Source organism: Gopherus flavomarginatus, chromosome 3 (assembly GCF_025201925.1).
Source record: "Gopherus flavomarginatus isolate rGopFla2 chromosome 3, rGopFla2.mat.asm, whole genome shotgun sequence".
NCBI classification, from domain to species: Eukaryota; Metazoa; Chordata; order Testudines; family Testudinidae; genus Gopherus; species Gopherus flavomarginatus.
In genome coordinates, this window is record NC_066619.1 from 264,208,227 (window position 1) to 264,280,315 (window position 72,089).

The following is a 72,089-nucleotide window of genomic DNA, read 5'->3' on the forward strand; positions in this document are numbered from 1 at the left end:
GAAATTGGCCTTTTCATTAATTAATAAATAAATAAAAATATTTTTATGATTACTTACTTATTGCAAAACTTCATTTTGTGTTCTGTTTTGGTGAGACAAATTTAACTCTGATACTTTTAAGTCCTACATCCCCTTTTCCCCCTTTGGAAAAAGTGGGAAGGGGTGAAGAAGAAAGGAAATATAAATGTGTGAAAAATCAGAAAAATATTTTTTGCTTTTAAATTGTCCCCCTCTCCCTTTCCTTTTTTGTAGTGTAAGAATAAAAAGGGGGAATTAAAAATAAAAGGGGGGTAGAAGCACGTTCAGTTTTTGTCTCCTCCCTTGACGGTGAAAAAAAGTGGTACTTTGCATTACTTTCTATCACTTAAAATGATAGAAAATTAAAAGGTGAGAGTTTCTCTTTTACTTTCTCTCTGAAAATAACACTTTCAACATTTAAAAGTGTTAATGCTTTAAAGTGAGGATGCTGAGAGTGTACCTATTTTGAATTTTAAGTTTTACATTTTCAGAACTAGCACTTAAATGTGAAAGTTTCTCTGAAAATAATATTTCTGACTTTTTTAAAGTGTTTTTTTTTAAAGTTGTCCCCACTTTTCTAGTGCCTGGATATTAAAAACTAACAGACCAAACCAAAATCAAACAAAGCAATCAAAGAAGGGGGGCATTTTCCCCATAATTTTAAAATTTCCAGAAAATTTAGTTGTTTTCTGAGTTTTTCATTTCATTTTTTTAAACTAATTTTCTTAAGGTCAATTTTGTGGTGAAAAAAATCATTTTTGATGAAAACCCATTTTGGGGCAACATGTTTTCATAGAAAAAAAATTCTGCCAGCTCAGTTCTGAATACAGGAGAAAATTGTGACCTGCTTTGTGGACTATTCATGAATAGAAAAGGAGGTGAAATTTGTGGAGTAAATAATTTCTTATGAATTATTTATCTAGCTCTAATTTTCTTCCATAGCTGACAAGCTATGTTCAACTCCATGTAGGGCATTTTACATTATTTAATTAGCTAATTTGTTTGTTAAAAGTAATTTTCAAATGCTCATGAATATGGGTTTTGGAAAGACTGTGTGGATTTAGTTCTGGTTAACAGTATTGAATTAAGGTTAAATTTCATCCCCAAGTAGCAGAAACACCTGTGGAAGAGGCAGGGTCTCATTCCTTGCTTCCCTACGAGAAGCCGGAGGTAGCTTGGTAGCAGTAACCAGAGGAGCTGGGAGGGGAGTACAGGGGATAGGAGGGAACCTGTGTGCACAGGACTGCTATGGCTTGGCATTACTCATTAGCTCATATACCTTCCTGTTAGCCCTTATCCCTATCTTGTGTCCACTTTTAGCACTTCTCATTCCATACTGTTGTCCCTCAATAGCTCCTGTATCCCCCTTGGAAGCCCTTGACCTCATTTTCACTTTTCCCCCAATTGTTCTCGGTTTCTTCCCCCAATAGTTCCTGGTTCTCACCTCCCAAATAGCTTTGGTTCACCACTTTCCACTCCCATACTAGAGCATCAGCTCCCATGATGGGACACTGGCACCATCTCCATCTCTCCACTGGAGTCCACATGATCGGGAACATCATGGAGAGTAGACAGCAGCTAGAGGGGGAAGCAGAGGGACTGTCTGGCTGCCCACTTAGCGGGTACCAGAGTGTTCACAGATGGTATTCAGGTCGGACTGTCGTTGTTGGTGTACCCCAATGCCTCTTATTAGCCCAGGACGTGTGTAACAAAAACATCCTATATGTTGAAGAATAAAAGTGTGCTTTTAAATTGGCTTTTAATTTGAGTTAGCAATGTGAGTTAAAGCGTTTAGGGCAACCTGAGGTGAACTCATACAACTAACCTGAGTTCAAAGCTGAGTTGCTGTGTGTACGTTGCTATTTCAACCTGAGTTAGCTAACTAAGGTTACTAATTACTAACTAGGTTACTAACTAAGGTTAGCTAACTTGCATTAAAAGCACATTTTGTTTTGTTTGCTTTTTTCAGTGTAGACATTCCCTTAGTACAGGCTGTGGGATGCATGAAGGTGCCTGCATGCATGAGTGTCATGTAAGATGAGTGACACTTGACAGGTCTGCTACTTCAACTTATATCCATGTATCACATTAAATATTCAATGTCCACCCTCGAAGTATACTCCTCGGATATTTGTAATGGCCATTTAGCCCAGAACAACATTTCTGGGTCACAAATGACAAGAATTTCCATGCAAACTATGATATTTTTGGTGCCATCAGACAGCTCCGCTAAGAACTACCACCCCTGCCAGGGCCAGGAATAAATCACCAGGCAAGTATGTCCCAGCCTCTCTCTCACTCACACTCACACAATGGGAATATTGTTATAAAAACATGAGAAAAAATGGCAACTACCTAGAGAAGCAAGGAGACCATCACCACCCTGGTTGTTTTACACTCATTCCTGATTTTTTTCAGTAGCAAAGCAACATAAAATTAATCAAACCACTTGACAGTCACAGGAAATGAAGCAGACCATTCTGCACATCCACAGTGTATATATCTCTATGAGACCTACAGGTACATACACAGATGTTTTGTCTCTAAAACTGCTGTGCCATGCTACGTATATTTTTGCTGAGAAATTACCATTATCCTGAAGCGGCTCTTAGCCTCCTTCTTTTGTTCCTTCCCTGTAGTTTTATTGACCCTCCATTCTGCCACTGTCTGAAATTAGGGGCTGGATTTCCATGAGTGCTCAGCATCTTCAACTGGGGCCAGACCCTCCACAGCTCCCATCAATCACACACTGATAAATGGGAATGGAGCACATTTAAAAATCTCATGTGAAATCCAGGTCCCATTGAATGAAATGGTAAAACTGCCACTGGCTTCAGTGGGGGCAGGATTTCACACCTGGCCACTTCATTTTGGTCCCTAATAGGAAGATGTGGGTGCTGCTGAGCTCTTTTGAAAATCTAGACTGTGAGCTCTTTGGGGTGTCAGGGCCAGGTTTCATTTTACCTGTGAGACCCCAGCACATTATTTTTACACTAATCATAATAAACCACATGTGTTAAATAAGAACTCTACCCTTCCTCATCAAATAAGTGAAACTCCCTCTTAAACCCAGTAGTGGGCATGCTGATGAGGAGACCCTTATGGACTGTCTGCATTGCATGCTACAAAAGAATAAGTCTCTGACTGGCGTTGCATAGGCCAGCATAAATGGGGCAAGCTGGGGCAGGGCCATAGGATCAAAGATGATACAGACTCATTGACCCAAACATCCTCCTTGCTTGGGGCCAGATCTTCAGTGGATCTGATGGACAATTTACATCAGCCCCGGTCCATATGATGTGTAATTGCTGCTATGTCAGTGTACAGCTATCACCCTGCACTATAGCTCTGGTCTACAGCAAGGGTTCTCAACCTTTTTATTTCTTAGTCCCACCCCAACATGGTATAAAAACTCCACGGCCCACCTGTGTCACAATAATGGGTTTTCTGCATATAAAAGCCAGGGCTAGTGTTAAGGGGTAGCAAGCAGAGCAGCTGCTTGGGGCCTCATGCCACAGCAGCCCCTGCAAAGCTATATTGCTCAGGCTTCAGCCTCGGGTTGGGGAGCTCAAGGACCAGGCTTCAATCCCATGTGACAGGGCTTCGGCTTTCTGTCCTGGGCCCCAGTGAGTCTAATGCTGGCCCTGCTTGGCACCTCTCCCCCCCAAACCTGCTCACGACTTCCCCACGAGTCCTTGGACCCTTGGTTGAGAACTATTGAGCTAGTCGCAGATTATACTGAGCAGATTTGTGAAGAACCACTGGTCTACAGGGTGGAGTCTACCCATGAAATCATCACGTTTTACCTGACTAAAGCCAATATTACTCTGTGGGCTTGTCTGCAAAAACACTGGGTGTAAGCTGGGTGTAAATTTACCATGTGTTAGCCTGCTACACATTAAGTGTATGTATGGACCCTCCTGCCTCACACCAACTGTTCCCTAGCACACTTTGATCTACTCCTGTTTCAAAACTAGATCTCTTTTTGAAGTGTTTTGTGTAGTGTCTCTGTTTCTTCCTGCTGCCCCCTACACAAATTTAGAGCCCCAAAATAACCCATCTTTTTATCTTAGCTACTTACATGACCCTGACCATCATTGTACCTGAACACTTCAAAAACATTAATGACTTTACTTTAAGAAAACACTTCCTTCCTCTCAGAAGTTATCTACTTTTTACAGCTGGGAAACTGAGGCACAGAGCTAACTGAATTGTTCAAGGTCACACAGGAAGTCAGCGACAGAACTGAGAATTTGGCATAGATTTCCTGAGTCCCAATCCAGTGACTTAACACCAACTGAAGAGTGTCCTGTGGACCTGTCAGTACCAGAGTAGATGATTTCTAGCAGCTCTCCACAGCACCAGCAGAAGCTGTAAATCTCCAGGGGAGTCTCTGAGGAGAAAACTTGTTATAACTAGTTTCCCCCCCACAATCTAACTGGTGCCATCAGTTATATTATATTCAATCATTGCTCCCTCACACCCTGCTCCCATGATACCCTCAATTTCTCTCACTCTCCCTCCAGCAAACTCTTGCTCAAGGCCTAAGAACTTGTTCATGTTTTGTTGGTTCAATGAGCAGATTTCAAGGAGTCACAAGTTGGAAGGGAATATTTCTTTTGAGCTAAGGCCTCTCTGGGCTGGGCCCAGCAGGAACTTAACAGATGATTAGAGGCCTAGATCTGGATTTTGTAAAGAGATCTTTAGAAATGCATGCTCACAGTTCCACTTCCCATGCAAGCATTCCTAATACTTCATGTTGGCTATACACTGAAATAGTAATTTCCCCTATAATCATCTGCCTACCGTACAATACTTCATTGCTAAGAGAACTATATCTGCTGCTACAGTATTCCAAGATTATAGCTCTATAATTTGATACTTGTAATCATATGAATCATGGAGACATTCTTGTTTAAACAAAGTTGTCTGAAGATTTTAAGCAATTGTTAGTGGATATATGTAGTTTGGGGATAAAAGAAAGGAATGTGTTTTTCATTCCACCCATTCAGTAAATTGAGCTTATATGATATCTTTCATAGGATAAATGTTAGTTTAAATTATCTGCATTTGACCTTTAAGCTAGTATTAAGATGTTAAACCAATTTATGCTGTTAAAATGCATTGAACAAATTATATGACAATAACTCTTATACAATGTGAAGCAATTTTGATGATCTTTAAAGATAGTGGATGGTATTTATGATAACAGCTCTAAGCGCCTTTATATCACAGCTGTGGTGAGGCTTAATGTGGCAGGAACTGTCAGACTGGATCAATACATGCTTTTCAGGCTTCTTTTGGTGCCATAATCCAGCCCCTGCAAGAAGTGACCTCATGAGCTGCCTAAGCCCCTGTTGTTCTTGTTCTGTTTTGCTAATTGAAGAATATCTGGGCTTATGAAAATGACAAAGCTGAGCAAAAGCTAATTATGAAAGAAAAACAATAAAACCAGGCTGAGTCTAGGTCAGCTTTCAATGGGAGTCAGAGTCTACTATATTTTTTCTGCCATCTGTCTACTACAAGTGGTGTTTAAGAGAAGAAACTAACTTTTCCTGCATAGTAAATTAGTTAACAAAATCAGAATAACTCTCCCTGCTGCTCCAGAATAGTGATTGAGTCTTTAAAGAGGAAATCTGAGAGACCTTAATAAATGGGTACAGGAGCCAAGAGCCGAGTAATATACAAATAAATCATTCATCTCTTTCATCTGTTCACCTCCATGTTTACCTGTAGGCTGATCCCCGAACACCCCAAACTCCCATTGACTTTAATGGCAATGCCAGGTGCATAAGCCATACAAGACTGGTTCCTTTAGCTGTACAATGCCACCAGCACCGCAGCCGATTAAAGTTAACTAACATTGCTAGGATCACAGAAAGGGAAGCTTTTAACATGAAGGGTAAAACATCCCGAGCAAGGAGAGTGAGCAATGGTATAAAGCTCAAGGGAAAACATAACCCTGCTCTTAAAATGAATTTTTACTTTAATTTAAAAGCCTTTTGTACGAAAGCGCTAGCGCAGACAGCTTAGCACATTCATCTGCTCAGGATTCAGTTGACTGTAAGCAAAAATATGACAGATCCCCAAGACAGCTTTTAAAAGATTATAGATATCTTATACCTGCACAATGGTCCTCCGCTCCATTTACTAATTAATAGCTGCACCTTTTCTTAAGTATCCTTATTATATACAATAGTTTGTGTAGCCAAAAAAACCCACTTGGGATCCTAATCTCCAGGCAAACTCTAACGCCCCAACAAAAGTATGTTTCCTTCAGGTCTCAAATTTAATCATCACATTTTTTCTGGCTTTGTGCAAGCTTCTACCATTCCAAAGCCAAGTGTGTTCGTTACCAAAAGATGCCCCTCCCCCTTGTCATTTCCTATATAATATTGGGCCTCGTCCCACTGTAGATCATACATTGGATACAGACCTACTCACTTAAAACACAAACAAGCTAAAGAGTGATATGTGGTAAATGTTAACGTCAAGGAAACGAAAGATTGAAAAATCTAACATCAGTATGAAAAAGATGCTTTTCACTTTACCTGTTAAAGGACTTCACACTCTCATACCTAGGACGTTCTCTTTTTGAAAAACACAAGCAGGTTACTAGTGTTTTCATACATGCATACAAAATAGTATACATAATGTTTTGTAAGTGTAAAAGATATGGGCAAAATCCTAATATCAGACAGATGAGCCCAGCTTCTACCTACTTCAGGGGTAGCCCTGGACAGAATTCTCCTTTAAAATGTGGCCCTTAACATACAAGTGAATTGTATCTTTTGATGTGCCACTTAAGGCCCAATACTGCAAGACAGTAAGGGCCAGATTTTTACATGGATTTAGGCACCCAAAGATGAGATTTTTAGACATGCCTAGGCACCTAACTCCCATACATTTCAATAAGACCAGGATTTCTCCTGCAGACAGTTTAAGGGACCATTAGGATCACCTTATCTTACCACCTGCATAACACAGGCAATAGAATGTCACTACTATAGAACAAGAGGTGCACAGTTAATAAAATAAGTAGTGAATGTACATTATACATATATTAAGGAACATTTGTTACCTTTCAGATAAGTCTTATTGTAAAATGACATTAATATGATTCCATGTCAGTGATTCCATATATATCATGTTAGTGAGTATCAGTGAGTACCATAACCACTAGACTACGGGATCCTCCGATGAGGGTCTTTCTCCATCTTGCTTTTTGAAGCCATTCCACTTTAATTACCTTATCAGGCTGGACAAAGACAGAATGAGAATCATTTCATGGTCCAGTGGTTAGGGCACAGATCTGAAAGATAGGAGATCCTTGTTTCTATCCCTTCCCTTCACCAGCAGAGGGGGAATTAAAATACCACCTCCCATGTCCTTGGTGAGAACTCTAACCACAAAGCTAATGGTTATAACGAAGGTCTCTTGTTCTTTTCCACCCAGCCAGCCATTTTGTGTGGGGATTCGATGCCTACCTATCCTATTATCAGAAAAAATAGCTTAGGGCACTTAAGCTGCCTGACTCCAGCAGAGAGTTCCTGGCTATGGATCCCTAGCAGAGATAGGCACCCACCTCCAGCCTAGACTTAGGTGCTGAATTCTTTAAGAGGAGCAGGGCTTAGAATTGTCAACCTCTCTCATTGGCTAGCTTAGGGGGCTCCTTGTCTAGCATGCTTTTGTGGATCATGTTCTCAGGTGCCTCTTTCTCCCCATGCATTGTATAGGGAACCTAGGGCCTAACTCAGGCTTTGGGGGATTCCACTGATGTCAATGTGCTTTAAAGTTAGTCATTGCAATGCTGAGTGTTACAAAACTGAAGTCTTTTTGTGTACCTAAGGGTACGTCTACACTACCTGCCGGATCGGCGGGTAGCAATCAATCTATTGGGGATCAATTTATCACATGTAGTGTAGACATGAAAAATCTATCCCTAATCGCTCTCCCATCGACTGCTGAACTCCAGCTTGGACAGAGGCAGAAGCAAAGTCGATGGGCGAGCCGTGGCATGCCGTGAGGACACAAAGTAAGTAATTTTAATTTGATCTAAGATACGTCGACTTCAGCTACGCTATTCTCGTAGCTGAAATTGTATATCTTTGATCAATTTCCCCCCCACCTCCCCAGGTAGACCAGGCCTAAGTGTATTGTCTTTTAGGTGTCATCTCACTGCAAGGCAGACATATGACCCTTTGGATGAAATAAGTCCCTGGGCACGTGTGTGTGTGTGTGGTTCCTCCGCCCCCTTTCTTATTCTGCAGAGAGCAGGCTGAACAAGCAGAAACTGGTAGTCAGCCCTCACCTAGAGAGTATTGTCTAGGGATCCCTTTTCTCCTCTCCCCTTTGTCCAGACCTGAGCAGGCAGCCTCCTTTTTCTCTCTGCTGACTGCCGTTGTGGCTGGTGCTTAGCTAGTGGGGAAACTGAAAATTCCCTCCCTTATATCACAGTTGTTCTGAGGGACATCTCGAAAAACAGGGTATTTCTGTCAGCCAGGCTCTTCCTGCTAAGCAGAAAAATGGCTCTTTTCTCTTTCTTACCCACAGAGAATGATTAAGAGGCTACGTCTCCTCCTACTGCTAAAAGCCTTCCCTCCCCTACCTTGCCCCAAGCAACATGCTTGTATGGGCTGGTTGCACATATCTGAATGGTCCAGCTAGTACAGGTTATTCTTTTTAGGAATGTCAGTCAGGATCGTGGCCCAGAATCTTCTCTTTTCTGGCCCAGTCCCCACTGATTGTTGGGGTCTCACGCACACAGTTAGGCAGGAAAGTTCAGTTTCATTTTCCATCTGCTGCCTCTGTGCTGCAATCTGTCTGAGAGCACCTTCCTGTGCTTGAGGAAATCTTTGATTCTGTTGTTTAAAATATTATAAAGATTAGGGTGTGTGTTGTGGTAGCGCCTAGAGGCCCCAGTCATGGATCAGGGCCACACTGTGCTAGGTGCTGTACAAACACAGAACAAAAAGACAGTGCCTGCCCCAAAGAACTTACACTGTAAATAATGTTTATTGTAGATTATTCATGAATTTTCTTGAGTACAAAGGATTTTCAACAAATTTTTAATCTCAGAAACAAACCTTTCCTCATGAAATCATAGCTGATCTCTTCATTTTTTTCCAACATGCCAGGAACGAATTTCAACCCAGCTTTCTCTAGCCAGATCTGTTAAGAAACTCTTTGAACTTGATGCTGAGCTCTGAGAAATGGCTAATAACCATACATTATGGCATATTATCAATTTGGACTATTTAGGGAACACAAATTAATGTCTGGTAAAAATCCTTTTCATTTTACTCAGTTTAATTTTGAAGAAACAAAAATCATGAAGAACATGAATATAAATAAGGAAGCAGAAGTACTGTCAATCGGCAAAGCAAATCTATTTTTTAGAAAGAAGTAAATAGCTAACTGTGTCAATTAAGGAAGCTCCAGGAAAGAGCTATAAGCAGAAAGTGAACACCAGGAGGGATAGAGCAGCATGCTAAAGCATGTAAGGAACTTCAGAGGGGCAAAAAATGTGTCAAATGAAATATACTTAGTGATGTGCAGCTTACAGCCACCCAATACTGCACTGCATTATAAAAAACTAGAACTTGGTTGAAGAGAACTTTAACATTCTGTAAAACTGAATATATAAAGAACAGAAATTTCTGAAGCATGAAAAACTAGAATGACAAGGAACTCAGTACATGCACACAGATCCCCAATTTGTTGATTTTTCTCTAGGAGCTCAGATATATAGTAAAATATAATCCAGCTTTCCATGTAAAATCCTAGGGCCTGATCCAACTCACACTGAACTTAATAGTAAAACTCCAGTTGGCTACACTGGGAGCAGCATGAGCAAGCATCCCACTTCCAGAATTCCTTTATCCAGAGATGCTACAATAACCCAACTCAGTATTGGAATCTATGCTGCAGAATTACATTATATACAGTACAGTCGAGACATACTATGCACATAATCTCACGCCATGAATATATCACAGAATGAAATAAAAAGGACAACGGGAGAGGAAAAGCATGGAGAAGGGGCTTTGAATTCATGAATAAAGCAATGCAAACCATCGTGTCCCATTTGTTTGGCTTGTGAATCTTGAGTCTCTTCTTCATATTCAGCTCTGAAGGCAACTTCTAAGGGATCCTCTTCTTCTTCCATGTTTTTTACCTAGTGTTTGTGTATTTGGGGTGAGGGGAGATGATGCGCCAGATTCTCTTTTCAGTTACACCAGTGTAACTCCACTGACTTCAAAAGTTATTTCTGATATACACCAGCATGAATGGAAAATTAGGCCCAAAATATCTAGGTCTTTCATAGCCATGTGTCTTTTACTTAATACAGTATAATTAATTAACTTAAAGACACAATACACAATAATTTTCAGCATTGTATTTTCTCATCTAGGTGAGTTTCTCTAATAGCCATATTGTTACGCATTTTGGCCAACCAATCGGTTATTCTGGTGACCTGTGTGGTGTTCACATACTGTAGCTGCTCTGCTACATCACAGTATAACTAACATATCAGCAATGTATGTCTTTTCACCTCCTTTATATCTCTTAGTGGACATATCCAGAATGCCGCCTCAAATTTCAGTGGCAAGGATGGGCTTTATTGTTGGATTATCTCTTTTCAACACACTTTAACTTCTGGACCTACAGATCACGTCACCTGTCTTTCCAGCTTTTATTCAAGCAGGTGCCATTTTCCTTTCCTGAGTTTTTCAGCAGAAATAACTTACTTCAAAATAGCCTTTTTAGTATTGATAAATTAGGCATAATATAACCAGTGATGCTAATTTTATTCATAAACGTATCCAATTCTTTTTGAAGAAAGTTGCCTCCATAAGATCCTGCAGCAGAAAGTTCTAGGGTTAATATGTCCTGGGTTTTTTTTTAGTTAGGATATGTGGGTGTAGTACTAGCAGGGGTGCTAGAACAATTTGTACAGTAGGGGTGCTAAGAGCCACTGAACCAAACTGTAAATCCTGTATATAATGGAAACCATTTGAAGCCAGGGGGTCTGGCAGCAACCTACGCACCCCAAGTGCCAGCACCTATTGTGCTAGTGAATTATTTACTGCACAGGTTTCTTTGAACTTGGTAGAGAAGAGAGGTAGAACTATGGAGGAAATGTGAAAAACATTTCTGTTAATGCTTTCATGGAAAATATTAAGTATTTTCTCCTGAGTCATTCTTTGACCAGTAGTCCTTCTCTAAAGTTCCTTCAGTCTCCCGTCCCCTCAGCCACTTGAATAATATGTCTCACTATTTCACTGCTACTGGCAAAGGGGAAAATGGACATTTCTGGGGCTAAATTCTGCCCTTACTTATACATGTGCAATCCTATTGATATCAGTAGAGGTTTGCCTGAGCAAAAGTTACAGGCTTGGGTCCTAAAGGCTTACCTATGTCAGATAATATCCTCAAACAAACAAATCAATGCCCATGTTTGACTTCAGTGCTTAGAGCCATATTAGTAACAGAATTATAAACAACAAACACAGAAGAGAAGAGAAAATGATTTTTTATTTTCTTTCTCCTTTGCCTACTCCCTGATACATAAAAGCTCAGCTATTTGCAGGGAGAATGGAGCATTATTCAGAGTTGGTTATTATAAGCTAAACGCTTACAAGTAAAGATGTGCCAAGACAAAATAAATGCATTTGTAAACTGCTCATGGGTATGCCATAAATAATGTACTTGCCTCCTACACAAGTAACCCTTCAGAGTGCATTTGTCCCCAATGCCTCATATGAGCAAGAAGACTCTTAGCCATACCTTTCCATGACTTTATTATGGGTAATCTTTGTTAGCCTGTCTCTCTTCATTCACTGTGTAAAAGTTACAACACGCACAAAGCTGCCAGCCTCCTGAGTCACACCTGGCCCCCAGAACATATCACACCTATAATACTATATTGAAACTGGCTTCCTGTCGCATTTTGCCTGGACTTTCAAAATGTTACTTCCAAACTATGAAACCTTGCAGAGAGTCGCCATTTTTGTGCAACAAACCATTTCCACCTTACTGCCCCATTTGCTCCTTATCAGCAGCCAACATAGGTCTTTTAGGGTAAAAATTCTCCAAACCAATACCAAATCAGAACCCCGCTCCCTTACTAGGTCTTTGGAGGATAAGGAAGGGAAGAGGGGTTCCAAAGTCTAACCTGAAATCCAGATACAAATTTAACAAGTTGTCTCTAGCGCCACTATAGAACCACATACCTCAAACAAAACACCTCTATACTTTTGAATGTTTGAAGTCCAGACCTAGATTTAGATTTTGCAGTCTAGATTCCATGTCAGCTTTCTTACCATACCTAGTTTTAGGGCCAGGTAAACAGTTTTTCAAGAAACAAGAACTGACCTATACCTTCTCTCCCAATCCAGCCAAACCAATGATAGAGTTTGAAAGAATTCCGATAATTATTTCTTTCATGCAGGACTCAAGACAGTCTTCAATAGTCACCTAATTTTCCAAGAGTTTCACAGATTTTTAAATAAAGAGAGGGTAGGAAAAAGTTTGAACTTTTCTATGTCTGAATTCTGGACTCCATCATGCAGCTGATCTGCATACTGGAGTTCTCAGTGGAGATGAAGAGAACATGAATTCTCTTTTCTAGAGCAGGGAGTAGCAGTTGTGGTGTTCTGAGAGTTCTCCTGCAGTAGCCTCCGTACTCCTACTGTTTGTGTGTGTGCATTTGTGTGTGGAGATAACAGCCAGTAGCAATGTAGCAACAGATCTTCCATCCTCATTCCTATCCTTCCCCTGTTGTGCTCCTGCTTCACACTCATGCATCATGTAAGGAGCCTTTGCATCGTGGAACTCTGTGACACACTGGAATGTTCTGCCTTCATTCTCCATCTTCTCTGCTCCATAGTGAAGAGGGACTACTCAGCAGCAGAAGCACCTTAGAATACGGGGTCAGGATTTGATCTTTTAAAATTCTTTTTCTTTGTTACTGACTTCTGCACATCCTTTTCCCAGTCAGAACCAGAAGAAAATGTGCCAAAAAACAATGAGAAATGACATCTAACTAAAAGCAGAAAGCACCAGAAACTTCATGAGATATCTGGACTGCAGTCTAAATTTGCTGACCTAAGAGATCTGAGTCAGGTTCAAGATACATTGCAGTGATTATTAAACCTTAACCTCCTTACTATTTGAACGTTTGCCTGTCACTACTTTACTTCACTCAACTCCCAAACCTGATATTTCTTGATTTAAATTAGTAAAAAGCACATCAACTGAAAGTCCAAGTAGATGTTTTCAGTTCTGAAGGATTTGTAACCAGGAGGGCTTTGTATGAATAATTCTCAACAAATAATTTCTTCAGTAAATGTACCCTATTTTTCTGCTTGCAGACTATCCAGAGGCAGGTTAAAATGTCCTCCAATGTATTCATTATTTGAATTTCCTTGCTGAATGTCTTTTTGAAATTAGAACTAGAGATGTGATGAACAGATTGTTTTGGTGTTCCATGCAATACCAAAGTGCAGCTCTGCTTTATTAACAACAAAAACCAATGGTGGAGAATTTTCAGAGCAGTGCTGGGGAGCTAGCCACACATATTGCATTGATGCAGATGGAAAGTGTGTGGCTAAATCCTTGCACTACTATAAAAATCTAAACCAGTGGTCTCACACTTACATACTAACCTTACTAATAGCAGCAAGATTTGTCAAACTAGCATCATGTTTTGACCAGTTACAACAAAATCCAGGTGCATCTGAATCAAAGTCAAACACTTCAGATTTCAAGGGGGTAAAGACAGGCCATGGCCCACCAGATATTTTAGTAGACTACTCTGATCAATGTGGAGCACAAACATGAATCACTGCTCTACTCATTTTTTCTGCTCTGGTCTCACAGCAGGGAGATCAAATAGAACCCAGATCAGAGCTGCTGGTTGCTCTATTGGTTCAAGACCTGGAGAATTAGATATGAGGATAAAATCATTCTGATGAAGGCATCTGTCACAAGAAAAACACATTATTATATAATGTCTTCAATGTACAAACTATTACAGTAAGCTATATTACTGGTCCCAAACTCCATAGCAACATAGTAAGAGGACCAAAAAAGTGCCACCATGGCTAAACAACAAAGTGAAAGAAGCAATTAGAGGCAAAAAGGCATCTTTTAAAAAGTGGAAGCTAAATCCTATTGAGGAAAACAGAAAGGAGCATAAACTCTGGCAAGTGAAATGTAAAAATATAATTAGGAAGGCCAAAAAAGAATTTGAAGAACAGCTAGCCAAAGACTCAAAAAGTAACAGCATTTTTTTATTAAGTACATCAGAAGCAGGAAGCCTGCTAAACAACCAGTGGGGCCAGTACAATCGAAATACTAAAGGAGCACTCAAGGGGGGATGAGACCATTGTGGAGAAACTAAATTAATTCTTTGCATTGGTCTTCATGGCTGAAGATATGAGGGAGTTTCCCCAACCGGAGCCATTCTTCTTAGGTGACAAATCTGAGGAACTGTCCCAGATTAAGGTGTCATTGTCATAAACAGATAGTTAAGGGTTAATGTCTCTTTTACCTGTAAAGGGTTAACAAACAGGGAACCAAAAAAACACCTGACCAGAGGACCAATCAGGAAACAAGATACTTTCAAATCTCGGTGGAGGGAAGCCTTTGTTTGTAGTTTTGGTTTTTGCTTTGTTCTCTCTAGGCTCTGACAGTGATCACACGTACCTACAGGCTCTCTAAACTTCTGTTCCAATTTTGTAAGTACAAAAGTAGAAAGACAGTTTAGTCATTTTAATTGTTTTTCTGTATTTGCAACTGTGTATCTGGCTGGTAGAGTTTTAAGGTGTATTTGGGTGAAAGTATTTTAAATTGTATTTCTGCTGGAGAAAGCTTTCTTTCTATTGTCTATAAGCTGAAAGACCCTGTAATATTTACCATCTAAATTACAAAGATAACTTGTACTTTTTTTTCCCTTCTTTTTATTAAAATTTTGCTTTTTAAGACCTGTTTGATTTTTTTCTCCAGTTGAGGCTCAAGGGAATTGAGTCTGTACTCACCAGGGAATTGGTGGGGAGAAGGGAAGGATAAATTTCCTCTTTGTGTTAGATTCACGGAGCTTGAATCTGTCTCTCTCTCCTAGTGTACCCAGGGTGGGAAGAGCTGGGAGGAAGAAAGCAGGGGGAAGGGAAATGGTTTATTCCCCTTTGTTGTGAGACTCAGGGAATCTGGGTCTTGGGGTCCCCAGGGAAGGTTTTGGGGGAGACCAGAGTCTATCAGGCGCTCTACCTAAGTCCTGATTGGTGGCAGCATATCAGATCTAAGCTGGTAATTAAGCTTAGGGAAATTCATGCTAGTACCCATTTTTTGGACGCTAAGGTTCAGATCTGAGAATTATACTATGACATGGTGGCAGCGGTTGTACTTACAAAATTGGAACAGAAGATTAGAGAGCCTGTAGGTACGTGTGGTCACTCTCAGAGCCTAGAGAGAACAAAGCAAAAACCAAAACTACAAACAAAGGCTTCCCTCCACCGAGATTTGAAAGTATCTTGTTTCCTGATTGGTCCTCTGGTCAGGTGTTTTTTTGGTTCCCTGTTTGTTAACTCTTTACAGGTAAAAGAGACATTAACCCTTAACGATCTGTTTATGACAGTCATTAGAGGAGGTTTTGGAATAAATTGATAAATTAAACAGTAATAATTCACCAGAACCATATAGTATTCCCCTAAGAGTTCTGAAGGAACTCAAATGTGAAATTGTAGAACTACTAACTACGGTATGTAACTTAAATCAGCTTCTGTACCAGATGCCTGGAGGATAGCTAATGTGACACCAATTTTTTTAAAAGGCTCCAGAGGTGATCCTGGCAATTACAAGCCAGTAAGCCTAACTTCAGTACTGTCCAAATTGACTGAAACTATAGTAAAGAACACGATTTGTTAGAAAAGAGTCAACATGTGTTTTGTAAAGGGAAATCATGCCTCACCAATCTACTAGAATTCTCTGAGGGGGTCAACAAGCATGTGGACAAGGGTAAGTCAATAACTGTAAAAAGAATGAGATTCTATTCCTCCTCTTTCTTGTCTCATAACTTGCTGATGCTTTAAAAAAATTGAAGTTCAAATACACAGCAGGCTGAATTGATGTAGTTCCATTGAAGTCAATGAAGCTATGCTGATTCACAGCAACTGAGGATCTGGCCTTGAGGGTTTTTTTTCTTATTAAGGCAAAGGCTGTGTCTGCTTCTAGCACACAGGTGATGGTGGTGGTGCTGCTGCTATCTAACTAAAAACTAAACATGTGTTAGTGAATTAAATAATCAGCCTCAGAAAGGTTATATTAGTACCATCTGCTATCTGTTACATCCATCTCTATCAATATTTTTCTAATGCTTAAAGACCAACAAGTATAATAAATGTGATTGTCTTATTTGTTTTTGCAGTTTAAACATGTACCCTGGTTCTGCTCATTTTCCTTTGCTAAAGATGGTATATGGTGCATTAATTCATGCAGTGTGTTCTGCCATTCTGTTCTATTCACAATAGGTGACACCTTGAAATGTGCAAATTGGATCATCAGCTACTACTGCCTCTTGCCCCACTTACCAATTTGATCCTCAATTGTTCCATTTATGCCATGTCCTTCGGAGGAAAGTTTGCCTTTACTACATACCTATATTTGTTTTAGATTTGAGCTATGTGGCATTTCTTGTACAAAGGGATTCTTTTTCAAGTTCCATAGATCCTCATGACATCTCAGTTTGCTAAGAAAAGGAATATTCCCCTTTGCTGACTCCTAAATAAGTTCCCAGTCAAACCATTCTCTCAGTTGTAATTCATTATTCGGGGCTTCAGCACATACCGCATTATCCTAACAGCATAGCCTAATGTGGTTACTGCATTTAAAGTAGTGCCCATGAAAGGCCTCCTGCTTCTTACATGGCATGAATCACTACAGAAGAGGTTATAGAAAAAAGAGGAAGGAGTGGAGGGCTGTTTTGATGTTTAAGAGGTTCTTTGGAAACAGTTGCTTCAAACAAAGTGCTTTCCTCAACTGATCTGTGGAGACTAGGGAGCCTGGTGGACCTTGATTTGTTGATCCTGATGTGTGCATTGGTAATCCCTGAGGGCTGACTGCACTACTTAATTCAACCCACAATAAGCTTGTTACCGATTCATGGGTGAAGTAATAATTTTGTCATTCTCTCCCCACTCTGCCCCTCAATGCAGCCAAATGAGAAAATTGCTGTATTTATTGTTGAGCATTAGCTGGGCCCAGACAAAAAGAGGATACTGCCCTTTCGCTAAAGATGAACTGAAGATATAACATTTTCACTCTGAGCAGAGCACATTACCGTTTTGTGCTTCGAGGCAGTAAAGTGCATGCATGCATGTAATGTGCAGCTGATCATTCCCATGACAGCTGCTGAATGGGGATTGGTGGAAAAGGTGTGCCCACTTTGCCTCTGAGCCCTCATTGCAGATACCTCTTATTTCATGTGATTCAGGGAGCAAGTCATGCAGGCAACCATGTATGTAGAGAATTTCTCAGCAGATGAGTTGATTTCCATGAGAACTTCCTCTGATGGATTCGTATATTCAAGTCAGCTAGTCATGTGCTTTATTAATCTGAACTGTTACATTTACAGAGCATCAGATCCATGATGGCTGGCTATTTAAAAATTCATTGCTGTTTCACTCTTTGGAACATACGGGAGCTATCATTTAATTTTTAGCTCTTTGTCAGAAAAAAATAATACATTAGGTTGAGCAGCTTAAATGTGATGGGATAATTACATATAATTTTGCATGGGAAGAAATGCCAGTGTTAACAACAGTCATAGTGTCCTCAAAAAAATGTGGGGAAAAATGCATTTAGGCTTTTATACAAGAGCCTCATACCTATTTACAAACACTTGCAAGGAATCAATTTATCTTATCTTCTCGTGGACAGAAATATTTGCGAGTCCCTAGGTTTCAAAATCATAACATTCTTGAGGCCAGAGTCCCTGCATTAGTAAAATAGCCTGTGGAACCCAACACGTTCCACCAATTCCCCTGCTCACCCCTACCGCTGCAATTAAAGATGAAAATAGTTTTACCTCTAAAATAGACCTGGGGGAACTTCTTTCAACCCAGAGACTAACTATGAGGGCTGGAACTCAGTCATTTGGGCCCCATGCACAGGTGTCTGCTACTGGATTAAGTTTCAGGATCAGTGCCTGGGTCTCCAAAATTCATTGCATCTAATCAAAGAGGGGAGGGAATGATTTTATTTATATTTAAAATATATTTGACATATCACAGAGTAGGATTCAAAAGGCTTCTACATTTTGCAACTGATTTTTGGGGGCTGGGGAAAAAGAGCCATTGTAGATTTCAAAATATCTAGCTAACAGATGATATTTACAAGGGAAAGCTTTCCCTCTCAGTTGCAACTGCTGCTGCTTGCTGCTACTGGTGGCCATTTTTCTGACCCATTTCTGTGGAAAAAGGAGTCACAGGGCTTAATAGGATTTCTCAGGGGTAGAGCTGCAGAGCAGAGCTGTGCGAAATACTCACAGCTAAATGCATTAGCTACTCAAAATTGTTGGTTTGGTTCTCTAAGACTTGTTTCTGGAGCAAAACTGAGAATTGTGCTGAAGTATAAATGGGAGAGCTTTCATGAAAAACAGCGGCATTCATAGACCATGTCCCATTTTTTCATTTCTCAAATTCAGACAAGTCGATCCTAACACATTCTGTGCTGGAAGCAATACATGTCTGGAAATCTGGAAATAACTGAAACCTTCCAAATCACAGATTTTTAGCATAAAGCATACAAAAAGAAGCTCCTCCCTCTCTCACCAATATCTGTCTATATACCAGAGAAAAACAGAAACATTCATGTTAACTGGTTCATTTCATCTGCCATATTTTTATTCCAAATCATGCTAGTACTGTATTTTGATGTATGAGTTCATGTCACTGCAACTTTTGGTTCACTATTGGTATGGATCCAAGAACAGTCAAGTCAATTGAAAGAATTCAGCATTGGAAGACACAACCCCTACCCTGAAAGCTAACACTCATATTTGAAACAAGATGCATCAAATGAGTGTTAAAATTCAGTAGTACCCATCAAAACATTGACATTTACTCATTTTTACCATATATGAGATATAGATGTTAATATTTATTCTAATAATCAAAAATACTGAAGCATATTGAATACTGTGTGGAAAAGTGGAGAAAATACTGACTTTATAAATGGGACTCCTTTAAGTATAAAATTCCAACCACCAGTCTTTTAGGGTGGGATTTTCAAAATCACTTAGCACCGGCCCAACTCTGCTCCCACTGAAGTCAATGGGAATCTTTCCAATGAATTGATTGGGTTTTGCATCAGGTGCTTGTAGCTTGACCCCGCTGTTATTGAAGTCAATAGCAAAGCTATCATTAACTTCAGTGGTTCAGGATGAAGCCCTTAATGCAGAAGTTGCCAAATAAAGAGTAGAAACAGAAACTAGAGATCAAAGATTAAATGCTGTAGCCATCACTTTAATGCTTATATTTTTATCCTCTACAGTAAGTGATGACATTTGAAATACTTTCCAAATCTTAATTTTGAAAGCTTTCTTCTATTTGTTACTCTCCATTGCAATATGAATTAGTCTCCTAGCATGTCCATTCCAGAGGATTCTACTGTACTTTGTTTTTGTGTGTGTGTGTGTGTGTGTGTGTGTGTGTGTGAAATGCTTAAATATCAATTCAATGACAGAACATATTCAAAGATCTATATTTATAGAATTTAAATGAAAAATGCTCTGGCATTGCACTTTAAATTCTGCTGGAAAGTAAATGAGAGAACACCACCACTGGCTGATTTTTTGCATGGTTTAGGCCACAATTTTATTCAGGGCTTTATCTACAGATAATGTGAGTTGTTGGCTGTGATACTCTGGTTGTAATGCTAGCCTAATTCACTGTAGGCAAAAGTTCATGATGTTAAAGAAAGTAGACAAAAGGCTTTTACGGAGTAATAAAAACAACTCGTCTATTTATGAGTCAAGGTTAAATGTCCTCGCTGAAGATATTATTCAGTAAATAACTCTGTGGGAAAACCTGTAAAATATAAATGTCTAGCAATCTGGAGGGGATGATTGAGAATTATATAAGATTAAACTAGGCACTATGGTGAAAACCCACATCTTGCCTCAGTCCAAGCCTAAAGGTCCTTGTGGAATAATTGATTTAAATTCAGGATTAGGAATGGGCGGGCTTATTTTGCCCAATTTCAAACCTACTTTGGGTTTGAAAGATCAACTCACATATCACTGAGTTTGTGTTCCTAGGCAAGATTGTGAAGGAAAAAATAAAAGGGATAGGAGGAAAAAATGCAGTGAAGTGGAGAGTGAGAAACAAATATAGGAAGACTGGAAAAAAGAAGAGATAGGAGAAAATTTTTTGTCAGAATTTTTCTAAGTACAGTAACTATATAGGCAGCTGAGCTTTTAAAGGGGCGGAAAGTGTTCTACATTGAATGAAAAGCCTGGCAAAGGGATATGTTTTACTGACTGTGGCTAGGCTTAGGGTTAGATAAATTTCTGGTGAGAGAGAATTCCAGCATTGAACTTCGCTACCATGAATGCCTTCCCTCCAACTGCACTGAGCTTTGGCTTCAGAGCATTTAACTTTCAAGTTCTGGACCAATGTGCCTGATATGGTAAATCAGAGATAGAGACGGCCTTGGAGGTAGCTGGGCCCTAAGCAATGTTGATTTTTGGAGAAGATAATCAGGGTCTTGAATATCATCCAGAATATTTCATCTGGAAAATAACATTCCCGCACCCAAATGTGATGCAATGTGCTCTCAACTATCCCACCTCTCTCAGAAGGCAGGCAGGTACCTTCTGAATGACTCGAAACTTCTAAGTGGCCTTCATTGCTAGCTCCATGCACAACATGTTGTAGTAGAGCCTGTAGGCAAGGAACTAAAGGATGACGGCTGAATCCAAGAGGACATAAACAGTCTTTTGGCCAGATGGAGGTGAGAATACAGTTGTTACTTGGAAGTGCATGAGCAAAGATCAATCTCGTAAAATGACCTTGCCTGAGAATCAATTTGACAGTGAGAGGGCAGATGCCTTCAGCTGAAGAAGTGGGCATAAACTTTGTCAGTTCCTTAAAATTCTTTTCTCTGTAGATCACTTTTATTGCCATTTTATTGGGCTTAATACAGCAGGGTTTTCATCCAGGTCCCTATCTCTGCCAGACATCAGGGACTTGATTCTCAGCCACATGAAGGCCCCTTTACACCACTCTGGCAATTTTACATCCTCAATGTGTGTATCGCACATGCTTAAGGTCCCTTTACTCTGCCAGGGTAAATGAAATCAGCCAGTGGGAGAGTAAAGGAACGGCTTTCATCAGAACCCAGTGAGGAGGAGACAGAACTCACCACCATCAGCAAGCTGGTTAAAAAATAGGGAAATGGTTTTGTGAAAAAATGGAAAGGTTTTGTAGGATTCAGATGGATCCATTTTCATCGTTTGCTCAATTTTCTGCAGTGTTTTGTGCCTGGTTCCCAAGCTCCCCTCCAGGCCAGTTGCTGAGCAGGCCAAGGAGTCTGAGCTTCCTGGTAGCCCTCCAAATGGGCTGCTGAGGAGCTCAGAGAGCACTGGCTCTCAGGTTCCTAGCCAAGTGAGCTACCAAGGGTGCCAAGGAGCCTTTGAACCCTAGGAAGCATCAGCAGCCCACAGGCTGGGTTGCCAAGAATCTAGGTGGCTGAGCTGGCAGAAAACCAGGCAGGTTTCTGCTTAAAGTTTCATTGTAATCAACAAATTCCAATGAAACTTTTCAGTTTTGACAACTCACTATTCCCTGATGGAAACATGTTTTGTTGGAAAATTCCAACCAGCTCCAGCATTCGGCTTGCAGAGGTACTGTTGAGCACTGGTAGTTCCCATTGACCTTAAGTAGGGATGTGGGTGCTTTTTTCCTCTGCCAATCATGTCCCCTAAGATCAAAGGGACTGAACTTCTCTTCCCTCAGGTGTTTTCACATCATCGTTCATATGTATGCAATAATTTTATTGAAGGGTGGGCACCTGGATTTATCTATCACACACTATGGCTCACCCTCACAAATGGTTTGTGCCTCTATCTACTGAAACTGAACAAGAAGAATGTTTTTAAACTACTCTGAGTAGCTGGCTGCCATTACAGTGTCCAACCCTTGGTGCTCATCTTCGCTCAAAATGGAGCATTAACAAATAAACTCTAATAAGGTTCATCATATTTATTTTCAGAATTCCATATACCAGCTGAGCTGATCATTTATCATGATCTGCTACAGTTGTGCTAAACAAATAAGGATACCTTCAAAAAATGAGAGTGCCAGCTGTCAATGATTTTTCCAAACAACATGCAAAACTCCCTGGAGAGCAATTTGTTATGTTAATATGAGGATCATCCCAATTTAAAGTACACTGTTTATTACTTTTCCTCAAGAGAAGCCCAGCTCATCATCTTTGTTGTGTCATCCCATAATCTCTCGTTAATTAGCCTAATTTGTGTTTTAAATACAGATGCTCACCTGCATAAATAGCTCTGCAGCTAGTACATAAGTCACAGGTGTTACACCTCACGCACAGATGCAAAAGTAAATTGCAATGGGAGAGATACTATAGTATAGTATGATGAGTCGATACTCAGCCCGATCTTGCTAACACTCAAGCTAGAGCCATGGCTTTCATGGGAATTGTACTTGGACTAATCTGTTTATCCTAAGACAAATAGTGAGGCAGATAAGTTATTGCAAATTTCTATTATTATTTATAATTTTTCTGGAAAGGTAAAAAGGAGAAAATTAAAAATTGGAAAGGCCTGTAGGGAGACATGACTAGAGAATTAACGGGCTTCACTGTACAAAACAAAACCAAGAGTATCCATGAGTATGTACACTACTAGTCAGAGAGCCAAGTTGGAGGCCATGATATCTGTCTCTATCATTTACATTAAAGTAGTGCTACCCACAGGGATGATATTTCATTTGTGGATCATCTTCACAAACAATTTTTTAACAATGTATGGCACAAGGTAAATTGACCTGCTAGACATAGAGAAAGACAAAATGGTAGATTAAAATAATTAAATACAGGCAGCCCCAGGATGCTCTCTGTTTAACGTAGAATGCTAATTGGTATTTTAATACCACATAGTGTGGTGAGGCAAGACAGTGTAACTAATGTACCTGTATGTTATGTGTAATAATACAGAACAAGAGCTTGAGGGTACATAATCTCTTGAGGATTTCATACTGCCAACAGCTGATACCAATAACAACAGAGAAATCTCTTTTATATTCTCCTGACATATTCTGTGCTGTAAGGAAACAATGTGTGAGAAGTTCAAGTGGCTGGACAATATTGTACACTGCAATTAAATGCACTAATGACACTATCAATAAAATTGAGATATCACTCATTGTAAACCCCAACTTTTCAATTGCTTGTAACTAGAGATGTTTGAATTTTTGAAAAAAAGAACTGTTTTGTGGTGGGGGAGGCAAGAAAAATGTCCTTTTTCAAAGTTAGATGTTTTTTGGGGGGTAAATTTTCAATTGAAAACTTTAATTTATCATTTTCTGTTTTTGAAATAAGACATTTTTGAAAGTTAATTTTTGTATAATCAGAATTTTTCAAAATTCCGCATGTAACTAAACTGACCAAGTCATTTTTTATACTATTTCTTTATCTCAAAAAGGGCAAATGGCAAATTTAGATTTTTCTTCTGTTTTTCAACCAGCACTTATAATTTTAAACCAAACCTTCTTTTAGGATTATGCATGTATGACCTAGAAGAACAACTGTTTTAAAATTCAATTTGGGGAAAAAATGCTTTACTGATTCTTGTTATCAAAGCTATAAAAGGGGTGCTTTCTAAGACTGGGAAAAAAATAATCCAAATTTAGCAAGTAATTAGTCATGCCTAAATGCTCTGGCTAACAGTCCTTTATAAATAGGAGACTGAAACATTGTGCCATCCTTAGTCACAACATCCCATTGATTTCAGTGGGGACTACTCATGTAGCAAGGTACTGTTCACAATCAAGAAGGATGGCAACATTGGGGCCGTGGATAGATAAATAGGTAGAAAGATAGAAGACTATAACTTTATTTTTAAAAGCAGTTTTGTTCAAAATATTCAAAACTATTCATTAAAATCCTCTGAGCATCAGCAAGGGCCACATTTCTAGTAAAATGTTTATCTTTATGAAGACTGAGAACACCACATTGGAATTCATCCACAGAGTTTCCTATAGATGTTTACATTGTCCTTTTATAATGCTTCTGATGAGACACCAGAAATGCATTATTTCATCTTTAGGATTTCTTCTAGCTATTATTGAGGGCAGCCAATCCAATATTCTTCTTTGATGTTTGGGGGAGAACAAGAGGGAGACATTTCTATACACAATGTAGAACAGGTGGGGATAGGTTAACTCAGGCTTTCTGATGGATTTTCCCAATGTAAACTGGTAGAGGGTCCACAGTAATAGAAAGTCACTAGAGTACGTACACAATCTCACGGACATAAGGGACCTGGGTTGGATTGGGTTAATATCTGGTTCAGTATTAATGGCTACTGTGTGCAGGGATTCTACACAGTCCCAGTATGAACGGAAGCTTCCACGCAGGAGGATGCCCAGTGAAGGATGGTATTACTGCTGCCTGCTCTTTAATGGGCTGACACCTCCCTGGGACGAAAGGGGCTTAAGCCTCATGGAGCCAGTTTTACTGAAATTGTCTCTGCAAACTTTCTGTGCATCTGCAGTGGAAGATTGCCCTCTAAAGGAGGATTCTAAGCACCGCCACCAGCTGGAAAAACCCTGATTACGTGGATCCAATGGTGCTGAGCTGCCAAAGGGTGGATAAGAGAGTCCAGTGAAGTCCCAGACCAGCACAGTGCCTCCGTACATATAACCTTTGCCTCCAGTAGATCCCAGGGGATGCATGATGTTTTGTGTTTGAAAGTTTGAGCTCTTAGCCATGTGGCAGAAACCCCACCCCCAATGAAACAATTCAGTAGAAACTGCCAGATTCTCAAAGATTTCCTTCCGCTGAGTGTCTCATCTCTGGATGGAGCAGTTGCACTGGAACAGCTCCATTTACTGCAGTGAGTTTCTACTGGTATAATTAGGTTTGTCAGAATGTGATTTTTATTTATAACTTCAGCAGATAATATTGATGTTTGTTTTTAAGCTGATTTTACTGACTTACATTTTCACTGTTGTAAGAAACTATGGGGAGAGGGTGTCAGACAATTATTTTACAGTCAATTTTGAGATTCAAAAAGTTAAAGCTTTATAACCATTAACACATAATTTGTCAACGTCACATGTCTAAATGTACTGAGTAAATTTTCTTAAATCAAACTTTAAAGTTCTCAGCATTTTTCTTTCTTTGCCCATCTTGAAAATTAGATTCCTATTGATGGAAATAGTCTTTTGTCATGTGTATCTGGTGAAATTAATGTTTATCAACATTTACCAATAAAAATGGAATCCTTTCAAGCCAAGATGTAACATAGCAGAAAGCAGCTAGTATGCCAAGTATATAGAAAATATTTTATTTTTCTATAAAATGATTCCTTCGGTTGACAGTTAAGAGAATCATAATTATGAGATATAGTTATGAATGGAAAATACCTTGATAAGCAAGACTTAAATTTTAAAGTAATATTACTATTTATGATAGCAGAGTTAAAGATAGTGGGGCTCTATGGCCAACCCATATGTTTAAAAGAACTTCATAAATCAGTACCATAACATAACAGATATGTTGGCAATTTCTTCTGATCTGACTGCATCAAATATTTAGAATGCCTGACTTAGAGTGCACTGAGCTATAACTAGTGTGGTGGTAGGGTTTTTAAACCAAAATGGAAATTCACTGAGTTGGCCTCCCGCAGTTTAGCAGCATGTGCAATTAATTTCCTCTAATTCTGTTTGAATAGCTCACTTCTTCATGAAAAGAAAAAAATCTCTCTGAATGACTTCAAGGAAGAAAACACTTCACTGTCTTATTTTTTTAAGGGTCTTGTGTTAAAAGGTCTACCGCTGCAAGCTTTCAGCCTAAGGAATTCACTCTGACTTCAGTAGGAGCTTCTTGCAGAGGGTTTCCAGGACTTGGTCCAAAATGTACAGATATACTTGTATTACCTTGCTAAGAAACAGCAACACTGTCTTGAATACATCTTGCAATTGCACCTGACAAAGTGGGTATTCACCCACGAAAGCTCATGCTCCAGGATTCTTTGCTGCTTGAATACATCTGTTACCCACTGCTCAGTTGTGTGTTATGCATCCATCTCTGCGCCTGATCCACAGAGGATATGATTGCTACAATCCCAACTAATAGTAGTTCAGCCTTCAGCTAAAGCTGTGGTGACTCATGGTGTGAGCTCTAGAAGTTCCAGATTCAGTCCCTAGTGATGATCAAGATGATAGCTGGAGAGGAAGGATGGTCTAGTGGTTAGGGTACTAGCTTAGGACTTGAAATCTGTGGCTGAACAGGTCTTTCCTATGTAACCTTAGGCAAGTCATTTTGCCTCTCTGTGCCTCAGTCTCCCATCTGCAAGATGGGGATAATAGCACTGCCCTACCTCCCAGGGATGGTAATGGGGTCCAAATAAGTACCACAGCTATAGTTTACAGTGGTTAATGTAAATCTCATAGAATGGTCTCATCTATGTTTATTTCTAAGCCTTCTCAAACATTTTCAGCTTGCATCAATTCTGAGCCAGCGAGAATGGTGAGAAGTTGAGAGTGCTGACTGGCAAGCCCTGCATTCCGGGGGGAGGGGGAGACTCAACCACTTTCATTGCAAAAAAGAATTATATTTCATATTCACTGACAAAAATAGTACTATCAGTTTTAGGGCAAGGCCACAATAACTACAATCTTCTCCTAAAACAACCTCAAAACTACTTTTAGCCTTATTCAAACAAGAACACAGTGGACAGGAGTGTAGAGAAAAAAGAAACAAGTAATAAATATTATAAGATACATCAAACATGAGCAGAAGAATGTCGTATTTATACACTCTTCTAGTCTGCTGATAACCATTATCCTCTGTGATATGATCTAATAATAAATGCTAGTTACATTCTCTCATTTAGAACCTATCTATTTGAAAATCCCAAAAGAAACATTTTTCATTTCAGAGACCTCATATAGGGGCATATTTTCTCTAGCCACTTTGGCCAGCATGCAGTGGGGAAGGAAACCTCAAGCAGCACGTTCCCACCTTGGGTGCCCCAGGCACTGGCCAGGAACACTTGGGGGGTATGCCTACACTGAAGAATTAATCTGGGCTCTTACAAGGGTTTTAGCTTTAACCCCACGACCATTCACACATTAAAACCCCAGTCCATTGGTGGTTCACTACTCTGTGTCAGCAACTTTTATCAGGCTTGACATACTCACTATACCTAACACACAGTTGTCAGAACATATACTCAAAAGGTGGCATATAATAGATCACTGGAAAACTAATAGCTCACTGATCATTAATATTCTTGAGTGATCTATGCATGGCCAATCCACAAGGTACTTGACAGGTGGTCTAGAAATATGTGACTAATAAACAAGTTCTCTCTACACAAAGGAAAGAGGTCAACACCTCAAACCAGGTGTGGCCAAATTCAGTGAGCTATTCTTTCATATTGGAGGTTTTGGGAAGAGATCATTTGCATTGTAAAAAGACCATCAGCAGGGGAGAAGACAGCATGGAGTCTACACCAGACAGCATGGCATCCACACTCACCAGGAAAAGGAACATTGTCTGGAGATACAGTACAGAAGAATACATTTCAAAGGTTTACTGGATTATAAAGCGAGGGGGCACAAGCCTCTAAGCTGTCCATCACTTCGGGGGTTGGAGGGGGCAGAACTTTGGAAATAATAGAATATTGGTCCTTCATCTCTGGGGGCTGAAGTCTCTGGGAAGTAAGCTTAGGTAAAAAAAATGCTTAAGCAAAGTCTGTAACTTGCTGAAATTAAGAAGCATATTTTTACTTGTTTGCTTATCATGTTTCTATCTTACTTCCTTATCCTTGGTATCAATTAAACCTCTTTCTGTTTAATAAACTTGTTTTAGTTTTATTATAAAACAATTCAGTGCTGTGATTGAAATAAGGGTGTTTGTCAAACAACAGTTCAACTAAGGAGCTGCAGTGTATTGATCCTTTAAAGGAGGAACAAACTTAATAACTTCTATGGAAAGGAGAGGGCTGGACACTACAAAGACAGATGGTGTGGAGAAAATTTGGGACCGGGAGAGGGTTGGAATCACCCTAAAAAACCATAACATGGTGGTGGAAGCCAGGGTGTGATCTGCATGCTTGTATGCTGGCTGTTGGTGTCCAGGCTGTGTGCCACAGCAGCTTAGCATTTAAGGCACCCAGAGCTGGTGGGCAGGTGATGACACAACCCCTTTACTGGTCTGGCTAGAACCCCGATTTGTCACACCCAGGTTTGGAAGTGTTTTAAACTTGAGCTAACTTACCTTAGACTCAGCCACCAACGCCAAGGCCATTCTGGAGCAACAGGGAGGGACCACTGCTCTGCTGCCATCCTCCTCCCTCTCCCCACTCCCATCACCTCCCAGGAGGTTGCTGTGGCCACAAGAAAAGCTGTTAGTGGCTGCATTTGAGAAACTCGGGTCTAGAGTAAGGTGGGGTAAATTGTGCCGCTATTAGGGAGAAGCCTGCTTTGTCTCTCTCTGTTTTGGTGTTCTTGTGTGTGATCATTCTGAATTCTCATAGACTCATAGACTCATAGACTCATAGGTCAGAAGGGACCAATCTGATCATCTAGTCTGACCTCCTGCACAAGGCAGGCCACAGAACCCCACCCATCCAATTTTATAACAACCCCTATCCCAGGACCGAGTTATTGAAATCCTCAAAAATGGTTTGAAGACCTCAAGCTGCAGAGACACCACCAGCAAGCGACCCGTGCCCCACGCTGCAGGGGAAGGTGAAAAACCTCCAGGGCACCTGCCAATCCGCCCTGGAGGAAAATTCCTTCCCGACCCCAAATATGGCGATCAGCTAAACCCTGAGCATGTGGGCAAGAGTCACCAGCCAGCACCCAAGAAGGAATTCTCCGCAGCAACTCAGTACCCATCGCATGCAACATCTCCCCGCAGACCATTGAGCAGACCTGTCTGGTGGTAATTCAAGATCAATTGCCCAAATTAACGATCCTATCATAACATCCCCTCCATATACTTATCAAGCTTTGTCTTAAAGCCAGGAAAGTCTTTTGCCCCTACTACTTCCCTCGGAAGGCTATTCCAGAACTTCACTCCCCTAATGGTCAGAAACCTTCGTCTAATTTCAAGTCTAAACTTCCTAATATCCAGTTTATACCCATTCGTCCTCGTGGCTACATTAGTACTAAACTTAAATAATTCCTCTCCCTCCCTAACGTTAACCCCCTTGATATATTTATATAGGGCGAGCATATCCCCCCTCAGCCTTCTTTTGGCCAGGCTAAACAAGCCAAGCTCTTTGAGTCTCCTTTCATAAGGCAGTTTTTCCATTCCTCGGATCATCCTCGTAGCCCGTCTCTGAACCTGTTCCAGTTTGAATTCATCCTTCTTGAACATGGGACACCAGAACTGCACACAGTATTCCAGATGGGGTCTCACCAACGCCGTATACAACGGTACTAACACATCCTTATCCTTGCAGGAAATACCCCGCCTGATGCATCCCAAAATCGCATTTGCTTTTTTAACAGCCGTATCACATTGGCGACTCATAGTCATCCTGCTATCAACCAGTACCCCAAGGTCCTTCTCTTCCTCCGTCGCTTCCAACTGATGCGCCCCCAACGTATATCCAAAATTCTTATTATTAATTCCTAAATGCATGACCTTGCACTTTTCACTATTGTATTTCATCCTATTTCTATTACTCCAGTTTACAAGGTGGTTCAGATCTTCCTGAATAGTATCCCTGTCCTTCTCCGTGTTAGCAATACCCCCCAGCTTCGTGTCATCCGCAAACTTTATTAGCACATTCCCGCTCTTTGTGCCAAGGTCAGTAATAAAAAGGTTAAATAAGATCGGTCCCAAAACCGATCCTTGAGGGACTCCACTGGTGACCTCCTTCCAGTCCGACAGTTCACCTTTCAATACGACCCTCTGGAGTCTCCCCTTTAACCAGTTCCTTATCCACCTTACAACTTTCATATTCACTCCCAGCTTTTCCAATTTAACTAACAGCTCCATGTGCGGAACCGTGTCGAACGCCTTACTGAAATCTAGGTAAATTATATCTACCGCATTTCCTTTATCTAAGTAATCCGTCACCTTCTCAAAGAAGGAGATCAGATTGGTTTGGCACAATCTACCTTTAGTAAATCCGTGTTGCAATTCGTCACAATTACCATTGACCTCTATGTCCTTAACTACTTTCTCCCTTAAAATTTTTTCCAAGACCTTACATACTACAGACGTCAAGCTAACAGGCCTATAATTACCCGGATCACTCTTATTCCCTTTCTTAAAAATAGGAACTACATTAGCAATCCTCCAGTCATACGGCACAACCCCCGAGTTTATCGATTGCTTATTCTACGAAATAGTGTTATGTTGCACTTATGTACAGAGCAAATGCCAGGGGTACCGTAACTAATGCTAGTCCTATACTACCTATTATTAAAAAAAAAGGAGTAAAACAAAGTTTGTAATTTTCCTCTGAATTTGAATAGCATCTTGCACAATGCATGCATTTCAGCCATCATCTACAGCTTTATTAGTTTAGCACTATATACTTCCATGCTGATCTCAAGTCAGTCAATTTTCTCCACTAAGTAAAGAAGGCTTTACCTGGAATCTTAAAATATGTTCATATTCCTTGAAAGCAATTTATTTATTCTTTACAGACTTATTAGGGAGTTATGGATGTCAGCATCAAGAGTTTCACTTACCTTAACTTTTCCATCACAGCTAGCAGATAAAGGGGGAGACATTCAGTGCTTTGCCATGGATCTCAGTGTAAACAAGAATCAGCCCCTAAACAAAACCCTTGATGAAACAAAATGCAATGCAGAATTTCAACATAAGAGCAAGAACAGATATGCTTTCAATCACAACATTCAAAATGTCCTTCTACTGTGGTAAATTGTTGTTGCCAGAACAGATTATATCTAATAGCACAACTTTGCAAATAAAATTAGTAAACCCTAAAGCTGTTTTCCATATGAGCTTAGCAATAATACAACTAGGGGGAAAAGAGGCTTGTCACAGGTTTCAGTGCCCTGTTTGATTCCACACTAAACAATTCCATGATTAAATCTTACTTGACAGTATAAAACCTGCACTCCTGCTGCAACTTTATTTGGATGGGTTTTAAACGTTCAGATTAAGGGCCCTTCCTTCCTGCTGCAGGTTACAAGCAATCCTTTCTCAAGCCAAGGAAAATTGTGTGTGTCCTGTGGTGGGAGAATCTGGCCCTGATTATTACAAAATGTAAAACAGTGGACTGGAAACACCATTCTGAGATCTCATCCAGCACTCTGCATGACTCTTTGCAAACTCCCTCAGTTCACACAGTGCTTGTATTAAGGATGGGAAAAGCTCAAAACATTCAGCTTTGATAATGGCCTAGCAGTACAGAGACTAAACTTAATTTTCTAAATTTTGAGGAACTGTAGAACTAGGCCCTGCGATAGTCCTTAGTTCCCATCCAAAAACCAGATTAGTTTAGCACCTAAAAATCTGTCGCCCAGCTTCCCCCTTTCTCCACAGTGGAAGAAATCTGCATGAGCCCCCTCTCCCTGCTCAGCTGTGCTAGCCATTGCATTGTGGAGTGGAGCCACAACTCCACACAGTCCCTACCCACTCACTCACCAGCCATCTGCACTGAGGGAGTCATGGCCCAGGTACAGCCGCATTCTGCTTGCACTGCGACGTGCAATAGGTGTGGACCACACACAGGGCAGAGGTGTACCCACACTCTCTCTTAATCCCCTGCATGTCAGTATAGCACGGTCAGAATCGGGCCAGATATTTTCTACAATGTTGTCATGGATGAGGCGTATGTTGATAACATCCTAGCCCACTGTGATTTTGGGGGAGGCTTGAAATTGACTAATCCCTTTTGTGTTAAGGTCTTCTTTAAAGGGGTAGCACTGAATTTAAATGTACTGAGCCTGATTCTGACCAGAGTAAATCAGGAGTAATTCCAGTGATGTCAGAGTCTGACATCTCAAACCAAGTTAAATTAAAGGACAATCAGGCCCCTTCTGGCTGTGCTGAATATCTCTGACCATGGTTCTTTGTTCAAATAATGTATGTATTAAATGAAAAGCAACATCTGTCTTTGTTCTTCCTACCTCAAGAGGACTTTATGCAGACAGTTTAATAGAGCAGTGCATTAGACAGTAAGCAACTCCTGCTTTTTTTTTTTTGATAGCTAATATTTTTAAACTAAAATTGTATTTGAAATGATCAGCATACTTTTATCTATTTTCTTCAATAGGAATGAGATGGAATGGAACCACAGACAATGCAACCACTGAAACTGAAATGTTCACATTACAGACAAAGTTATTATTTCATTTAGATTGTAAATCAGAAGTAAATTCATTGACTTCAGTGGATTACTCAGTATTTTCAATGACGTAATCTGAAGGCGAATTTGGCCCTGAATGTGTAAGGAAAATCAGAGTGGAGGCTTGAAGTAATGTTTTATATCATTGACTAGGAGGTGATTACATTTCCTCCAAATCACCACTATATGTCACCTCTCATTACTTAGGTAAGATCTGAAACTGCAGTTAATAATCCTCTCTTTTGTATGTTGCATGATATAGTTTTGAAACTTGATTTTGGAAAATTTCCTAACTAGTCAGTATCTCCCTGTATCTCTCCCCCTCCACTTCTACTCTCCTCCCCCCACCCCCACATTTCAGTTCATGAAATTCTCACTTTAAAGCCACCTCTTTGACAGTGTAGATAGGTATTTTTCTAGTACTGTCACGTTAGCAAACATTCTTTTCTGATAACATTAAAAAACAACTACGACCGCAGTTCCAGTTCTCAAGTATGTTGCATGCAGCTCTGTAGATAAGACTACATATATCCCTACATGCCTGTTGATTGCTATTACTGTGTTATGTGTGTTAAGAGGAACCATTGATACAAAGTCACTCTTCAAATATCTTGAGTGCAAGTCAGTTTTTTCAATGTAATTCACTCCCCATAATATTGTTCTGTACACAAGGATCTTAATCCTGCAATCACATCTCTGTGGGACTTATACAGAGCTCTGTGAAAAATGCAGAATTGTTAGCTATGTGCAGCACCATGGTTTTGTTAATTCTACTGATGAAGGCCATGATCATTTTCCTCTGTCTTTTCCTGAATTGGTTTCAAGATGAGGTATTTTTATATTACAGTTTTTTACCCCTGAATTTTCAACTCACCAGGGTTACTCACATCCCACTAGACTCAATGAAGCTACTGACATGTTTAGGTGTTTGTAGAATCAAGACCCACTTTGTAGCCTAAAGCAGATTGCAACATCTAAGAGTGCAAAGGATGCAATGGATGATCCTGTGGCTATACTGGGATTGTCCTGACATTCACTGGATACATAAGGGCTGACACACATCTTCCCTTTATGGGGGCAGAAATTATACACACAAAATCTGCACCCTCAAAAATGAATTGCAGTCATAATTCTCTGAACTTAGGTTTCTACCCAGTGGATTTGCATCTACAAAAAGGAAGATTTTTGGAATTTTGTTAACACAAAAGTATGATGTTTCCTTTAGACCTCAGCTTTTAACTAAAGGTCTGATTCAGCCAAAAGTTGCATGTTCTATATTAACTGTAGTGTTGCCTAACTTTTGAATCCTTTACCATGCAGCCTTCACAGTGGCCAATACAGTCCCTCGGACTCTCACACATACTTTACTGCCTTGTCAGTTTTGATAGAAAAAATGAGGGTTTCACAACAGAACTTACTAAATATTAGAGACTGGCATGTTACTACTACAAGGTTGCTACTAAAGAAGACACCAATAGCGAACTTCACAGGACTTACTTCATTATATTAAAACATGAAATTTTGTTGACCTTCTTGTGCGTTCCTTATTCTGAAGGCAACAAGAATGCTCTAGCTCAAGGTTAAATTTAATGGGTTTTATATAAAATTCCATACTGGTCCAACTTTCTACAGCAACATACTTGTCAAATTATGTTTAATTGAGTGTCAATATGAGCAAAGTATGTCCATTGAGGGCCTGATCTATTTCCTACTGATGTCAATTTAAAATGTCCCTCTGAGTTCAGTGAAATTTGGTTCAGACTCTCAATGAGGCAGAGGTTTTGCTTAAAAAAAATTGTACAGAATCATGTAATTAAGGCCGGTTATAATAAATACACACAGTGGGCACAATTAAGGTTATGCGAGCCACCTTAGTGCTGACATTTATGAACTTTTTCAGTGCTTCATTTTGCAACCTTCACATTCTTTTAATGTTAATTTTCATTATATTAATTCTAAGAGCTGCTTAAAATTAATTTTTTTCCAAAAATGGGGTCACATTTTTGCATCAGCTCTAATTATCACTACAGAGGCGTGCATGCTTTTCTGCCTTGAGAATCTTTTGTGTAGGAGAGTTTGTATAACTACAAGTTAATAAGGAATAATCATATAAATACAGTAAGTAACATTTAAAAAATTCAACATTTGTCAATATATACCACACGATCACAATAATTATTTCTAATTTTATAGTGCAAAATTATAGCAGCTAAGTTTTTAATGGCAAACACTGTATTTTGCAAATAAATTTGGAAATATTCAAACAACTGTTTCCATTTAATGTTGCCCACTCTTTTCTGTCTTAAAAAAAGTGATACTTTACCTGATTAATTTACCTAATACTTTGACATCATCTGCTTCTGCCTGCAAATGTGTTTATGGTAGTTAAAGTCTATATTTTACAAATTCCTTTCTTTGAACCCTTAATTAAGTTGCACTTGTTTTAACGAAAGCAAAATTTTAATAGTTGACTGTATTTTCTTTATTCCACTTCCGTAGGTCCGCTGATAATGACAGGTAAAATTAAACACATTTGTTCACAGAAAAGGTATAAATGACACAGCACTGTCTCTTTAAAAATGCAGTTCCATCAATCAGAACTGATTACAAATTCATCACCTTGAATCAATTTTTGTTCACAAGTTCAAAAGGAATATGTGCTTGAGGCACTAGAAATATTTATTATACATATGGATACTATTAAAAGTTTATTGAAATCCTTTACCAATGAAAATTGTTTCTGTTTTGTTTTGAAACACATCTCACATTAACGTTAAAAAGCTGATGCCTTTATTGTCTGGAAACTAAATTGACACCTTAACCTTGAATTTGGAGACAATTGATCCTTGCTAGAGATATTAACATATTTACACATGTACTCAAACTATTAAAATGTTAACTTGCCTAATCTACTAAAAAATGTGTGTCTGTATAGTTTCCTATACAATTTCCCTATGCCAATGATAGTTTTCAAAGAAAAATAGCTCTAATAGCAAAATTTATACTAACTCACATTCTTTTCCTTGTAACAGAGTAGAGACAGAAAATGGAAACTGAAGTGCTGGTGTAAGACTACATCTGGAATCAATAGTTTTTTTTCAGAATCTTGACCACATCTTTCAGAAAGTGGTAAGTTCTGCCAAATGGACACATCTTGCTGGCTGCTAAACACAAACCAGAAAACATGAGTTTAAGAGAAATGGAATGTAACAATACTCTGTTGCAAATAAGAACATTCCACTGTATTTGTAGCCCATTTGGCTAGCTTGCCTTTCATATATTCACTGCTTTGCATTATATTCTGCTTTTGTTATATTCAGCAATAAATGCAAGAAACCTACAGGCTGGTATCCTGTAAAACATTCACCTCTGCAAGTTAGCATAGGGCTTGAGGCCTATGAACTTTGAACAATTGAACTTTTAATAGATATACGGCCCAATAGAAAATCACAGAAATGGCAGAGTGGAAAATAGTGTGTTTAAGGGGTTAGAGTTCCTATAGTTAGGGCCCTACCAAATTCATGGCCATGAAAAAGGCATCATGGACCATGAAATCTGGTCTCCTCCTGTAAAATCTGGTCTTTTGTGTGCTTTTACCCTGTACTATACAGAGTTCATGGGGGAGCCCGCCGTTTCTCAAATTGGGGGTCCTGACCCAAAAGGGTGTTGCAGGGAGGTCACAAGGCTATTTTAAGGGGGCCATGATATTGCCACCCTTTCTTCTGTGCTGACTTTGGGACAAGGCAGTTGGAAAGCAGCGGTTATTGGCCAGGCACCCAGCTCAGAAGGCAGCACCCTGCCAGCAGCAGTGCAGAAGTAAGGGTGGCATGGCAATACCATACCATGTCACCCTTACTTCTACGCTGCTGCCTTCAGGGCTGGGTGGCTGGAGAGTGGCAGGTGCTGACTGATGGCCCCAGCTCCCCAGGCAGCAATACAGAAGTAAGGGTGACAATACCATACCAGACCATCCTTACTTCTGTGCTGCTGCTGGCAGCAGCTCTGCCTTCAGAGCTAGGCTCTTGGCCAGCAACTGCCACTCTCCAGCTGCCCAGCTCTGAAGGCACCACCTCCAGTAGCTGTGTAGAAGTAAGGGTAGCAGTACTGCAAACCTCCCCTACAATAACCTTGAGCCCCCACCGACTCCTTTTTGGATCAGGACCCCTACAATTACAACACAATGAAATTTCAGATTTAAATACAGCAACTCCTCACTTAATGTTGCAGTTACGTTCCTAAAAATTACAACTTTAAGTGAAATGATGTTAAACGAATCCAATTTTCCCATAAGATTTAATGTAAATGCGGGAAGTTAGGTTCCAAGTACATTTTTTGGGTGCAGACAAAAGGCATTATATCTGTACAGTACTGTACTGTGGTTGAGAAGTGACCCTGGCTTACCCCACACAGGCACAGCCCGCTGCAGGCAAGGACACTGGGAAGCACCTTAGCAGCAGCAGCTGCGGCAGTTTCCCTGGAGAAGAACAGGTGCTGACTTTACTGGGGGATGCTCCAGGCCTGCCTCTTCTCACCCCTACTCCACCTCTTCTCCAGAGCACGCTGCATCCCTGCTCCTCCACCCCCCCGAAAGCTCTAAGCGCCCCCAAAAGCTGTTTGGTGGCACTTAGAACTTTCTGGGAGGGAAGGGGGAGTGGCGGTGATGCAGTGCTTCCCTGCTCCACCTCCTCCCTCCCAGAAAGTCCTGAGCACCGCCAAACAGCTGTTTGGCAGTGGGGGAAATGCTGGGAGGGAGGGAGAGGAGGCGGAGAAGAGGAACTTGTGCAATGCTCCCTTGTAAAGTTGCTGCTCTTCCACAGAATCTTACAAGCAGTGGACAGAGCAAGGAGCCAAACAACATTATAAGGGAGCATTGCACAACTTTAAATGATCATGTTCCCTAATCAAGCAGTAACGTAACTTTGAAACAACGTTAAGCGGGAGGACATTAAGTGAGGAGCTACTGTAGCTGAAATAATGAAATTTACAATTTTAAAAATCCTATGACCGTGAAATTGACCAAAATGGACCGGGAATTTGGTAGGGCCTACCTATAGTGTGAGTGTTGCAACTGTGCACGTCAGGGTTCCCAATTATATAATTATTTGAATAATACTGAGCCTGATCTTGGGACAGGAACCTGTCAACCCTATAGATCAGGCTACAGATTTGTAATAATACTCTGCTGCAAACAAGAACCTTCCACTGTATTCCTAATGACATTTTTATTAGTGGCATTAATGGGAAGTTGATCCACCGATGCATCAAGAAAGACATTCTGCCTTCCTTGAAATTGGGCAGTGCATTGTCAAGAGTTCACACGTCTTTGCTTTTCTGCCCAATTTAATGTTGAACTAAATGAATTAAGCACTTGGAAGGATTTCCACATTTAGAGGAAGAAGTTTGGAAGGGAGTAGGAGGAGATCAATTGTTGGAAACAGAAAGTTCCACACCTATCTGACAATCAAATGTGACTTTTTAATTGGTGAGAAAGCATGACTCACCTATGCTACAGGCATGGATTATGTAAGTTTATCAAAAGAGAAAGGGAACACGGTGTAGTTTTCACTGCTTGCCATGTAACACTTATAAAAGAGAACATAGCTATCACATGGGTTTACAGGGAGTGTGTGCGTAATCCTCAGAAGTGCCTTCAGTTAGGAATGATTTACTACAGTAAAAATGAATGCTAGCTGATCACTTCCTTAGGACTTGTTTACGTGGAGAGCTCTAGAATGCCACCTTTAAATATGTTTTGTTTGAGCTGACTAGCAGTGCAGAATACAAATGTATGTTTAATCAATATAATAGTGGGAAGTCACACAGCAGTCTTATCTATTAATCTAGAAGTGTCAACATAGAGTTCAAGAATTCTAGTTTTACAGAAAAGAAATGGTCTTTTCAACTCTGAAATACAATCTGTATCAAAAATGGCTTGTTTCATGCCATCATTTCAAAGAACTTTGAAACAGAAAAATCAGACGTGCATATAATTATATTTAATATATGGCTTTAAAGGTCTGTTGTGCTGCTTTCATGGCATGAAGCAGCCTTAAATCCAGTTTAACTGCCAGTGGAGATTTTCTCCTTCCTGGGAGTAGGGGGAGGGGGAGGGAATCTTTCAGTTATATAAGGCCACTATATTAGTGCCTACGCTATACCTCTAGGGAAAATGGGGTATGGGATTGATGCCAATGCAACTGATTGATTGCCAGATGCAAGAACAACCCCTAGGGGCCATTAACAGTTGGCTTAACATAGAACAGCCTGTAGGCTGTGCTGTTTTATGTTGCAGGCTTGATGGCACCCAACATCCTCAGGACTGGGAAAATACATAGGTAACTTATCAGAGGGGTAGCCGTGTTAGTCTGGATCTGTAAAAGCAGCAAAGAATCCTGTGGCACCTTATAGACTAACAGACGTTTTGGAGCATGAGCTTTCGTGGGTGAATACCCACTTCATGCATCTGAGGAAGTGGGTATTCACCCACGAAAGCTCATGCTCCAAAACGTCTGTTAGTCTATAAGGTGCCACAGGATTCTTTGCTGCTTTTATAGGTAACTTAGTCACCTTTACACCCTTCCTTTGAGCTCAGCCAGTCCCACGATTCTGAGGTATAGAGAATTTTTAAAGGATTTTAACCTATTTAAGACCTTTGGGTCTGATTCAAGAAAAAAGTTTGTCCAAGCTCTGATGCTGCCTTTGATACACTTCCTGAGGTAGGCTTGTGTTGTGGATGCAAACATGTGCTGTTGTTACCCCAAAACTTGATTTTTTGTATGCAAAAGCAGAGATCAGTCCAGCGTTCTTAGATGTGCTGGGTAGAGATGAAGGTCACTGCTGTGCAGTGGGCTACTCTGTTCACTACAACTCCCCCCCCCAAAAAAAAAGCAACAACAAACAAACACAAAAAACCCACACAAGCCTTTAAAATAAAGCCTCAGCAAAATTTAAATGAGGCACAGGAATTTTCACTCTTCAGAGGGCCTATTCAAAGCCCCATGTATGATTTAGTCTCCAAGTTAAAAGCCTAAAGCCCAAGGCCTGATCTTGCAAAGTGCCCTCAGTTCCTGTTGACAGGGTTAAGCTCTTAGGAGTTACTCCTACACATGAGTGAAATTCACTACTACATAAACATGTAGGATTTTACTAACAACTGTTGACGTAGTTGGTCTGTATTGTATGTGTGACTGAAATGGTATGGTGAAATAGTTTGTAGTGTTATTGTAGCTATGTTGGTCCCAGGATATTAGAGAGACAAGTTGGGTGAAGTAATATCGTTTATTGGACTAACTTCTGCTGGTGAAAGAAACAAACTTTTGAGCTACACAGAGATCATTTTATAGTCATGGCCATGGCATGAGTATCATACACTTTAATTGAAAAAGTAACTTATACAGGTTTCAGCCATTGCAGTCCATCATGCTAATGGGTTTCTAGAGTTGGTTGTATACTAGACAACATTATTCACTGAATTATTTGAAAATTATTTCCATTATTTCCCCAATAGTTATTTAACAAATAGTATTCCTCCAGATATAGAGGCAACTGAATATTGCAAAGTAGTATTCAAATAAATTATTCAATAAAGGACAGCTAAATAAAGGAGTGTAAAAATCTGCACCCACAAGAAGGAAATTACATACTTTTGCACATGTAAAAGACCATATTTCCTTACAGAAATGCACAGTTACATACATGCAAAGTGCACAAATTCATTGGATTAACATAGAAAAGTGTGACCCTAAATGAAATTTTAAATAAAAATATATTATATAAGCATATGAGAATATACTTATATGCCCTAAGTGGATTTCTAGAATTCACTGTGGTTTTCAATGTCTGGGAACTGAACAATCCATGTGGAAAAATATAAACGCGTGTAAATAATTACTTACTCCCATCTAAAATATATATTTACATAGTATATAGCAAATTACTCCAGAAGAGATTTCATGCACTTCACTGGCAAGCCACTTAATTTCATTCCTTATTCATGTGTCATAAAAAAAATAAAAAAATCTGTCCATAGCAAAACCTTTTAATAAAAAAAAAAAACAAAAAAAACATTGATCCAAATAGTATCTTATTTTTATCACCATTGTTTTAGAGCCATATGTTTATTTTTGTGCACTCACTCACCATCATGTAACTAAAGAAACAAACACAAAAATATCCTTTACTGTATAGGTAAGATTGTGATATGCTTACTCAAGTTCACTATTATAACTTTATTCCTTGATAAGGCCCTTTGAGTTCAACCACTGGGAGAGTATGATAATCTGTTTATGGATCACTCAGGAGCTTAATGAAGTTTTAAGGAAACAAGTGTGAACCTAAATGTGTGTATATACACACACACACTTATTTAATTAGATTGATCTTTGCATACTATATGGACATTCTGTATTGGGTTAAATTCCATTTGAGGAACGTAAGCAGCGCTATATACATGATTAAGGCTAGTAGGGTTTAGGCCCATTATATAAAGATGCATCAAGAGTTTTTACATTTTATGTTTTAAGGGACAGAAAAGGATCAGATTAAAAATTTGTGGGAAACAGTAATAAATGAATCAGTCTTATTTCATGTTTCTACTAGCTGCCTTAATTGCTGTCAACTGAGTTCAAAGTATTATAAAGTTCCCACATTTCCTCCCGTGGCATTCTTTTTCTTAGATTTCTCATGCATACCCTTTTCTGTGAAACTCTGCTTAGTAAATATTAATTTACCCTCAATTACTAATGACAAGTGAAAGAAACCCTTGCATTCATCAGCGCCGCAGCCTTAGGACATACGTTTGTCCTTCAAAGCTTTCAACTATTCAACAATTAGAACTAATAGTTACTCCAGGCTATAGACTGTGAAACATTCAATGCCTGTTCAATGCTGATTTCTTGGAAGAAACAATCATGGTGGTCTTACAATCTACTGACTTCATCAGAGAAAGTCGGGAAAGTGATTTTGCAAAGTGGTCAAATTAGACACAGTGTGACTGTTCCAAATGTGAAAGCACTTAAGGTTGGGGGGTGAGGGGGAGGAGTATAACCACTAGTCAACTATTAGTTCACTAACAACATTAGCTAGCTATGTTAAAGGGTTGTCTTTTTTTTTTTTTTTTTTTTTTGGCCAGGAACATAGCTTAAAAAACTGGAAATTTTGCAAAATAAAAGCAAAGACACAGACATTCCTTTAGAACAGTGTTTCCCAAACTTGGGACGCCACTTGTGTAGGGAAAGTGCCTGGCGGGTTGAGCTGGTTTCTTTACCTGCCCCGGCCACAGGTTTTGCTAATCGTGGCTCCTACTGACCGTGGTTCACTGCTCCAGGCCAATGGGAGCTGCGGGAAGTGGCATGGGCCAAGGGATGTACTGGCCTCCGCTTCCAGCAGCTCCCATTGGCCTGGAGCAGGAACCATGGTCAGTGAGAGCCGCAATCAGTGGAACCTGTGGACGGGGCAGGTACACAAACTGTCCCGGCCCGCCAGGGGCTTTTCCTACACAAGTGGCATCCCAAGTTTGGGAAATACTGCTTCAGAAGCATAATGGCTAATATTTACATTTTGGTGTGTGCACCTACTACATTAAGCAATGTTAAATCTGCTGCTTATTATCCATTACAAGTACATGATTTCCCCCATCTTTAAATGGAGAAAGTTCCTCCACTGAGAGCTGCCTTCTCCATAAACAACTACCATTTTGTGTTCAGATGGACACTGCTACAAAGGAAATGCACACAGTGTTCTCTGATGGAGATTTTATTTTATACTAAGAACGGAAAAACTAAAGCAAGACCATCAATGTACATGGTAGTTCTTTATGTAGAAAGAAATATTCTTATTTTCCATTTTGTCATTTTAAATGAATACACATTTTATTGTAACATGTATTGGTAAGTTTACTATGTGAAGGACATGGGTGAAATCCTGGCTTCAGTTAAATCAATGGGAGCTTTGCAATTAACTTCAGTGGGAACAGGATTTCACAAACATATCACTCATTCATACAGCTGGCAGAAAAATGTTAACTATTTTCCAGCTAACATTTCACTTGAAATTTCATAGATTTTTTTTATTTTCGGTTTTACTGAAAATTGAACAATTCAACCCAAATATAGTATTTTCAATTTCAGTTTCCCACACCATTTACTGCCTTCAGTTCTCTCTCCTTTTACACCATTTTTCTATTAGAAATGAGGGGAGATAGCAGTGAAAGTGGGAAAACAAAAAACCCCTCAGATTGAACATTTTCTTTATTTTATTGAAGAAATTTCTGTGAAAATCTTCCTCATGAAATTTTCTATACAAATTTTCACTTCAGTCAAACATCATTTTTCATTGATTAAAACATTCTAGTTGAATTTCACTCTTGCGCAGAAGGCCCCACACAAAATAATTCACTGGTGAAGTCCCACTTAAAGCATAGGCCTGCACAGGGTTGAACTTTACCCTATGGCATCCCTAGAGTTCACAATTAGTGGCTATAGTTTAAAACTTTTACACTAAAAAGAGAAATGTGCCAAGGATGCTCTTGCCCAGGTCTCCACCATTTCAACAGAATTATTTACCGCCAATACCAGAAAGAATAAAAATTTAGAAATTCTGAAACAAAAGTTTCTATTTATGCAGATGACATTTTATATTTAATTGTTAAGCCATTGAAGGCAAGAAGGGAATTATTTATATTGCCATAGTACTTAAGAGCCCCAGTCTTTCTTCGGGACCCCTATTGTGCTAGGTGCTGTACAAACAGAAAAAAAGAGGGTCTCTGCCTCAAAGAACTTACAATTTAAGTATAAGACAAGAGAGAACAGGTGGAGCTCAAGGGAACAATATCAGATTAGGACTGTGTTGGCTGAGGAGATGAAACCTGGGACTTCTGGATCTTAATGCATGAGCTTCTACTGCTTCAGCTAGAAGACTCTGCCCCTCACCTCCCCACACTTAGCCAGTGTTGCTAACTCTTACAATTTTGTCATGAGTCTCATGATAATGATTGTTTTCCTCAAAGCCCCAGCTCCTGGAGTCAAGTGGTTATATGATGATTTCAGCCTTCATTCTTAAAGAAAAAATAAATTTCTAGCCCTCATGGCTCTGGAGAAAGCTTCACAATGTGACCCCAATGCACCCTAAAGGCTCAAAAAGAAAAAGGCAAATAAAAAGAACACCAAATCTATTATTTTTTACATAATCTCATGATTTTAAAGCCAATCTCATGATTTTCGGTGAGCCTGACTCATGATTTTTGAACATTTGGGGCTGGCAATGCTGCTTAGCCAAGCCAATGGCAAATTTATCAATCTCTAGGTGGCCTATCCACCATCAGAGGGAAGACAGATCACTACACCACATGCATATGTCTTGTACCAGGGATCATCATTTATAATATTCCATGTTATACTTACTAACACAGGAGAGAAAAATGGACATAAAGAGGATTTAAATATGACAGCTCCATTTTGTAAAATCAAGGTAATTTTTTTCACACAATTGCAAGAGAATATTAGAAAGCAAAAAAAAAAGTGGTTTCATCTTCAGTAAATTTACATAAGAATTTGATATAGTTTAAACTAGATTTATCCCCAAAAGAGGAATATGGAAGGAAATAAGATAACCAGTGCTGGGACGCCCTCTGAGACCTTTTCCACTTGGCTTATCCAAAACACCTTGTCCAGTTCTGGAGAACACTTCATGCAGTTCTCTGGGATCCAAAACACTCAGTTTGACTCTGGATTTCTTCACTCAGGTTCCTTTAATTGGCATACAGGAAAGAGTTGATCAGACTCAAGTGTAGGGCGTGGGTATAGAGCATACCACGCATCCCAAGTTACACAGACCACCTCTTCCTTTATTTACATTTACACATTGCATGCTCTGTCCATGTGCAGTTCATGTTAATTGAGGCTCAGGGCCAGCCCACAGCATTTTGGCACTTGAGGTGAAGAGCTCAAATGATGCCCGCTTGCTTGGGCCAAAACTCTGAAAGGTTTCAATTCTGCCGCCTTCCTGTTCTATTCCTCTCATGGTACTGCTTTGCTACCTACCCCAATAAAGGAGAACTAACAACTTAAAATGCCTTGTTCAAAAATTTTAAGTAACATTTAACTTTCAAACACCTGAACAGCAAATGTAACTTTTCTTGTCTGCATAGTAAACACTGACATTTTTATCTGTTTGAATAATCAAAGTGGTGCTTTCTGTGCCTTCTTGGTTGCAAAGATTTGAACTGCTTCCTGCCGAAGGTCCACAGTCTGGGCCAACTCATGCTCTGTTGAGATGGTTGCAAGGCCGACAAGCCTCTCCTGTGTCATTTTGGAGCTTAGATGTGTTTTTATTAATTTCAGCTTGGAGAAGCTGCATTCTCCACTGGCAACTGTTACAGGAAGTGTTAGATATATGCGCTGAGCAACAAAAACATTTGGAAAGAGGGTGGTCATCTTATATGTGCATATATATTCCAGAACAGCCTTTGGACTGGATCCTACTGTAATGTATCTTCAAAGGGCTTTCAGTTCATCACCTAAATTACTCGCATCAATATTGCGCATGTCATCATGTGTCAACACTGTCTCTAGTGCCCTGCATTGCTGGTGTAGGTCTTCTTCAGGTATAGAGATGATTTTTAGAATATCATACAACATCCCAAATATACTGCTGTATTCTTGAGCTGCATGAAACGTTCTTCAACTGACTGCATTGTACAATCTAGCACCTAGTTAAAGAATTCAACTTTGAATTGTTTGGGGTCTCTTATGGGATTATCCCGTGTCTCGAAATCAAAATGTCTTCGTCTTTGGTGACTCTCGTATTCTTGAATGGGTGGAAAAATAGCTTTGGTGTGAAGTTCCTCTGCCAACTTCTGCGCACTCTTCAGAATGTTCTGAAATCCCTCATCTGACGAGTAAGACTGTAGGTATAACTTTGCTTTGTCCAGTTGTTGCATTGTTCCAGATATATCACGGTCAACACCTTGGAGTCTCTTTGCTTATAAAACGTTTATTTCAAACAGTATCTTATGCCACAACACTAAGCCACACAGAAATTTGAAGTTATGTATGTTTCTGGTGATTCCATTTCCTTCTGCCACCGTTCTCCCGTGAACAATTCCCTGTCATAGCATTATCCTCCATAATGGCAACTATGGCATCACCTATCTTCCCAATTCGGTGTTTGATAGGCTTTATCGCCTCCACTCGACTTTCCCATCATATGGCACTCAGTGGTTTCACTGTCAGAGAGGATGTTCCCAGATGTTGCTTCAAAATTTGCCATCAATGAGTTGATGCAGAGAAAAAGACAGATGCTTTGAATTCCTTTAAAATCTCAGCAGCATCACTAGAAGCTGGTGGTGCGTCACTGACAACCAAGTTCAATAAAGGAGAATTGCATGGGACAAAAAAAGCTTGAGGGTTTAACTCTCAGATCCGTGTCTGTACTCCTTTGTTCTTTCCTCTCATGTTGGCACCATTATTGTAGCTTTGATCTCTCATATCAGCTATCGCAATTCCTGTATCTTCCAGCTTTTTAAGAAGCACATTTATCATACCAGCTCCTGTAGTATTATCAATGTCAATAAATTCTAGAAAATGCTCTCTGACAGTCACCATTGCAGGGACATTTTCACTAGGTTCTGTTGTAGTTACAAAACACACCATTAAAGTCATTTGTTCCATATGGCTAATGTCAGGTGTGCAGAATAACATCTTGCTGACTTCAGATCTGCCACAATCTTCTGTTTGACTTTTGTTGCCAGTAACTGTATGATTTCATTTTGAATTCTTTTTCCAAGGTGGTATTGTGTGTACATTCCTTGTCTGGTGACTCTTAGATGCTCCTGGAGTACAGCATCAAACTGAGCCATCAGCTCTACAATTTTAAGGCAATTTCCATTGTTTGGCACTTACAGCTGATCTGAAGTTCCACACAGTGTTAGGTTTTGGGTAGCAATCATTCTCGCAATAGCAATGAGCCTTTTCAGAACATTTTGCCAGAGACTCTGGTGCAATCTTCTCTTGATACTGATCATCTATGGTGGCCTTTAACCTTAGTCTCATCTCAAGCTCTTTCCACCTCTGGAATGCTCTCTGGTGATGTGCTGCCTTCTCATGGCATGCCAAATTTCTAGCCAGATTTTTCCAGTCCTTTGTTCCTGTAGAACCCAATGTGGCTGGAACATTAGACTGGAAGAGTTTGCAACAAAAACAGTATGCAGCATTCTGGGTTTTTGAGTACATAAGCCGTGGCCTCTCCACTTTGTCACCATTGGGGATTTCACACCAGTAAAGTGTTGGATGGAAACTTCTATTTTCATTGTCTTTGGGGAACATGAAGTTTTTCACTTGCTGTGGCCCATCCGGTACAAGCAAGTCTCTCAGGCTACTGCTCAAGTGGGTCCACAGTCCTGGGTCATCTAGACTTAAGGAACTAAACTCAGCAGCAGCTGTTTCTTGCACCTCCACCACACTCTTCTCTGATCTACACTTTTCTTCAGGAATGTGCATGGTTACATCCATTTGAGATGGAGATATGGATGCTGCAGTAGCTGCCAGGTCACCTGCACTCTGACTAACTGGAAGGTCAGGCATCTCCTCACCACTCACATCCTCACTAGGGCCAGAAGGCTCACCATGGACATTTGTGTCTATGTATCTCAGCAGAGCTCCTTCCTGTTTAGACAGAAAAGCTTCCTTTGCTTGCTTGCTTTTTCTGAATGCTGCCCCAGAGGGGTGTTTTCTTCTTTCACTCATGACTGCTGTTCTGCGCCAGCTATAGTGGCTCTCAACACTCAATTGAAGGGGACAAATAAGCAGGTTGGTAGCAGGGCCTGAGTGAGGGAAGATATCAACTTAAGGGTCTAACTGGCTCCCACTAGTTCAGTTGAGTGCCTGTTCTCCTCAAGTGGGTTCAGGGAAGCAGCAGGAAACAGGAAGCTCCCTGAGAAGCTGGTGTTTATCAGTCCAGGCTCCTGGGGGTGCTAGAGAGGTATATAAGAGGCTCCTCCTCCTCCTAGCTCTCCTTGCAGCTCCTGCTGCTTTCTGTTATTCCCTCAGGGGCAGCTCTAGGCATTTTGCCGCCCCAAGCACAGCAGGCAGGCTGCCTTTGGCGGCTTGCCTGCAGAGGGTCCGCTGGTCCTGCGGCTTCGGCGGACCTCCCGTAGGTGTGCCTGCAGGACGTTCACTGAAGCTGCAGAACCAGTGGACCCTCCGCAGGCAAGTCACCGAAGGCAACCTGCCTGCTGCCCTCGCAGCGACCGGCAGAGTGCCCCCAGTGGCTTGCCGCCCCAAGCACGCACTTGGCATGCTGATACCTGGAGCTGCCCCTGTATTCTCTTTCCCCTTTCTCCTGCCTGCCATGTCTCTTGTGCCTTCCTTCCTCCAGCACAGCACTCCGCCATCTCTGTGCATCTAGAGCAGAGAGAATACATATGTACCAGCAGCAGACACAATTTTCTACACTCTGGATCCTAGTGGCGCCCCCCCCGCCCAGTCTGGAACCGGAGGCAGCCACCTCAGTTCATGTCATGGTAAGGCCAGCCCTGTTCAGGCTGATCTTTACATTCCAGGTTAATCTTGTCTGGAGTCCCTAGCATCAGGGTGTTGCAAGGATATCCTAACTCCAGCATACTGTTTGTCAAGCCCCTATTTACAACTTAACTTTCCATTCACTTTCCCAGTTATGCCCACTAAGAAATGATGCAAGTTACTTCTATCAAGCCAGGCCAACCCCCAGATCTTTGGTAAAACATAAATGACCATGTTGTATGCATGCTTTAAGCATGACACACCAGGACAATGTGCAGTTAGGATGACAAAAGGGTAAAGGGCTAACATATGTTTCTGGAGAACTGGAAGGATATGATATTAAGCCACTATGAGAAGAGAGAAATTCACCCCTGTTCATAAAATATATGCAATTTTAGGCTTGAGTGCCTAAATGTTCAGGCCTCTATCACCATGGACCACAACGTGTAACCTTAATCTCATGGGTAGTTATTTGCTTACATGAGGACTCTCACTGGTTTCAATGGGACAACTTCTGAGCAAGGATTGCCCAGTCCAGCCCCAACAGTTTGGAAACTCAACAATTTGAGATTTCCGACATCACTCTACTTCTTCAGTCATATTAAATGGATCAGAACATTAGCATGTTCGTTCTAAGAGAATCAAGTGTAGAGCTTTATAAATTTTTTTGAGCTATTCTGTTTCAAAACTACCTGAAGAAACTAAGCAAAAGGCTCCCGTCACCTTTCAGGAAATGATTCCAGCCCAAATATCATTACAATACAACATATTGGCATGTACTGAAATTGTTATTTATAGCCCCCCAAAACATGCAAGGCACTTTACAGAACATGAAGACAGCAAGGTTCCTGCTTCCAAAATTTGTCATTGAATTATAGACTTGACACAAGAAAAGGATAACAAATAAAAGGATGGAACAAGTGAAGACAAACAAGATGTACAATTTATTGTGCACTTCATCATGGAAATATAGGGCTGGAAGGAACCTCAAGAGGTCATTTAACTCATCCCCCACACCTCTTGCTGAAGCACAATCAATGTATGCTGAATAGATATGACCTCATCTCAGTTCATCATATATTTTTGCTTCCTCTCATGCACCTTAGTAAAAAGCCCAAACTTGTCCAGCAATTTCCTAGTTATCTTCTGTGACCCTAGGACCCATCCCAGCCACCTCCTTCAAAAACAGTCAGATCTTCTTTGGAAAATACAACTTTACTTAATACTGCAAGCCAAGCAATAGATAAACTTTTTTTAGTAAGCCTGATATGGAACCCCCTTGCTTTTTGTCATGCAGTCTGATTGCTCTTTTACATTCTCTCCTTAACTTCCCTGCCAAGATTTCAGCTCATAGAGCCAAACAGGCAGTACTGATCAATCAGAACAATTCCCAGCCCCACACTAGCAGATAATCTCTTCAATGTTCTTAAAGAATGCGCAGCACAAAGAATATCGTCTTGTAAGTGACCCAGAAAAAGATTTGGATTCTCTTGAGTACGGCTATTTATTCCAAGCACTTGAAATCTTAAAATTTGGCACTTCTTGTTTCAGGTAGGTAGTGTTAATATACATTATCCCTTTCAGCTCAGGGCACAGCAATTATAGACTCATAGACTTTAAGGTAAGAAGAGACCATTATCATCATCTAATCTGACCTCCGGCACAATGCAGGCCACAGAATCTCACTCACCCACTCCTGTATCAAACCCCTAACCTATGTCTGAGCTATTGAAGTCCTCAAATCGTGGTTTAAAGACTTCAAGGTGCAGAGAATCCTCCAGCAAGTGACCCGTGCCCCACACTGCAGAGGAAGGTGAAAAAACCCCAATCTGCCAATTGGCAGATTTGCCAATCTGCCCTGGAGGAAAATTCCTTCCTGAACCCAAATATGGCAATCAGCTAAACCTTGGGCATGTGGGCAAGACTCACCAGCCAGACACCCAGGAAAGAATTCTCAGTAGTAACTTAGATCCCACCCCATCTAACTTAAGCCAGCTGAAGTCAGGTGAGGTATTTCCATTTGCTTCAGTAGAGTTCTTCAGCGGGCTTTGGAATAGGTCCATATTGTGCAATTCTTCCTGTTACAGATGGGATTCACCATACAACTGAGGGGATCAGCTTACTTTTCTATGACATTGGGACAAATTCTATAGTCATTTACATCAATATAAATCCACCATAAGTGCAGGATCAAGGAGCATATAAATGGCATATAGTCACCTTCTCCTCCCTCTTGGGTGCTGTACCAAGTGCTGCTAGGACTGGCTCGTGAATTGGTACCCTCAACCATATTGCCCCAGTGATGCTGTTGGTGCAACAACAAGTCCTGACTCCTGATGAGGATGCTATACAGCACTTCCTGAGCAGAGGATGGGACTTCTTCCTGTTAACATGAAGGAAAAGGAGGGGGCCAGTTAGGAGCCCTTTAATGTCCAAAATCAAATTAATTTTTAAGAGGCCAAGATTGCGATTTATTCTTCTTGATCTTTGTTTTTATTGAAAAATGAGAATCCATAATAATTAGTCCACTCATGGCCAAAACAAGGAAATGCAGAAGTTTTTTTTGTTTTTGTTTTTTTAAAAACAGGACTATTTTATTTACTTATTTTGATTAAAATACATTAAAATAAATCTTTCCAAATAGTTGACCCTTCTCAGTTTGAGTTTTGGCTTTGATTCAAGTTTTGAGCAAGGCTTTGGAATGGTTCTTAATTTATTTAAATGTAATGGACTTGTCTGTTCCTAAAGCGAATAGTTAGCACCATGAGACATTATGGACACAACAGAATGCAAATGGTTTCCTTGTGCCTCCATTATCGGTCAAATCCTCACTGGCCAAAGCATGCCAGTAAATCAAGAGAGAAGTGGGGAGTGAAGGAAGAAGTCTGACAACTTAGTTCTGGCTTCCTGTCCTCAAACCTGCAGAAGCCATTCTGCAAGAAGCTCCATTTGGGGGCTGTGATCAAATGCACTCCTGTAGTCACACTCTATACACCATTGTAATAAACTTTGCATAAAATATGCCTTGTGAAGTATCATTTGAAAACTCAGTATCATCATGATGAAATGTATGCAGCAACATTATATGTAAAGTTATGACTTTCCCTGAATGATGTTGGTATCACACGTTCAAACCCACATATCCCTAATTAAGCATGTCTATCCTAAACAAAAGAATGTGTTTTACCTAAACAAAAGAATGTGTTTTACCTCAATTTACATATTAGTAGTAAACAAGGTCCTTGAGACAGCAAGAGGGAGACAAGGTAAACCTGCATTTCAGCAAACAGCATGAAACCTCTTTCACCTTGTCTCCATCCTCACAGCAGGATGGACCTTCATCTTGTGGTAACCCTCAGGAAAATAAATCAAATGGTGACTATACTATAAAAGTGAGGGGCAAAACCACCACAACTGATCTCTCCCTATCTATCTCTCTTTCACCTAAAGATGACAAAAGAAACAGGCTTAGGTAGCAGATCCTGGCCTGAGAATTTGGTCAGCATTGTTAATGGGAACATGTGGTAAGGGATTTCACTGTGAACCAAGTCTAGTTTGTTTAGTTCTAACTACTAGAAAAAATTGTTTCTTTATTTCTCTTGTAACCATTTCTGACTTTAATGCCTTCGGTTTTAAGTGAGTACAAGTATATCTCCTTGTAATTAAATTTTTATTTTAATTCTTTAATCAAAACATATCCAGTGTTGTGACCTGTGTTGGTAACTCCATTTAGGGTAGCAAATTGTATATTGATCCCCTTAGAAGGGCAATGGCTATAATATATCTGGACTGTCGAGGAGAGGACTGGAGAGTACAGAACACATGTTTTGGGGAAAAATCTGGGACTTGGAGTGTGTTTGGGTCACCCTGCAAGTGGTAACCAAGGCTAGTGGAAGCCAGAGCGAGACTGCTGTGTGACAGGCAGGCCTCAGCTATACACAGTCAGGGGGTGACCTGCATGCTGGCAGGCTGTTTGTGAGGGCCTAGTTGGGAGCTACAGCAGTAAAGCATTGTAAGGCACCATAGTTTGCAGGGCAGGGGTGACACAGCCCCTCACCAGTCTGGATTGCACCCAGAATGCCATAGTGGCATTGCACTTGAGATGCACAGGCCGTGTGTGTGTGTGTGTGTGTGTGTCTCTCTCTCTCTCTCTCTCTCTCCCTGGATCTACCAGTGATACCTGTACCCTCGCTCCCACTTTGCAGATTACCCCTGCTTTTGGCAAGAGTAAGCTAAGCAAAGAAGCTCTACATGGATCCACCATCAATTAAAATAAGGATGCCTGTTAATGCTAGGTTTGCACCTATTTGTGGTCAAGTGACACTTCCTGAATTCAGTGCTCTCTCTACCCAAACAACTATGAAGACTTGCTTGGTAGCTAAGGTAAATTTTGTATAGTTCTATTTTTCTTATTAAATCTTGTCTGAGTTATCAGCTAGATAATATGAGAAGAGCTGACTTGCCCTGAGGAGCTAACTGTCAATGGTTATTGTTAATCATAATCTAACGGATACCAGATACCGCTATTTGGCAATTGAGAACTAATATTTTTCTTATTTAAGATGATTGGAATGAAGGAAACATAAAACATTCATTCATTTCCCAATAACTGAAAGTACTTTAATACTTAACATTTGTCCAGATTTCAAGCAATCCATGTATAATACCAGAAAATGTCCCTTTTGAGTATTTACTGAAGCTGGTATTTTAGATACAATGGACCTAATTCTCTGCTGGAGTGACTCCACTGTGATCAATACAGTTATGCCAGGAGACAATCTGGTCCAATGCAACATCAAGGAGAGGAATGTAGCTGAAAAGAAGGGCCAGATCTCCACTAGTGTATGCTGGAATACTCTTTGAACTCACTGTAGCGCTGACAGTTTACACCCACTGAAGATTTGGCCCCTACGCTGTAGTTTGCTTTTTTCAATCGGTATGTTGAAACAAATTCTAGCTCTTTTGATAAGCTCAGAAGTGTTCTGAAACATTTTACTGACATAGGTGCTGATACAGCAAATCATATCAAGCACATAAGCAGTTCCCTTAAATAAAAATAAGAACAAACACAGACCCTTGCTGAAAATTTGACTTAGTAGGATTGCTCACATGGTTAAAGTTAACCACATGCTTAAGTGCATTGCTAGATTGTGCTTGTAATCACAAAGGGCTGCATTGTGGCTTTAAGGCATAGCTGTGCTGTTGACTGTCCAGAATTGCACTTCCCATCAGGAGCTATTCTGAACATCTCCGGGGGCTTCCCAGCACACAATATGTGCACGTCCACTGCTACAGCCCTTTATGGGATGCAGGATACCCTCGCCCTTGCTCCGTGGACCAGTACAAAGGAAGTGGACCTCCTTCCTGCCATCTTTGAGGAGCTGAAAAAACAATCTGAAACAGTTGACTCAGCCCTGGTGGAAGTCATTCTCCCTGAATGGGCTGTGAAATGGTTTTGTTTGGTCTCCACTATTAGCCGCGTTTAAAACTGGAGCCACACCACCCAATGTTAAAAACATGCCCACATTTTATACTTGGTGTAGATCAGAGGAAGTCTAGGGGAGCTGTAGGTGCTCAGCACCACTGAAAGCCAGGCTGCCTATTTTTATGCCCAGCTTTAGGGAACCAAATTTTTAAAAAACTGTCTTAAGTGCCTGCCTATGGCAGCAGAAGGAATAAGTGTATGAGCTGGTTTTAGAACACAGGAGGTTTCTAGACTCCAGTCATAGATTTAGACCACTAGATCATGCCTTTCTCTGTCATAGTACACCACAACATAAGCAGTTAGTCTAGGGAGCAGCCTAGATGTCAGCTGAATGGAGGTGGTACTTTGGAGCAAAATTATGCATGGCTGCTCTAGAAGTGTGCAAGGAGGCTCATCCTCTTGGCATAGTTGCAGTTTTTGTGCTCCCTGGAGTACAGAAGCATACTGCCCCTTCCCAGTGCTCCCTATGAGAACCCCAGTGGGGCAAAGAGGAGACCAGTCCGTGGCTCCACTAGCCAAAGAATTAGCCCAGCACTCTGAGGCAAGATGCTTCAGTCCCAAAAGTCTGTAGCAGCGGGAATGTTCTACCTGCATTCCAGAGAGCTTTAGGATGAATTATATCTCCCTAACCAGAATTCCTTTCAGAGCTTGCCTGGGGCAGAGTGATTTCCACACGTCCTCAATACAGAGCTGAGCCTCAATAGCATGTCTGACCCATTGGGGAAGACTTTTTAAGAAGGAAAGGACCATTATGACATTTGAGAATCATGAATCCTACTTTAAAGAAATATAGGAATATTGGCACTGACTCTGAACTCACCCCACTGTTAAACAAGAGTCTATTAGTTGATATCCCTAACTGCTGTAAATCAGCATGTGAAGGTATTCACTAACCAAGACAGTGCCTCCTTGTGGCTGGACATGGGCATAGCAGCTCTCTCCCTATCTGGTACCTCCCATGAACCATCACTCCAATGGTCTCTCTTCCTGTAACTCAGGCCCCTGACTATGTCACAATTTAGTCAACCCTTTCTGGAGTAACAAAATTCAACATAAAAAAGTCCAATGTCCAGTTATGATAACTGGGTCTATAAATTTAGCCTAATTGTGCATTTAGGTGTAGGAAGTGAGTAAGAGTTCATAAAGTTTCAGAATTACCTATAACAAATGTTGGTGGGAAAGACGCAAAAGACAAAATGACTGAATCAGTCAAACAAAAAGACTCACTGATATAACGCAAGGACTGTGATCAAACACAAGGACCATGCCTCGTAAACAGGAGGAGTGGTGGATCAGAAACCAGTGAACCCAAAATTGGTATGTCAGAAATTAGGCTTAATTGATGGACAAAACTGTGAGTGGATAGGCTATTCCATCCGTCACTCCCTTTTAGGTTCCTTAAAGGAAGAGATTTTGAGGAGAAAAATTGGCTTCTGGAGTGAGCTTCACCATCATGGCTGCCATTCCCACCATCTTCTGGGACTCCAGGCCTTTGTTATCCTGATCCTGAGTAATATCCTGACCAGACCAGGCCAAAGAGATGGACCAAGATGACATTGGCATCTCTACAAGCTCCAACTGAATCCCAACCACCACCTGGGATATGATACTTTCCCCCCTGCCAAAGTACACCCTTATGCAAGCTTTTCCTTCGCTATCTTATATCTTCTCTTTCTTATTGTTCTTTTTTCTTCTGTCTAATCAGAGTCTGGTGTAGCTGGCCAAGACTGTACATTCTACAACACTGCTATAAGCCTGTGACAAGGAACAGTCAGCTAAAACTAATGCCCTTAACAGCCCGATACTGGCACAAGTTTGCCAGTTCTTGGAGTGGCTAACAAAATCATGTTCTGGGCTTGTGTTTTTCTAGCAGTGACTCTCACTTGTAATCTCAACACCCAAGAAAGAGCTGTATTTTCTATCTTTGCTGATCTTTTCTGTCCCTCTTCATGGGAGTTCCATCTCATTTTGTCTTACAGGAAACAGGATAGACTTTAACCACCACAACAGCTCCAGCCCATCTCAATTAACTTCCCTTAAAAGGGCAGTTATAACCATCTTTAATACCATCTACAAGCCTATTAAACAAGACTGTTTCCCCCACCCCCTTCTATAAACTCTCTCCAGCTAAACGGAAAGAACAAGGGATGTTGTTAAACTGTAAGGTATTAAGTAATGCTTTCACTGTTTTCCTTTTCTGTATGTTTAATAAAAGATTACAAGGCTGTTTAGTAATGCGTTTGCCATGGTACTAAGCGGGCTGAGGTCTATATACCAAACCCCAAATCTTTACAGCTGTTTAATATTGGACATTTGTTAGCATGACATGGCCACTTTGACTCTTTGGGCCGATTTATTCCATCGTAATTAATACAACAGTCCTCCAAGAAGGTTTTCATCTCCAACTGCAGGCTCCCTGGTCCTCACACCTTGCCTCAGGCCTTTCCAACACGCTTATTGCCTTATTCATGCCATGTTCTCCACTGGGGGGGGGGGGGGGAAAGAACCCAGGCCCTCCCACCACCAGGTTCTAGCCCAGAGAACGATCAGCAGCAGCTAACCTCTGCTCACTACCACTCCTTGTTGCAGTTACTCTTGGCTTCTTCCCTACAGCCTCCCTAGACTCATCTTTTCCTCAGCCCCAGGATTGTCAGGACTCTCCCTTGGAATCCCTCTCAAAAATCAGTATATAAACATCACCCCATTCTACCCTCTTTGGGCTTGACCTTATCCCATCCTTAAATAAATGCTGCTCAGGGCTTCCCCCAGGGAGGTCCACTTCCTGCCCAGGGTCTCCACCAGAGCCTACTCTACCCAGGTGCTGCTTTATACCTCCCCAAGCTGCCTGCCTGCCTGCCTTCTCTCAGGATACCAGAACTTCTACCTCAGTATCTAATCTCAGAGAATAATTGTAGTATATCTCCTTGCAGCTACAAACTTTCTCTCTTTATACTAGCCAGCCTGTTCCTGCCCAGGTGGGCATCATGATCAGTTAAGCCTGGTTCTCTCTCCAGGTGCAGCCAGTTAACATAATTGGCCTCTCGGGCCCTCCTGAATCAATTCAGGGCCTGTATGGCATACCCAGTGGAGCTCCATTGACTTTGATGCTATGCTGATTTACACCCATTGAAGTTAAACCAGGGCAATGTGAGATCAGAATCAAGTTCAATATCTCTAATACTGGAGTTGTGGATACTCAGCATCTTAAAGGATTAGGCACATATCTTACCCCTTTCAATATACACAAAGGGTGAGTTTGAATTAATGGATCTCTGTGTGACCTAGACCTAGTGTTGCACAACACTTCTATTTGTTGATTTCACTTTAGAGTTTATTCTCATTAAAATTTGGCATTCTTTAGACTTGGCAGATAAACACAATTCTACCACATGCTTCTGTGTTGGCAACCAAAGGATATTTACAGGTGATTTCCAAGTGAATCCTAATTTAAACATATAGGGCCAGATCCTCAGGTAATGTAAGTCAGTTTGCCTCTTTAAGCTACAGAATGATGCAGTCCAGCTGAGGACATGGCCAATCTTAATTAGAGCTTGGACTACTTTTTTTCCCCACAGCTGCTGGTACCTGCTTCATCCCAAAACCACCCTGTAGCGGGGCGGTGTGGCTCCCCTCCTCCCCAGGGAGGGTCGAGCCCCATCAGATGCCAAAAGGGGCGGGGCCACTGAGCAGTAGTCCCGCCCCTCAGAGGGTCAGGAGGCGCCCTGGAAGTATAAAAGCAGGCCCTCGGCCCTCAGCTGGAGCCTGCTGCTGTCAGGAGTAGACCTGCTAGAGGGTGCTCCTGCCTGGGAAGCTGCGGAGGCCCAGGGCTGTTGCCCTGACTGGCCAGAACTTCCCCGCTACGCCGAGGAGCTGCCGGAGGTGCTCCGCGCCCGCTACAACGAGGAGCTGCTGGAGCTACCCCATCCCTGCTACTACCCTGAGGAACCCCCGGACCAGGCTTGGCTGGACTTTCCTGAGGTACTACCGGATCTACCGCCCAGCCCTGGCCGGGAGGAGCCCATGCTACTAAGCTTCCCAGGGACTGATGGCCCCGATCAGGTAGGACCAGAGGGGGTGATAGGAAGTAGCCTGGGGGCAGCTGACCCCAGTCAGACTGCAAGTATGCCGGAACCCATGTCAGTGTGTTTCGGTCAGGATTCCCCACTGACCATGAACGGCGTTAACTGCTGATAGGGCCCCAGGCTGGAACGCAGTGGAGTGGGAGGGCCTGCGTTCCCCCTGCCACCCCTTCAAGGGTGGCAGACTCCCCCTCCCCTGGCCTGAGGAGGCCATCCATGGTGGTTGTCGCTCAGCCCCTGAGTCACAAGGGCCTGAGTTAGTGTACCTGTGGGTTTGGTGCCCCGCCCGAAATAAGGGCTGGGCCCTCGTTGACTGTGCCCGTGTTCGGTCCTGCCTACAGGGTCCTAGCTGCCCGAACTGTTGACCGCTCAACCTCGAGGGCAGAGGCCCTCAGACGATGTGTAGTGAGGCGGTGTGGCTCCCCTTCTCCCCAGGGAGGGTCGAGCCCCGGCCGTGCACCGTCACACACCCTAAAAAAATTGTGTGAAAAACAAAGCTGTGTTTTTCCATTGTTTATTTTATTCAATAAATAACACTTTCACTCAGATAAATGAGTGCTGATAAATTAACCTTTCTATTGTTAATAACCAAACTGATATATTTATGAAACCTTATTTCAAAACTAATAGTTTAGGATTGTCTTTTCCATATGGTATTTGTTTTTCTATATAAAGATTAAAATTTGGTAATAGTTAATAGGCTCATTCGATACTTCTCTAGCTTTGAATTTTAAGGAACAGGAGTCAATTAGCATTTTAAAGAAAGAATACATTGATGTTAAAAATACATTTTCACAAAAAAAAAGAGAGAGAAGGGCCCAGGAGCTTTCCTCTGCATTGTGATACTGAGGAGAGCAAAGGAGTGATAAAAATGACACACCTCTTTGCTCAACCTTTCCTAAATGATTAAATCACCATCATTACCTAGCTGACTGGTAGATCTGCTGGGGAGTATGTATTGCTGTTACTGAGATCTCGAATGTCTTGGTTCAACTGTCAAAGTTACCCAGGAGGTGGGTGGGCATGACAGTATTGCCAGCTTCAAGAGATCAAAAATCATGAGTCAAATCCCCCAAAATCATGAGAGTTTTTTTTTAAAAGATTATACTTTTTAGGTCAGTCTCATGATTTTTGAACTGCCCCTGCCTGTCGCCAGGGTGCGTGCATGTGCCAATTAGTGTTGCCTGCTCTCCCACATGTACTGGATAAAGTGATTTTGGCCCCTGCTGCAGGAACTCTCAGTCCCACATCTGCCCCTCTCCTGACCAGCAATTAATCCTGTCCCCCAGTCACCCATCAGTTCTGTCCCCACCCAGGCCCCCCTCAGTTCAGTCCCCCAGGCTCCATCATCACTACCTCATCAGTTCAGCATCCTATCCCATTGACCCCCACCACTTTAATTCACCCTCCGAACATTCACCCCATCTGCTCATAATTGACCATCAATACAATCGTCCCACCCCATCAGCCCTTCTCCTCCTCACTTCAGTCCCCCTCCAGCTCCCAGGCCATTGTTCAGCCCAACCAGACTCACCTCTAATCCTGTTAGGGTTCTTCACTCTCCCCAGGCCTGGGGTTGGGGATGAAGTGGGGTCCCCCTCTCATTTTCCAGGCTGACAGGGGAAGCCCAACCAGCTGGGGTTGGCACTGGGAGCCCAGGCACTGGCAGCAGGAGCCCTAACCACCTGTGGCTGACAGCAGGTCTCCTCACAGGGAAAAGTTTGGGTTTTGTTTCATACTGGAACAAAACAAATTTTAAAAATTCAAAAGTCTTCATGAAATCGAATTGCTGGTTCTCCGGTAACTCTAGCAGGCATTGCTAAGGTAGCATAGCACAGCCACAGCACTGGAGATGAGGATACAAATGGAGTAAGGATTCACAGCTTATTTTGAGGATCCATATGGATGGGACCCATGTTCCAGCGGCTCATTGGCCTGGTGTTACATGCCACACCTCCTGTCCCTTCTGAGGGGCTGCCATCCCTATCTTACTGACAGGCCAATGAGGTGTCAATGTAGAGCTGAAAACATTGCAGAGATTTAACAGAAACCTTTCCCCCTACTACAGTGGGTTTTTTCCACTGAAGGGAATAACCTAACCCTCAATGAACAAAGGATATGCTTTTCCTGGAGATATATTATGCATCTGAATCTGGCTAAAGCCAGGAAATAACAAAAAAAAGAGAGAAATCATTCTGAGGGAAACCATAACTCACTATTGGGCCATATTTGCACCAGATAAAAAACAGTATAGCTCCATTTACTTCAGTAGAACCATGCCAATTTGTGTGCTGAGGATCTGGCTGAAAATCTCAAGAGAAACTTGTACCCAACTACAATGAAAAAGTATTACCAAAGCTTGTTGTTTGTCTCATGCCAATGGTCTCTGCAGACAGACTTTTTACTAATAGGTAAACCTCAGTTATAGAGCCATATAGACCTCTTGTGCTACTACTGTAGCTTCTGAGGAATTGCCCAACAAAACAAGATGTCATAAAACTTGACTAGACCAGGCAGTGATGGATGTGGCATAAGGCCCGAGAGAGAGAGAAGAAGAGGTTACATGGAAGGAAAGACAGGACCTAGCTGACTTTTCCTCCTGTGCTTTCCTCCCCTCACAAACACACCTCTTTTCCCATGGGTTCTTGGCAAGTAGGCCCACTACAACTTAACAGTGGCCAGTTGAAGCAGATGATTAAAAAAAAGAGAGAGTTTCAAATCAATGGGAATTAGGCACTTAAATACCTTTGAGGATCTGAGCCTAAGTGACCCAAGAGCACAACGTCCATTGAAAGTGAATCCCATTCCGGCTCCCTGAAAAGCTTTTGAAAATATACTCTGTGATACTAAGTGAGGGAGTGGGGTGAGGAAGGGAATCAGTGCCAGATCTTCAGCCAGTGTGGACTGGTAATTTACACCAGCTCAGGATCAAGCCTTCATTTCCAAGTTAACATGGTTCGCATGGTCACATGCATTTGTGAATTGTAATGAAAAGAATTTTAATTTCTAATCCTGTGATGCATATGATTTACTGCACCAATTGATGTGTGCCAAACATCCTTACATAGATACCACACAGCACATACTGAATGCTGTCAGAAACTCATATGGGTGAAGAGTCAAATTGTTCTTTTCGATCTTAAGAATAACCTCAGCAACTTACTAAACCATATCCAGGAGGGCAAACCTTATTATGTCACCATTGCACATGAAAGTAAATCTAAAATCCTGCCGAAGAGTTCAAACTGTGCCCTTTTCTGTTATGAGATACTTTAAATCATTTCACAAGGTTTTATCCTCTGGAATACAAAAATTTAACTCAAAAGCTCAAGCTGGGAAGAGCAATTGTTATAGCTGAAAGTATTTGTTTCAAAGCACCCTGGAAGTAAATGAATGTGTCATTTTGTGCTACTGTGATAGACAGCTACTCTGCCTTGTCAGAACAAGCAAAGTCCTGTAAGTCTTATCCCATTGCCACAGGCACTTGGGCACCTTTCTGAAAATCAATCACAGATTGGCGAGAAGAAGAGCAGAGCTGAAACAATGGCACCAGAGAAGAGGACTCTTAATGAAAGCCATTTGCTAGTCCACACCTAGGCTGTCTAGACAGCACCTCCTGTGCTTTGATCACTGATAGAACATTCTAAATGTTACCAGTGCCTCTTTTTGTTTACAGGCAATCAGTGGGCCTCTGGCCATTGCCTCTATTTCAAAGCAGCGCTTTTCATCTGACTGCAATCAAATCACACAGAAGAAAGAGCTGGCCATTTTGGATACGAGATACTTATTTTCCTGTGATTTATACAACTCCAAATTAAGAGAGAAAACAAAAAGCACTTGCAAATGTACATGTTATAAATCTTCTTAATCAGGGCTGTCCTCTTAATCAATTTGAAAACAAATATAGACGCTGTTTGAAGTAGAGCTATGCAAAGTGTATGACCCAAACAAGTAAAAATAACTTTAGTTTGAGTGCAGTCTGTATTATCAACCCAACAGCACAATTTTTCAGTATAATGCAGTACAATCATTTTCTATGAATCACCATTTCTTGAAAACTTTCCTCCCTGCCTTTGCGGACCCACAAACATTTTGGGGCTGTTTTTCATCTGAGTCACGTTTGAGACAACTCACATAGCATTTTCTACAAGGCCACCCATGCCATTTCTGGAAACCCAATGGAAATGTCTATTAAACATGAACTTTGCCTGTGGATTTGCCATCAGATTTTACTGTGCGGAAAAAACAGGCCCTTGAGAACTCAAACCTTGGTGAAATGCAGGGTCTGGGTTCACACAGCTGTTAGGCTCAATGCAGGAGTAACTGGATGAAATTCTGTGGATTGTGCGATACAAGGAGTCAGTAGATGATCTAATTGTCCTGCTGACCTTACTCCTATGACTAAGATCTAGTTTTGACCCAGAGCAGTACTGATAGAGGGAGAGAAAAATAGGGCTTTTATATAAGATTTTAATGAATCTCAAATATATTAACACCTGATGGCTGCCTTAGAAATGATAATAAAACAACAACAATTGGCATATCCTGACACTGGTGCTCCTAGGGCCCAGAGTCTGAATAGATCTCAAAGAAACATGCAAAAAAGTATTCACAAATAATTTCTCGAATGTTTTTCATTTCCTGACCAGGAGGAGAATCAGCTGAGGGCCACATTTTTTAAACTTGGTATTTGCATAGTGGCCACTAGGCCTGGCGTCTAACTACCCTGCACTGACTTAATGACTTGCCACTTGACATTTATGGGGCGGACATTTTTTTAACCAGGCTTCATTTGGGAGGACAGCTCTGGTCTGTTTTGAAGAGCTTGATCTTCTGGGATAGACTAAGTTCATTAACTGAGAAATATTATTGAATATCATGGCAAGAAATAAAAATGACAGTCAGACAACTACTAAATATGTTCTGTTTTTCTCATGAGAACTTAGCGCTGTAGTACACCAGCAGTATGCTAGTTGCCTCCAGCTTCTAGATTAGTAACTATATCGTTCTTAAGGTTTAGCCCACGTGATCACAGGCATACAACACTAACAGTCAGCCAAGACAACAGAACCAGTAACAGTGATGTACTGAAACACTCACATTTTTATCAGTTTAAAAGTTAGACTTGGTCAAATAGTTTCAAAAGTGAAAATTTCAAACTATGCCAAAAAGCTAGAGGAAAAAAAAGTCATACATTCTGCAAAATGCTCTCCCTTTCCCCCGCCATTTTTTTTTAATGTCCAGCAGTAGCAAAAATGTAATATGAAAACATTAAGCTAAATTCAAAGATGAGTGTACGCCATGGTCTACACTACAATCTTAGGTTGGTATAATTATGTCACTCAGGGTGTGGAAAAGCCACATCCCTGAGCAACGCAGTTATACTGTCTGAACTCCCAGTGTGCACAGCATGTTGTCGATGGGTGGGTTTCTCTCATTGACCTAGCTACTGCCTCTCAGAGATGTGCAGTACCTGCGCTGATGCGAGAAGCTCTCCCATTGGCATAGGTAGCGTCTTCAATAAGTGTTACAGTGACGCAGCTGCACCAGTGCAGCTGCAGCGCTGTAAGTGTGGACTAGCCCAAAGTGATTTTGGGAAAATCCAGAGGATAACGATGTAATTTACAGTTCTTTCTGGTTCCCTGCAGTGTGAACATTATGCCAGTGTAGGCACTGTAGACTCCCTCTAAACTTTAGACTTCCTTAGATTCATAGGCCAATTTTAGAGGTGATGCTTAAGGTAGATCTATTTACACAAATAAGTTAGCATTACACATACCCACACTACCGATGTCTAAGTGACTCTATCTGTTACATGCTCTGAGGCCTGTCCTACTTTAATCTATACCTGCTCCTGACTCTTCAGTACGTAAGTTACACTGACTCTCATTCTCTTAAACATTAGTACAGTGAGTAGATGTAGCCCATAGGGAATCTAAAGGAGCAGAAAGTCAGTTAAAGTAGAACAAGTGTTTCTAATATCACCGCTCAATTTGTATAACTTTTTAAAGGGTTTGTTTCTCTTGTAGGAATTAAAGTGTACATTGGACAATGCTCAGAAGCCAAGAATGGCCTAGCCTTGCCTCCATTCTTTAGGTTTTTTTGTCCTCTATACCTACATGCTATCCATTTCAAAAGTCAGGATCATGGCCAACCTTTTTTGTCCCATCTGTAACCTATTAAAAACCTCGATTCGTTTAGGTCTATTAGTTCTTTTTGCTTCTTTCCAATCAGAGAATGAATCTGTTTAATTTTGGTCAGGCCCTCAAAACTCCCCACTTTAAGTAAGGAAGAGACAGATGTAATTTATCATTAACCACTGCTGAGTAAATTTCCCAGACCTGAAGGAGAGCTCTGTGTAAGCTTGAAAGCTTGTCTTTTTCATCAACAGAAATTGGTCTAATAAAAGATATTACCTCACCCACCTTGTCTCTCTAAAATCCTGCGACTGACATGGCTACAAAAACACTGCATACTGAATTTTATGTATTCCTGGGTGGCTGTATATTCCCTGGTCTAGAGGATATGAAGTGCTCCAATCTCTTGTCTGGCCTGGGGTAAAGCTACAGCATATATCTGGCCCAAAGAACTACACTGCACTTCCTTTTCCTATTATGGCCCCTTTAAACTAGGCAAGATTTACTATATGATGATAGTAGAAGTGGTAATATTTGCAGTTTAGCAATAAATTCATGATAAAGCATTTTAGAAAACCCCCAAAATATCATATTTCTGAAGAAGTGGAAAAGTGAAAGGAAAAAAATTAAAACAAATCTAACCAACCACACAAATTGATGAAGAACAGAAAAACTAAATCTCTTTCCAAGGGGTCCAGAGTATATCATTCATTCACCAGGGCAAATCTGGTGATACTTATCCAAATCCCCTAGAGAAGCACAGAGATGAGTTCAAATCCCTACACAGTATCATTGCTCACAAATGGGAAGGTGTATATGCAGGGCATCCTTGCGGGGGGGGGCCCGCTACATTGGCCCCGAGTTTCTAATCTGCTCCCCCTCCCCCTAACGCCTCCTACCCCACTTCTGCTCCGCCTCTTCCCCACCCAGTTCCATCCCCTCCCCCAAGCGTGCTATACTCTCTCTCCTGTCTCCTCCCTCCCAGCCCGGCCTGATGCCATGAAACATCTGATCTGCGGCAGGCATTGAGAGGGAGGGGGAGGCGCTGATCAGCGGTGCCAACCAGCAGGCAGGAGGTGCTAGGGGGAGGGGGAGGTTCTGGTAGAGGGGCTCCTCCTTGTCTCCCCCGCCTGCCTGTCCGCCTGCCACTCACCTCCCCGTTCGCCTCCTCATGCCACTCGCTTGACCACCCGCCTCCCATTTCACCTCCTCTCCCGAAGAATGAGGCCCCCTCAAAGCATGGGGCTCAGGGCAGTCGCCTCCGTTCGCCGCACCCAAGGGACATTTCTGTGTATATGGAGAATTTCAAACAGAGTCTTCAGTTTTATTTCTTAAGAAACATATTCCTCCTGATTTATACCAATGGGAATGAAAAGACAATCCCAAATTTGGAAAATGAAGACCTATGGATGTGAAAGAATGTCAATATTTAAAGCCCTGCTTATTTTTCTAACCTGTCCCCAAAGAAGTGGATGTTTGAGTGACTGGACGCACTGGGGTTGATTTTTCACAGCATTATAATAGTTTTACCCTGGAACAACTCTATTCATTTCAACAATGTTACACTGACGTAAAGCTGGAATAATGCAGTTGAGAAAAGGGCCAATTATACAAATTAAAAAAAATCAGCAGTTCTTATGCTTGGGCTCTATAGTATATGAGTAAAGAGTTCCTGATTTGCCTCTTGTTTATTTTGGTGTAAATCAGAAGTAACTCGGTTGAAGTCAGCAGACTCACTCCACTGTAACCTGGTGAGAGGGGAGAGAATGGGACCCAAAGGAATTACATCAGTGTAACGAACAAGAAAAATCACATTCATAGTGTATTGCTGTTTTCACAGTTCTGATTATTAGTGAATCAACTAACGGTCTGTTCAAAGCTAATCAGAATCAATGGAAAAAATCCAACTGACTTCAATGGTCCTTGGATAAAGTTCTTACCTATTTAAATCTGCATTTTGGATAGAGAGAGACAGAGATTTTTTTCAGCTTCTACTGAAGCAATCTTTCTTCTAGCAACAGTTTTACCATTAGATCTGTCATAGGTCATTTTCAGCTCATTAGGTGGTATTTTGGCAATTTCTGTAGACAGTAGGAGGTATTGAGCAGTTGAAACTGGGAAGGTCAGATAGTAAGAGCAAAGCCATCATCCCTCATCACATCCAAGGAAAAATTCTTGAATAATTCTTAACTGCCTTGAGCTGCTTTCAATGGACATATTCACTTTTGCCAATTTCCATTAACCCTTGAGGCTCACATTTGGAAGCTGTTTGGATAAGGATATGTAAAGTGTTAGGTCAAGTGGTTTTGTCTATGAGTTTTGAAACTAAGCACACATCAAGCTATAATGAGGGAAAAGGTGACATTTGAAGATCAGAATTCTCTCCTAAGGGTGCAACATGTGCCCCAGTAAAACTCCGAGTTAACATTCATGAGCACATATCATTTAATTGTACACATGAATATGCACTCTTTGGGGCCGGGGTCATCTTTGTGTTCTGTGTCTGAACAGTGCCTAGCACAATGAGGCCTTGGCCCATCACTAGGTCTCCTATTTACCACAATAATAATAATAATAATAAATAATATTCACATAGGCGTTAGCACAATTTGTCCCTAACAGCGCAACACTTACTCATGTGCATTTACTCGTGTGAATAGTTCCACTGATTTCAACAGGACTTACGTGCAGACAGCTAAACACATGACATAAGCATTTGCAGGATCTGGGCCTTTACTGGTAAAAACTCTTGTAATTGCAAACATGGGATTAGATGCTTTGGTGGTTTAAATAAGCATAATTGTGGGACTGTGCCACCTTACTTAATCTGTCCCAGGGGATTTTGTGGCTGTACCCACTACACCAATGATTAAAAGGAGGTTTTCCAAAAACAGAAAAATGTTCCCAAAGTGCTAATCTTTCTTCTAATTTGCTATTTCTTTTAAAGTTATTTCATGAAGAATTAATGTCTATCTGAGAAAGTTGTATCAGTGCACTAAAAGCACTGTGTCTGCCTGTAGGCCTTGTCTACATGGAGAAATTGACCGCAGAGTAATAGGAATAGGTCTTTCAAACTAGATTCCCACATGGACACTCTATGCTGGAATAAAAGTGACTTTGGCCACGTCCAGACTAGGAATTAAAATCGATTTTAGATACGCAACTTCAGCTACGGGAATAACGTAGCTGAAGTCGAATTTCTAAAATCGAGATACTCACCAGTCTGGACGGGGCGCCATCGATGTCCGCGGCTCTCCGCGTCGATTCCGGAACTCCGTTCGGATTGATGGAGTTCCGGAATCGATGTAAGCGCGCTCGGGGATCGATACACCGCGTCCAGACTAGACGCGATATATCGATCCCCGAGCAATCGATTTTAACCCGCCGATGCCGCGGGTTAGTCTGGACGAGGGCTGAATTTAGGAATAATTATTCTGCTTACAAAGTGGAGTAATGGATTTTTATTCTGGTACAGGGTGTCCACATAGAGAGCATCAGTGTTGCCAACTCTAGTGATTTTGTCATGAGTCTCGTGATAATTATTATTTTCCTGAAAGCCCCAGCCAGAGGCGACTCCAGGCACCAGCACACCAAGCGCATGCCTGGGGCGGCAAGCTGCAGGGGGTGGCCTGCTGGTCACCTTGAGGGTGGAAGTCAGGTTGCCTTCGGCGGCATGCCTGCAGGCGGTCTGCTGGTCCCGTGGCTTCGGCGGCAATTCGGCGGCGGGTATGCCGAAGGCGCTGGATTAGCAGACCTCCTGAAGGCATGCCGCCGAATCATCATTACCAGCGGACCTCCCACAGGCATGCCGCCAAAAGCTGCCTGACTGCCTGGGCTTTGAATAAAGTTCTTACCTATTTAAAGAAACAGATACATAGAGCCGCTGCCCCTAGCCCCAGCTCCTGGAGTCAAGTGGCTATGTGATGATTTTAGCCTTCATTCTTAAAGAAGTACATTTCCAGACCTTGTGGCTGTGAAGAAAGCTTCAAAATGTTACCCCAGTGCAACCTAAAGGCTCAAAACGCAGAAAACAAATAAAAAGAACATCAAATCTATTATTTTTACATAATCTAATGATTTTAAAGCCAATCTCATAATTTTTGGTGAGCCTGTCTCTTGATTTTTGAATATTTGGGGTTAGCAATACTGAGTTAATTCTGCCATAGCTATTTCAGTCAATTCCATCATGTAGAGAAGGCCTTAAACCAGTATAGGTGAACCAATGCAACGGTGTGAGTGGACACACTTATTTTTGGTTAATCTGTTCCTAATAAATTTAGGCTAAACTGAAATAAGCCACTTTTGTATTGAAATAAATATCCACACAGCCTTTGGCACTGGTTTAACTCTATCAATTTAAATTCACATCTTGAATTATACCTGTGCATCATTTTTGTGTAGACGAGATTTTAGAGGCATAAATTAATCTACCTCTTTGTAGATTATTTCCTAAAACTGTGTTTTTGTCTTTTGTTTTCATCTGAAGTTTCTGACCCAGCCTTCCCCTCTCCCTTCCCCGCACAAAAAAAGATATTTACAAGATGTTTGTAGATGTTTGAAAGATTAAAAAAAAGAACAAAAAAAGGTAAATCAAAGATAAATATTCTTAGTAATATCAGATTTTGAGTAAACTCTCAAAATATATTTTTTCTTAAACAAAACACACACACCATTTTTATAGACAGACAATCCAGTAAAACATAGATACAAATAGTGTGTGTGTGTGTGTGTGTGTGTGTGTGTGTGAGAGAGAGAGAGAGAGAGAGTGAGTGTGAGAGAGAAAGAGAGAGAGAGCGCATTATAAAGCCAATTTTCAGGGAGCCTATTTTTAATAGTTTAACTTTGACTCATGAATAATCCAGACATCCAACATTAACACTACTAAAACCTTTATACTATACCATACTGTCATGTATTTTATAACTGAATAAAATATACCACAAAGATGAAGGTGTCAGATTGTGGAACTGTGTAATAAATAAATGTATCATATACCTTTCATGGTTTCACCTGCCTTTGGTCATGAATCCATCTCTCGTGGATTTATTCCTATGATCCACACCTCTGAGCAGCTTCCAACAGCTGCCATTTTTAAAACATCAATCAGCCAGAGAAATGTTTCCTTTTTCTCCCCAAATATGGAATTTTCCCACAAAAATTACACCTGCCTGAGGCCCAGGCTGGGCAAGATTTAGTCCTACAACAAAAACAGCTTTTCTATGCATAAAAATGTCATGCATTTTGAATCTTTTAAATTTCAAATCCCCGCAGAGCTAGAAAAGGGAGCTGTTTTTTTATAGCTTTTTACTATTGGTCTCATGATAACTAAAGCATCTGGATTTATAGACAGAAAAAATAGTTTAAACTCTAAAATAATCATAACAATTTCCCTGTAACATGTGGCATTTGCAAAGTAGATGATGATGTACCATGGTATAATTACTTTATCAGTACTAGCTTTGGACAATCTGCACAACTCATTCTTGGGGATTTGATGTTGTCTTCGGTCACTTGGCCACTGTCAGAGACAGGACATTGGACTACCTGGACCATAGCCAAGACTAGAACTTTGGTTCCAAAAGCAGGCTTCTAATATTTGAGCTAAAGGAGAATTCCTTCGCTTTTAAGAGGCAGCATCATAGCAAACACATGCCCGTTCGCACAGATTACTCTAGTGCCATTGTACACAGTTCAAGAGCAAAGTCAATATACATTGCTTATGCATATAAAAATGCCAAACACAACAAATTAGAATCTTTTACTCAAAACATATCCAGAAGACTTGGTACTAATGATACCAATTGTAATGGACGAATAAAAAAAGGATTCTTCTTTTTGATTTTAGTTCCCACTCAAGGCAAAACATGCCTGAACTAAAACGTTTTTGTTGCATAATGTAACAAATGCTTTCGTTGTTGGAGGAACTTAATTAAAATCAGATAAAAATCAAGAAAATATTTCTTGCATTCTTTCAAAATGGAACAAAAATGTGCCTGCAATTGTGGGCTGAAAAGGAGCTGTCTTTCTGTTTGTTAAAGAAGGACTAAAGATGTATTGTGCAGGTTTATCTCTATCTGCTCCTTCGGTCATATAATCCTGTTAAAAACTGGGGCGCCAATTCAATTTGAGGCCTTTCCAACAAAACCTCACTATTACACATGATACAGCCTGTAGTTTACCATGGCCCCTTGTTATGGTTTACGTAATAGAAGCATACACCGGTAAACTGCTGGAGAGATCATTCAATTTTAGCATGAAAAAATAATGATATCATGCTGGAGAAAGGGGGAAAAGAAGACTACAGGAGAATTTGCCCCTTATGACGTAGTCACCTGCACAAGAGATGTACCCAGAGGATATTTAAGGAAGATGAAAAAAATGGCAATAAAAATAATGCACCAGTAACCAACTTTCAAAGGTGTTATAAAGCAATGAAGTAGATAAGTGTAGCCATGCAGCTTCCTATCTGTTTCTGCAAAGCTATAGCATAAATCTTGTAGATAAGCTCAGAAAGAACCTGATATCATGCCTGAAATAACCATCATGGATTCTGAAGTTATTTGTTTTACACTTTTCTACACAATGACTTCTGAGTATTTGATATAATGAAATATTGCTCCCAGCACCCTTCATTCCAAAGTATTACAATTCCAGTGCTTAGCCAGAGTAACAGGTTAATAAAGAATTGACAAATGATTTACTTGTAACAAGAGGCACACAAGGAAAATTGGGTGGGGTGGGTATTTAAATAGTGGCATACACAAAACAAATTCTCATTAATTCGTTCTGTTGTTGGTGACAGTTTCCCTGGGGATAGTGTAACCTGAACAGGATATCACAGTTACAAGGTTCTTTCCTTTTCTAAGCTTGTCAGCATTTTACATGAAGAATTTCTCAAAAAGACATCTCTGTACATCAAATCCTTTAGCAGTTCTTCCACAATTGTTTTATTCTTTAACACGGTCATCTACATTTACAATAGGCAAGACTGTCTCTTTCCCTGCATGCCTGTGTAGGGAAGCAGGAGGCCATAAAGTCTTAAGTAATTACCAGATACCCATTATCATAGTATATGAGTGCCTCACAGTCTTGAATGTATTTATCCTTAAAACCCCTGTGAGGTAGGGTAGGGCTATTATCCCCATTATAGAGATGGGGAACTGAAGCACAGACGCTAAGGGCCAGATGTTTAAAGGTACTTTGGCAACTAAAGATGCAAATACCTTTAAAAATTTGGCCCAGAGTGACTTGCTTAATGTCTCACAGAATGTCAATAACAAAACAGGGACTAGAACTCAGGTTTCACTAGTTTCAGACACATGTTCTAACCACTGGACAATCCTTCTTCTGCTCTTTAGACCCCTTCAGGGGCTACCTGTACTACTGGTTAGAGTGCAGGCTGCCTGAAGGCCATTTACTCCCCATCCCACACAGGTGGGCAGACAGAGGTAAAGAATGGGTGGAGTCTTGGCTCTCACCAGCCCCAACATGCTGGCCAGCAGAGATGACCCATCATGGAAGGGGAAGTAATCCACTAATAACCGGGAGCAAGGGGGAAGTCAAGAATGAATTGTGACTGAGTCACACTTCCTTCCCAGGTCTGCTCCTTGAGCAGTGGAGTTATGCTGAGGGAAGATGTAAAAAAATACAGTCTAGGTAAATATTAGTGCAGAATCCTGAGATGTGGGGAGACCCTGCTGCTGAGATACCATCCAAAAAGGGAGTGGACCATGAATTCACAAAAAGTGTTTGGGAGTGTAGCAGGGTGGACTCCTGTTCCGGGAAAAAAGGGGTTAAAACAGCCCTGGCAAGCCCTGGCTCCGTAGCTGGAGCCAGAAGCCTGGGCTGATGGTGGGAGTGGCTGCAGCTGAGGGCCATGCCCCAAACTGAGCCACAAGGCTGTATAAGAAGGCCAGGGGAGCTAGAAGCCAAGAGGAAGAGTCTCTCTCTGACTGGAGAGGGAGAAAGGCCTGGCTGCTCGGGGACTCACCCAGGGGACCTAAAGGAAGGCAGGGCTGGGGGAAAAGCCTTAGGAACTGGGAAGCCCTAGGCCAGCAACTCCCCAGGCTGCAGGTCCTAATTCTAGGCCTCCAAGGTACTGGGCTTGCAGAGGGGCAGCCAGAGGGTGGGTAAAGGCAGCCAGGCCAAAACCCCCTTTGCCTGTGATGAGTGGCTGATACTGCAGTCTGCCCCAGAGTGTGGAGGTTAGACAATGACTGGGCAGTAGCCAATACTGGGGGATAGTGGGGTGGGGGTTCC